Source organism: Eucalyptus grandis, chromosome 6 (assembly GCF_016545825.1).
Source record: "Eucalyptus grandis isolate ANBG69807.140 chromosome 6, ASM1654582v1, whole genome shotgun sequence".
Classification (NCBI taxonomy): domain Eukaryota; kingdom Viridiplantae; phylum Streptophyta; class Magnoliopsida; order Myrtales; family Myrtaceae; genus Eucalyptus; species Eucalyptus grandis.
The window spans coordinates 23,530,860-23,602,948 of record NC_052617.1 but is presented as its reverse complement, the minus strand read 5'-3'; the positions used below and the strand labels follow the sequence as shown (position 1 = coordinate 23,602,948).

Here is a 72,089-nt window from a genome sequence, read left to right as displayed (position 1 = left end):
GAGGATGCGGACCCGTAAGAGTTCAAAAGCCCGCTTTTATTTACAAGCTATATCGTGCTTTAAAAGGAATTCGTACTCCTTTGAACTATGTTGATGAGTTTCTTAAAGACAAAGGATATAAGAACGAATATATCTTTCTCGCGAAAATGGAAAGTTTGGGAATCGCTCGTAAAGGGGTGGTGAGGAAACCCTTGCGAATATCCCAAGTGATCCTCGTGATTGGGGGCCGAATCTGTAGATGGGAATGACGATGACAATCTGTTCGAGTCTATTTCAACCGAAAATGGGTATTGCGGCTGAAATTCAAGGAAAAATGGGAGATTTGTTCGAGATCAAAGGAACAAAAGGATCTCGTACTCGAAATTGCTGAAGCGTGGGGTAATAAACCTAGGAGTGTGGACTTTGATTTTCTGGATCTTTGTGAAAGTGAACTTGAGGGAAAAGTTCAGTTATCTTCAACTTGAAAAGTTCTCGCTCGACTCAACCGAGGCTTATGCTGAATTGATTTGCATATTTCTATTCAAATCTTAGCTTTTTGGATGCAAATAGATTCTCCTTCAGCGTTAAAGAACAAGACTATGTTGTGGATATGAATATGCTGGCAAATGTGTTAGAAGTTGAGAGAGGCAGATATCAACCAATCAAAGTTTCCATTGCTCGGGCCACACTTGAACTGGTGAAGGACAGGAGAACGGATGAGAAGATCACCTACTCAAGGATGAATGCATTCAACATCTTGCTTCACAAGATTGTGATTAATTGCCTTCGGCCGAAATCAACTTCCAAAACGATGTTTCAAGCTCGAGGCAAAGTTGATGTATGCCATCCTCTGTGGAAAGAAGTTTTCTCTCCCTCATACGTTATGTTTCACATGTATAGAGCGATGATGAAGGACAGAGGTCAACTCCCTTACCCAAGCCTTGTTACGAAGTTATTCAGACATCTGAATATTCAGCCTCCGCAAATCTTTTGTGTTCGATCATGCGATCATATGGTGGTAGGACTGAAGATGGTGACCAAAATGCGTCGAAGGAACCGAGCAAGGAATTGGAGAAATTCAAGGAGAAGACTCCCGCCAAATCTCATCAACTCTCTTCTACCGCTAAGAGAAAGGGAAGGAGCCCATGGCTGCTCCATCAAAGAGAAGAAGAGCTCTCCTCGTTGAGGATGAAGATGATGACGAAGACATCACCATCTCTGCAATGGCTTTGAAGAACTTAAGTCGTCTGTTCCACGAAAGAATCGGAACAAAAGACGAAAGAAGCGAGAGGAGAAGGAAGAAGAAGAAAGAGAAGCGAGAGGAGAAGGAAGAAGAAGAAAGAGAAGCGAGCAAGAAGCGAGGGAAGAAAGACCTGAAGAAGAAAGAAGAGAAGAAGGAGAACTGAGGAAATCTCTTCTCCACCCGTAGGCATGGAAACGGGGAGATCGGGAGAAAGGAGTGATGTCTTCATATCCTAATGCAAGTGAAGGAGTCGATCGCTCGCCCGCGGACCCGTAAGATGTTTATGCATCTCAATTTCCGAGAGGAAGGTCATGAAGTGTCATCGCCAAATCTGCAAGATTATGCGATCCACCATCGTCGCTTTTTACTCCATCGATCGAGCCGAAGCAAGTACTCGGGCCGATAATGGAGCAGATTTTCGCGAGAATCATGGATATCCTCTTGGAGATGAAAGGTCGATTTATGCCTTGGGATGCGAAGTTCAAAGCTTGAAGAATGAAGGTCAAGCTTCTTCCTGTTCATTGAATGATAAGATGCAAGCCCTCTCTATTCGAGAATCGGGCCAATGCCAAGAGTGAGGAGGTTGTATAGCTGAAGGAAGACTTTAAAAGGCTGGAAGGCATCGTTCGCCTATGGAAGATTTCCAGCTTGTCCGCGTTCCCAAGCAATCTTAACTTCATCTCATCCTTTTTAATGATGACAAAAAGGGGGAGAGATGCAAGATTTGATCAAAAACTTTTCATTCATTAAACTTTTTGTTTGTTGGATTGAGGTTTATGGTTTGAACCTGTTTGACTTTGTTTTGTGTCCGGATAAGAACTGCCTAGACTTGGATTTGACTTCTATTAATCAATATTGATATCTTATGAATGGCTTAATCATATACTGGACTAACCTATTTTCTGTGGTTGCAGATTCTAGTGTTATTCTGTTAGCCATTTATTTCTATAAGATATGCATATGTGTTTGAGAAATGTTTTGCAGGTCAAAGTTATCCAAATCTGCATGAAGGTTTTGTCACCATCAAAAAGGGGGAGATTGTTGGAGAAATCTTAGTGAAAGTGTTTTGAAGTTGACAAAACGTTTCCATCAGTCTAGTCTGAAGGTCTGCAGACTTTGTTAGTTAAAGTTTGAAGACTTCCGGACAGCCAGACTCAAGACTCAAAGTCTATCCTCATTGACAGTCTTTAATCCGTTGAAGAAAGGTTATCCAGAACTGGATGTTTTGTTCAAGATTTAACCTTATCATCTGGAGAAGATCTCGTGGCTGGAGAAGACGTATCGTAAATCCTTTGATTGATCAAGTTTGATTCAATGAATGAAGATTCGATGATTATCTAAATATTATTGGAAGGTTCTACTTATGGAAACCGAGATCCCGATTGTATGGGCGAACAGATTGATGGGCTATCAACACGTTCCTTTAATAGCTCGAACAATCTTCCTAATTGATTCCGTCCAACGGGTAGATTGGAGGAATTCCTTTGGTAAGTGCCAACGGGTATGATGGCATAAAGGAGTATATAAGGAAGACGTTCTTAGTTGTTCAAAGTGTGCGCGATAGAAGAATTCCAAAGTCTGAAGCTCCTATTTGTTTAGATAATTCCTTTGAACGAATACTTGTATACAAAAGAGAGTCTATATTTGTGAGAGACCTTGAGAAGGTGTGGTAGAACATCTACACTTTGTGGAATCAAGGCAAAGCTGTGTCAGTAACTCCTCTTTTGATCATAGTGAAATTCAGCCGGTGGGCATCGGTGCGGAAGAGTGGACGTAGGCTTGGAATAAGCCGAACCACTATAAATCATGTGTTCAATTTTCTCTTCCTTACTCTCTCTACCTCGATCGTATTTCATTTTGTTAATTAAGAGAGAATTTACTTTCTATCATATGTTAAGAATCGCTTCCGTATATCGATAAATTGTTTAGGCACCTATTCACCCCCCTCTAGGTACTCATACTAGCAATATCACTATTGAGGCTATAAAACTCAATTAGTTGCCAAGGGATTCACCCAAAAAGAAGGTTTTGATTACCATTAGAATTTTTCTCCAGTAGCTAAAGAAGTCACTGTACGTTCCTTCTTGTCCATTGCAGCCATACGGAATTGGTCTCTCCATCAGATGGATGTGCATAATGTCTTTCTCCACGGTGATCTAGATGAAGAAATCTACATGGATATTCCTCAAGGATTACACAGACAGGGGGAAACTCGGGTATGTCGTCTTTGCAAATCCTTATATGGATTGAAACAAGCATCTAGACAATGGTATGCCAAGTTCACTGCTGCACTAACCAATGTAGGTTTTGAGCATTCTAAGTATGATTATGCCTTGTTTACACGTACAACAAAAGACTCATCAATTTATTTGTTGATATACGTCGATGACATACTTGTCATGGGAAATAATGATTCTGATGTTGCCAAGTTCAAGAGGTATTTGCACTCCACTTTTCACATCAAAGATTTGGGACCACCAAAATATTTTCTCGGCATCGAGATTGCTCGATCCAATGAAGGAATTTGCCTCAATCAAAGGAAGTTCATCTTGGAGATTGTTTCTGAAGCGGGTTTATCGGGATGTAAACCAACAGTCATCCTAGTCGAGCAGAATGTCAAGTTGACGACGCATGAATATGACATTAGTTCCCCTTCAACCATTAAGGACTCAGTGCTTAAAGATCCTTCTGAATATCAGCGACTTGTCGGAAAGTTAATATATCTTACAACGACAAGACCTGACATATCGTATGCCGTACAAATACTCAGTCAGTTCATGCATATGCCAAAGCAATCACATATGGATGCGGCGTTGAAGGTTGTGAAGTATTTGAAAGGATGTCCAGGCCTTGGTATACTTCTATCTCGTGATTGCAATATGAAGATGACAGTTTTTTGTGACACAGATTATGTCACTTGTCCAATGACCAAAAGATCTATTACTGGTTTTTGCATAAAGCTAGGAAAGTCATTGATTTCTTGGAAGACAAAGAAGCAGTCAACTATCTCACTATCATCTGCAGAATCGAAGTATCGGGCTATGGCAAAGGTTACCTGTGAAATAGTCTGGATACGATGATTACTCTTGGATCTTGGAATACAGGTCAGTGGACCAACTGAATTGTTTTATGATAATGATGCTGCACTCAAATTGGCAGCAAATCCAGTTTTTCATGAAAGAACAAAACACATAGAAGTGGATTGTCATTTCAGTCGGGATAGAATCAAAGATAAAGTCCTCGTGACAAAAGGAATTTGAACAACGGAGCAACCTGCAGACGTCTTCACTAAAGCATTATGTCGGAAACAGCATAGGTACCTATTGAGCAAGCTAGGTATCCTTGACATCTACAGGCCACCGGCTTGAGGGGGAGTGTTGGAAATATATCTTGAAGATTCCGATTCCGTTGACTATGATTCAGTCAATCGTGGATTAGTTTTGGTAAATAGGAAAATAGGAAAATAGAGATTCATTTATTATTTTTCCTGTTTTATTATTTTGTCTTTTACACTATAAATTTACCAATGTAATGTAAATGTACAAAACAAATATACAGAGGAAAAGCCTTTTCCCAAGTCTCCATTACATTTTCTGTCAGCTCCAGCCTAGGTTGCTGTTAGACGTCGATTCCCAGGAACCTTAGCAGCTTCAATATATCCATGAGTAGCTGAACGAATTACACCTCAGTTGGGAACTTTCAGCTCTTGTGGATCAGCGTTCGTAGTGGACCAGGAGTCGTTTAATATCTCCGATTACAAGCTTCCTGTCGCGGCTGATATGCGGAAATAAGTTTTCTTAAGAGTTGTCCCGGATTGGGTAGTGGAACGGGATTTGACCTGCGAGGAAGCGCAATCGAACCGATCGAGCTATGCCTGCGGCGCCAATAGTTTCTGCTCTGACTTCAGGAACGGGGGTTATCGTTGCTTCTGTGAGGCTGGGTACACGGGGAATCCCTATGCCTCCCCACCGTCGCCAGGATGTCGAGGTGTTCTTCTGTTCTCTTTGCGAGCCAAAAATTACATGTTTAAATTGGGCCATAATTTCCGTGAATCAATCTCCTCAAGCCAGTTTTTCCGAGTTGAGTTAGATGCTTCAATTCAACTAATACGTTACCTTAAGAAGCACAAGAAAAACACATGAACGTACATTTACAGTTCACCTTTAATTCTGTTCGATATAGACATCGATGAGTGCAAGGATCCGCGATGATATCCATGTCGCGGAAATTGCAAGAACACGCAAAGGAACTACACACGTGACTGCCCATTTGGCAGGAATGGTGATGGCAAAGTCGATTGCCAAATTTCTCATCTTGTCATAATCGCTGCAGGTAATTCTACTTCCCTTGTGATGGTCGCTCAATAATCTAAGCAATTCTTGCTTTTAGACTACGAGTCCACTTGCTATCGATCTGACTTATCCAATTCTACTTCGCAACCGAGTGATCATTGGTCACCACTTGATGGCCACCGCATAAAAGAAACAAAGAAGTCTCGCCATTGATCCCAAATACTGTAAGTCTGTACATCTTACGATATTTTGTATAGGAATTACAAATACTTGTGAGGAGTTATGATCGGTTATGATTCGAGAATCCATTCCAGATACAGCAAAACTGGCTCTCATCTGAGGTTTTCTTCTTTCTCAGTATTCCCCGAGAGAAACACCCGGCCCCACTTTGTTTTCCTTTCTTTTCGTCGTATATTCACTGCACATACCTCACTTATTTTTCTTCTACTTCAAAAACACCCCCACAGGCAAAAAGTACATAGATGACCGTGAAACGTGATTTGAAGAACAAATCACAAAGTCGTCGACCCTGAAACGTGACCACTGGGGAGAGAGGGTGGGGGCCCTTATGGGCGCTTCCATGACTGCGGGGCCCTCATGATGATTGTGGCTTCGACGGGCATATTAGAAGTGATCGGTTCTAGGAGAAAACCACCTGTGATGAGCTGGTTCCACAAATTGAGAACCGGAAACGGCCCATTAATTCGTGGACCCACTCGGGAACTAGACCACTGGTCCAATGCGGTTCCAAGTGGTCCATGGAACCGGCCATTGCATGGCAAGTAGTTTCCAAGACTAGAAAATGTAGGTCAAAGTATATAAAATTGCGTTCCAAAAACCGGCCCAGTTGTCTAGAAGAAGAGATGTATGTCAAACTCAAAGATGAATTAATCGTGCAGTCTAGAATCTTGATTTCTAGAAAAGGGCAATGGCAACTGGGGTTTTGAAATTACAGAAGAGGGAGCTGTGAGCACCCGCCAAGGCTAAGAACTTGAGAGAAAGCATCGGCTGAGAGCTGCGACCTACAAGTGTCGAGGCTACGACCCTCCTAGGAGTGCTAGCCAAGAGCGAGCTGCAAGTGCGAGAGAGAGAGCATCGTGAGAGACTGAGAGGAATTAGGGTTGAGAACTTGAGAGAGAGCATCATGAGAGGCTAAGAGAAATTAGGGAGAGAGTGTGAGCCATGAGGACTGCCTACATCACAAGCTGTCGAGGAATGAGATCAAATATCTTAATATAACAATAACTTTGAATTTTGTGATAAGATAGTTGTTGTAGGTTGTATATGTGCTTCGCTTGTATTCACAATTAGTGCTTATATCTAGTATTCTAGTATAGTGATGGTATCCAGCTTACGTTCTGCATGTATCCACTTAGTGCACTGCCAGTGTTTGTGCAGTACTTTGCTTCTATTCATGTGATACGCTACTTCTATCCATGCGATAGATACAACTAACTCCTAAATATACTAAACTATTTCTTATAAGATACTTTGACAACAATAGATATGTAGATCATTTAGCCTTAGTCACTTGGTATATTCAAATACATAACATCCACATATGATCATATCAAACTTCTTTTCAACACAGATATGTTCTGAAACATAAATTTTAGCAATTATCAAGATCGATATAATAATGCAAATTTGCCTATGTTTAATTTTGAAAGATGTCTACATTTGTAGTCCCACCGGTTAGACTTTCCTCCAATAGGATGGATGGAAACATGTAATCATGATAATTACAACGTGCATAATTGATTACCTTTCATATCATTTGAAAATGGAAAGAGCTAAAACAATGTGAGGTGAATGCTTTCTTATTTACTTTTGTTTATTACAGATCGTGTCTTTATGATCAAGCAAAGACATTTGGAAGACGTCGAATACGTATTTCAATTGAGTCCAGTCAATTACATAAGGACTTTTATAAGAATTGTTGCATGATACATATTATATTTTGAAAGATAGATTAATCATATAAATAAATGGTGATGGATGCAGCTTATGCAATAAAAGATTAAATGGGTAGTCTATTTGAAGTTAATTTCTTTTATGAACTATGTGGACTGTGTAAGGATTACATGCTTGAATCATTAATCTAGTAACATAAATCCTTTGGCAGTGATTGCTCTATCCTTCTTCCACGTAACTTTTGGTGCTATAGCCTTTGACACTTTGTAGGAAGAGAAGAAAACATAAATACTTCGGAAGAAATGGAGGAAAGCTCTTGGGACAGCACAGAGTTCAAATCTTGACGGAGCCAAAGCTAGCAAAAGTTACCAATAACTATGATGATAGCAACAAGCTCAACGAGGGCGGTTTTAGTTCTGTCTATAGAGAAAGAATAGCAGGGATATCATGGTTGCAGTCAAGAAGCCTAAAGATGTGCACAAGTCTCTAATAAGGAAGGATTTCCAGTATGAACTTGAAACTATGATGCAAATGAACCACAAAAATATGGTGAAGCTTCATGGCATATGTTTGGAGACTAGAATACCCTTGCTGGTTTATGGATACATTTCTAAGGTACCCTAGTCCAACACATCCATCAGAATGTGTCAGCCATCTTAAGATCATGGAAAAACCAACTCAGAATAGCCGCCATAGCTGCTATTGCACTCAAGTATATGCATTCTTATGCAGAACTCCTAATCATTCACAGCAACATCAAGTCGGTAAACATATTTCTAGATCAAAATTACTTTGTAATACTCTATAAATGTATATAATTTTGGAGGTTCGATACTTATATCACCAGACCATAGTCATGTTGAAGCTAATGAAAAACAAGGCATGTTGGGCTACATCGATCTAGAATATTTGACCACCAGTATACTAACACTTAAAAGTGATGTATATACCTTTGGAGTTGCTCACTAGAAAGAAGCCCACAAGTTTTGTTACAAAGTTTGGAGAGTCAGTCAATATTATCCATTATTTCACCTCTTCCGTAAAGGATAAGACACTCTCCAATGTCATAAGCTTCAAGGCCAGTAGTGAGATGAAATAGAGAGAGTAGGAATGGTTGTTGAGATTGCAGTGAAGTGCTTGGACCCAAGTGGTACGAGGAGGCTGGCAATGAGAGAAGTGGCTGAGCAACTTGCCGGGATTAACCGCAAGCTTGACAACTTAACAGTTGAAGAAAACAATGAGGAGATTGAAAGTATGGTGGATGAAGAAAACCTCTACTCCCATACGACTTAAACTACTTCCAGGATGAGCCAACATGGGAAGACAGGCTCTCTTTTCTATTCAGTAGGTTCCGACATCTAATCCTTTGTTACTATAATGACATGTCTATTAATTGTCCATAAGGACTTCTAGGTTTGATTGTGTATTTTATATATATGTTATGCTTGCCATTTGTTTTGGACTTATATTTGTGAAAGCATTTGTGCAAGTTTATCTTTTCTTTGTCATTTTGACAAATGGTCATTTTGACATTATCATAATATCTTTTTCCCTATATCTTTTCTTTGTCGTCTTTTTTCCTTACATATGACAATAATGGTAAAAAAAAAAAAAAAAAATCTACTCACTGCTTTTTATCTTCTTCTTCTTTTTCTTTTTATAAACCCAATTCACTTTTATGACTAGTAAGAATCTCCATTCACTTCCAGTCTTTACTTTTCCCTAATTATATTGCAATTAATCTTTATATAACTTTCATTTTCGTGAAAAGATAACAGAATTGTTGGCCAAAAGGATTCTAATAGGCCAGAAAAAGTGTAATTTTTTATATTTTTCTTCCTTTTTGAAATATGATCTTAACTTGATATGATGGCAAAAACAAAAATAAAATCTCAATTTGCTTTACTTTCCCTTTATTTTAAGGTTCATTTAATCGTTTAGTGTTGAATCGAAATAAAAGTGGGAAAGACAAACCGATTCAAAACTCGGAAAATACCACATCTTCCAGCCTTGATATGATTACTTATAAATATGATAAAGGGATGAAAACACTATATTAGTCAATTCAACAAGAACAAAATATTCTTATCCAACATATATGAGGCGATCACAAGATCAATAAAAAAAGTACTAGGGAAATTACATGATAATTACTTCATATCACAACAAACTCATTTTATTTTTAGGATAAAAGAACTTAATTGTTTTGTAAGTTTGGTACTAATAAACCGCGATGAAAAACACTAGCTAGCAAGGAGTATATAACCTATATTAAAGGCGATAGATTTTTATTTTTTGGGGGTTCTAAAAAGGCAATAGAAATAACCAGTACTTTTTCGGACTCTCCATCGGTACTTTAGAAATTAAGGGCTCAGACTAAATTAATATTTTAGTCATTGACTGGGGTCCTATATAATATCTCAACTGACATTGCGAAGAAGTAGTCTCAAACCATATTTTAATTGATCTGCAAGTATAACCAAAAGAAAAAAAAAATCCCTTATCAAAAGATTGAAAACAAAAGTATTTCTTGTAGTTTACCTTCGGGTAATGCATCTTTGCTATATTTCTAAGGCTTCCTTACATGCCGAGTCACCACAATGCCTCATATTATATTGAAAATGAAGTCAGAATAATGCTTCTCTATACCGCAATTGTTGCAATTCGGCTGATGGTGACAACCTAGTCTTTTTGCAATTTGGAAAGAACGCATCCGGCGAGCTACCCCCACGGCACTTATCCCTTCAGGGAACCCACGAACACAAGCTGGTCTAACATCTTAACTGAAAAACTAAGATGTCTACATAGGTTGCGGTGGAAGCATAACCCATGACTGTCTTCCGGAATTCCATGAACTTTATTTTGGGACCAAGTGCACGACATCCTATGCATTCCATCCCTTAATTCAGATGGGTCTCGCGTGACCAGATTGTCGGATGCACCGAGCATATCGCGATTTTATATCAGGACGATTCGACACCAAAATGTGGCAGTTGAGTTCTAGCCTTGATGGTAGCTTGGATTAGGGGTTAGATCAAGTAACAAAACCGCATCGGCTACATAGGCTAACTCCCACTGAGATTGGGCCTAGAAACAAGACATGGGCTGGCCCAGCAAAACCCAGTAAGCGGGACGGTGTTGGGCTCTTCTTGATGGCCCCGATAGAACGCGAGCTCGTGCTGTTCCCGAAGCAAAGAAAACGCCACGTGCCGATTCCTCGTGCAACGACGAAAGGAAAAAGAAAAGAAGAAAATATATTGAAATGGGAAGTTGACCGAAGGGAGAGGGGAAGGGCGGTGGGTTGGTTTCAAACCCTACGCATAAGGTGACCTCGGTGGCTGCGGCCCGCGTCTGGGTTGGAGTTCCCGCAGCTGAGCTGCCACAACTGTTGCATTTAAGGGCTTCAGTCCCGCCCATCTCTTCTCCCTCCCTCTCTCTCTCTCTCTCTCTCTTTCTTCAAAAACAACATTAGACATACACACAAATATATATTCCTGCATCTTTGGGCCATAACTGTTCCAATTTTCACAGCACATGTGGCAAACTCCTCACATTTTGCTCCTTCCTAGGATTCAAAAAATATTTAACTTTTCATACTGTTTAATGAATTCGATAGCCACATGTAAAATCGTACGTGGTGCTACGATAGCAATTAATTTTAACTTGGTGCTATAATGGCAACACCTTCGTAAATTTTTTAGATAGATGGACTGATACAAATATATATATATTGAAGGACACAATAAAAATAAAAAATCACAAGCTTGATTGAACGTTGCATAAAAGTTCTAATCCAATAGTTACACTCTTATGCCAAAGATTAATCTGAGGAGAAAACACATGTTGGAGACCCGGTAGCTACATCCACTGGCTGGCACCAAAAAAAAAAAAAAGATAAACAAAAAAAATGTCAATTAATGGCCGATTTCAATATAATTCAAGCATATTTTACGAAGATAATTACCATTGTCATATTTGTTCCCAATTATAACTCTTACAGCATATCGTCTGCTTTTTTTATTTGCCCATACAGAGCATAAAATTCAAAGTCAACTGCTTTTTATAGTTGCTTGGAACTACAATTACCAATGTATTCTAGGATGCCACTCTTATTTAAATAAATATTGCAATTCATTATCAAAAAATTCTGAAAATTAGTGCAAGTTTTTCTTTTTATGATCTTAATACATCTTTACATGACAATAAATATGGTTATGGGAACATGTCGAGTCTACGTGAAGAGTATCCAATATTTTGTAATATTCATAGAAGAAGCTACTTTGTTGTAAGGCACCCAAAGGTCATTATATTTGTAATTCGAGAGGTAACAAGTGACTTCTTTGAGAAGCTAATAGTTCTACAGATATATTCATTAATTCAAAATTTTCAACATTCAAAGGTTCTAATAAGTTAATACCTATAAAGCAGCATAGTTAAATTAACAAACGATGTTATGTGACAAGAACTCGTTGAAATAAAAAAAATAGGGAGACATATTCACGACATTGTGAAAATCATCATTATATTTTTTGGGTGCCACTGTTGTTGTTGTACTTGATCATCTTGCTATGAGGCCGAGAGATCATCAATAAAATCTCATAGATCATTATGAGGAACAAGATTATTGAGCGGCAGACCATAGAGGATACGAGGATTTGGTATACAAAATGGCGCAATATTTTGTTTTAATGCCAGACGGCAAGAATTTGGACAGTTGTCTTCAACTAAATAAGGTAAACAAGTCTCTTTCAAATAAAAAGGAGCACGGAGCATATGGAAAAATCACAACAGATCGTACGTCCTTAATGTACTGAGTGCATATAATAATTTTCCCATTGCTATTGCGTTCGAGCAATTCTAATATGAGAAGCAAAGTAATCTTTGTACGTCTATGCCAAGTTGTCAACATGAAAAAGGAAGAAGATTGTATAGTGCTCATTTTTTTTTGAACTAATACTGCTCATTAAGTAACAATATGTCCCAACCGCCCATCTATTATCATGTATAGTGAACTTGATGACCTCATATTATGGTGATCATGGTCTAAGTTGGACCAGTCCAACACCTAATCCAAAGACTAACTTGTACAATGTTGATACCCAATTTTTGGGACTAAAAACTCACCTGATTGAGCTTTGGATTAAGGATCGGACCAATTCTATGGATTTAATCTAATTCTAAAGTCAATCCGGGACTAATCAATAATTTTTTTTAATTATTTATATTCTCTGAAAAGACAAATTTATTATTTCAAATTATATATCCATCAATAGGGGGAGCCATGAGATGAGAGTGAGTCATGAGGCAAGTGGTAAATGACGAGCATTGCTCATGAGCAAAGAGGATTTTTAATTAGGGTTTTATTTCCTTCTAATTTACTCGACAATGTTGAGGCCAGCAAAGAGAGGAGAGCGACACGGGTGTTGAGCAGCGAGAGCATTGAGCGGCAAGCACCAAATGGGGTGAGCATTGCACAGCAAGCAAGACGAGATTACTCATGAGTAAAAAATTATTTCTTTCAAGTAAAAATTGAAGAGGATAAATAATAAAGGAGAACAAGAGTATTGGAGGAGAATGACGTCTATTGATGCCATTAAATGCCATGCCATTTAAGTTAGTGTTTCCTCTTTAGAATAAATATAAAAATATTATATATAATATATACCAAATGGGGTGAGCGTTGCACAGACAAGCGGGACAAGATTACTCATGAGTAATAAATTATTTCTTTCAAGTAAAAATTGAAGAGGATAAATAATAAAGGAGAACAAGAGTATTGGAGGAGGATGACGCCTATTGATGCCATTAAATGCCGTGCCATTTAAGTTAGTGTTTCCTTTTTTTAGAATAAATATAAAAATATTATATATAATATATTAAATATATATATGTAGTCAGAAATTCTAAATTCTTAGGATCAGAATTAGCTTACATAATATTAGTTTAGAAATCTCAAAATCAAAGATCAGTCTAGTCTCTCTAGAGAATTGGATCAGGACCAATAGAGTTGACAACCTTGGTCGACGCTCACCGTTATCGCATATGGAAAAAGATAGGTGGAGAGGACAAATCTGCTTGAACACGTGTGTTTTGTCATTTTTCCATTTGTTGTGGCGTAGAAAATAATGTGGCATTTCATTGCCTTTCAAATTCACATGCAACGAGCACGAGAAATGCGTCGGGGGAACCGCTGTCGTCCTGCTTCGGAGGAACCGCTACCGTACTCCTACTGCTCGTCCACCAACTCGTCCTGCCAGTCTTTGTACACGTTGTCGTATCCAGCTTCCCCACGTACCAACAGTTAATCCACCCCTAAGTGCGGTCGTGGCCCCACCTGAAAGATGTTTTTTACTCCGCTTTTTGTTTTGCTTCGCTTCTCCAAGCACGTAGCCTTGTCACCCACTTTATGGTTGCCTTTGGAAAAATCGGAGAAAGTAAGAAAAACAGAGGACAAGGGAACTGAAAGCAAGTCAAATCGTAGGTCAATGATACCACCTATTATAGTAAATTCTTTAGCTTCGCGTTGTCACCATCCGGAACGATTTCTATTAAAAAATTATTTTTATCATCATTGAAAGAACAAGACTTTGAAGATGCATTTGATAACGTTTATTCAAAAATTATTTTTTAGAACGAAATAATTTTTTCTATTTCTATTTAAAAGAACAATTTTTTAATAAAAGAATGTGTTTGATAAACTTATTCATAAAATAAAAAAAGAACATGAACATATTAGTAAATTTGTATAATTTTTTTTTATTTCTTTTAAATTTTTTAATATTTTTTTCTTTTTTCTTTTTTCTTTTCCCTTTTCTCTTTTTTTTTTCCTTCCCTTTGGCCGGTTGCCGGTCTCGACCATGGCCGGCGACCGACAGCCTCGCCTAGCTGGCAAGGCGAGGCCGAGCCTCGCCCGAGGGCCGGCGACGCCGGCGAGGTTGCCGGCCAAAGATAAAAGAAAAATAAAAGAAGAAGAAAGAAAGAGAAGAAAAGGAATAGGAGAAAAAAATTCGGAAATGTTCCAGAAATAAAAAATAAGTTTTTTTTTGTTTTTGTTTCTGTTCCAAATTTGTTCAATGAACCAAAAAATGGATTTAGAATAAAAATGCAAACAAATGCATTTTTGTTCTTTTTTATTCTAGAACAAAAAAACAAAAATTGTGCTCATAAACATTGGCGAGAAACACAAACATGCACGCCCTAAGTGGCTGCATAAAATTTTTATTTCTAATTTTTTTCATTTAATTAAAAAATATCAACGGAGACTTAACAATTTATGTTTGTATAAAATTGGATTTTTATAAAGATTTAAAAATCAAGATGTTCTAAAATGGCCTAGAAAATCCAACACAATAATTAATAATAAAAAGAATAGACAGTTGGAAATGGTAGTAAAGAGTCCTGATAGTTTATAACTCACAATGTGAGGAGGTTGACAATAAATTTCTAGGAGTTATAATAAACAAGTGCTCGGACCTTTTTCAACCGCTAAAAAAAGGAACAAGCATCGCTTGTTGGTATGAGCAATGACAAAATAACTCATAATAGACAAATCTTCAAGCAAATGACATAAAAAAATTCATGTAGCATAGACTTGTTCGGTTGCTATGAACACGATACGAATTGTAACACAAAAGACTTGTTTAAAGCCATTTAATTTTCTAAGAACAAAATTACATGTGATTTTAAAGGATATCTCCAATAAAATCTCAAGGGAAGAAGACAGTCTTTTCTCAACCAAGTCGTCAAGCTATTGCAACTCAATATTGTTTCTTAAAGTGAACGGCATTAAAAAAAAATTAATGTGGTAAAGTCCTAAGAGCTTATTCAATTGTGAATCCAATTTCCATCAAAAGATTTACACATTTTTTGGGCCAAACTAATTCTAAACTAGAATTAATACTAAAACTTAGTAGAACTACTCAAAATCTAATTTTTAATTCTTTTCCTAAATTGAAAAATGGCGATCTGATCAGGTTAGTTAGGAGCCTAGCCTAGATGAGGGTCTCAACCGAGTCTTGTATCAATTGTGTAAAGACAAATATTAGATTATGTTGAGTTTCGAGGCAAGAGAGAACCTTAGTTCCATTGAATCGACCTTCAAGCCGACCGGTTGAATCTCCATCTTGCTTTGAAAGGGAGATGGTTTGTCGTCGGGAGTTTATTGTTTTGAGGAATCAAGAGGGAGGCCTTTTCCGTCGAAGTCCAGAATTTTGTGGCTGAAAGAAGGGGATAAAACACGAGATTCTTTCATCACTCGGTGAAGAGAAGGCATCTAAACAATAGAATTCTTTCGATTAAAGACCCCTCTGGAATAGTTATATCCGATCCTTCGCTGCTGCCGCAGGTATTCATCAATTTTTTCTCTAACTTGCTATCCCCTCATGAGACGTTCTCTAAACCGTCTTGTGAAGAGTTAAAGAGCTACATCCGTCGCCCTCTCAACGAAGAGCAGATTGCTGCCATGTAATGTTCGGTTTCGGATGACGAGATCAAGTCCACGGTATTCTCATTAGCTAAGGAAAAAGCCCCGGCCCACGGGTTCTCGTGGAATTCTTCAAATCTAATTGGGAAATTGTTGGTCCCTTGGTCTTATTGGCTGTTCGGGATTTCTTCCAATACGGGAGGATGTTCAAAGAGGTAAACGCGACAATCCTTACTCTTGTGCCCAAGATTTCCAATGCTAGTCTTTGTTTCGGATTTTAGGCCGATCGCGTCTTTGCCATACCATTTATAAAGTTATTACTAAGATCCTAGCTAATCGTATAGCGGGTGTGTTACATGATGTTGTGAGTCGTTCTCAAAACGCATTTGTTAAGGGAAGGAGAATTAGAGATAACATTCTCATTGCCCAAGAGCTTTTTAAGGGTTTTCATCTTCATCCGTATCTCCCCAAGTGTGCGGTGAAGGTAGACTTTCACAAAGCTTATGACACCTTGATTGGGATTTTTTGGAAAGGTTCTCCTTGCTTTCGAGTTCCTAGTTGAGCTTACAAGACTAGTGATGGCTTGTGTTCGGTCTCCATCATACTCTATAGCCATTAACGGTGAACTTCATGGTTTCTTTCGCGGAGGACGTGGTCTCGGGCGGGGAGATCCCATGTCTCCTTATTTGTTTACTTTAGTTATGGAAGTATTCTCCGGAGTGTTGATATCCCGCACGGCCAGCCAGACTTTAAATACTTACGGAGGTGTAAACCGGTCCGATTGACTCACTTATTCTTCGCCGACGACGTCTTTCATTACATCAGCGGATTGGTTCTCGGTGTCCACTCTAAAGAGAGGCCTCGACATCTTTTCCTCATGGAGCGGACTCTACCCGAATAAGAGTAAGAGTGAGATCTTTATTTCTGGAGGTGACCAATCCATTCGGAATAGAATTCTTTGGGCATTTGGTTTTCAGGAAGGTAAACTCCCTGTCCGATACTTGGGAGTCTTTATCATTTCCTCTAGACTGAATAAGGCTGATTGCATTGATTTGACGAATCGCATTACTGCTAGGATTCAATCGTGGGCGCATCGGTTTCTATCGTTCGCGGGTAGATTACAGCTCATCCGTTCAGTGCTTCATGCCATTCAATCCTTTTGGTCGAGTGTTTTCACTCTTCCTTCCTCTCGTGGTAACTAACATTGAACGTATTACGAGACGGTTCTTATGGAAAGGTACGGCCTTGGGTGGGAGGCGCTAGGTTGCGTGGGAAGACGTTTGTCTTCCAAAAGGCGAAGGTGGTTTGGGGATCCGAAACCTGAGGGAATGCAACAAAGCTTCAATGGTAAAATTTATTTGGATCCTTTTCTCCGACAAGGAATCTCTGTGGTGCCGTTGGATCCACTCCATCTTCTTATCCAAGAGGAACTTCTGGAATGCACCTCAACCCAGAGCATGCTCCTGGTCTTGGAAGAAAATTCTCCAGCTTAGAGGCAACTTTCGAAGCTCCTTTAGATGGAAGGTTGGTAATGGTTTCTCTGTGTCCCTTTGGCATGACTATTGGTTGTCGTGTGGCCCTCTTGATTCATTTGTGCCTCCATCATTCAGAACCGCTCTTCATATTCCCGATAATGCGGTGGTTGCTTGATTTATTTTCGCCGTTAGGCCGGTCCTTTAAGGAGTTCTTCTTGAGATGGGGTATATCCCTCCCGAACTTGTCTTTAAGTAATGACAGATTTATATGGTGCGGTCATCCATCGGGCATCTTCTCGGTTGGATCTGCTTGGAATGTTATTAGGAGTAAGAAAACTCCGGTTAACTGGGCTCCTCTGATTTGGGACAATGCCATTGTTCCTCGGTACCAATTCATCCTCTGGCTTATCGTGAAGAATCGACTTCCCACACAGAGTATGCTTCTATCCTATGGGCGCATAAACTTCAGTGTATGTGCATTCTGCAGCGAAGTCCCTGATTCTAGAGACCATCTCTTCTTCGGATGTCACATCTCGACTTCTCTGGCCTTCTTTTGGGCCGCCAGATGCAACCTTCCTTGGAGAAATCAATCTTTGGAGTGAGGTACTCTCTTGGGCTCGAAAGTTCCTAACCGGAAATGATTTCTATCATAGAATTGTCCGGCTCTCCTTCGGGGCCCTTTGTCATCTCATTTGGAAGAAGAGGAATGCAATCATCTTCGAGGTGAATCCCTTGTCGTTCCGGCGCTCAAAACCACCTAATTAAGGTGGTTAAGGACAAGGTTAGTACCTTCAAGAATGTCGATCCTACTCCGAGTAACAAGCGGCTTCAGAGAGGATGGGGCTTTGATCCGGCGGTCTTCTCCTCGGTCTCCTGTTGATCCTTCTTGTTTTCCGTATCTGGTTGTAATTCTGTTCTTTGCCTTTAGGTAGAGTGCAGGAGGTTCGGAGGTTGTCTCCGTTTGTCTTCTTTCTTCCTTAGGAGTTTCGTCGCTTATCGTGTAGCCTTGTGCTCTTTTACATCGGATCCCCCTCAATTTGCCGCCATTGGTCAAAGTGTGGGTTATGGTTCCGATCTTTTGTAAGCTTCCCCTCTTTTAATTTAATTACCTTTACCAAAAAAAAAAAAAAATATTAGATTATGTTGAGCTTGTTTCTCTAAAATGATATTGTACCTCTTTTTGTTATTGAGAATAAAAAAGTAAATATTTTTACTATTTATTTCTATTCTAAATATATCTTGGCTATTAATCTATTTCGAAAAATAAAAAATTAATTGATGTAAAAAAGTAAAAGAGTAGAAAGATAAAATAACATAAGTATTAACAAATATGTCCTTAACTTTTATGGTTTCAAAAGAGCATAGTCTCCCTCTCTAAAAAAAACTTATTAGAGGTGAGGGGAGAAGACAAACGTGGCACAAAAAGTAAAGAGGAAAGAAAAATCAAAAGGGCAAAGTGATTGTTGCTAATTAACCATGGTAGAGTTAAGTTATTATTTTGGCCATGCCTTTTATAAACGTCACGCTGCAGATCGCAATACGGCTTCATTGATATGGACCCTAGCTTCTTTTCTCCTAGCTTAGGCATTAGTGACAGCCATGGGACCCAACTCCATCATGCTCATCCTATCTGTCTTTGAACACATTGTCCAATCCAGCTTTGCCCGTACCAAGAGAATATCTCGACCCTCGACCCGAAAGTATGATAGCAGCACCATGTGATAGATGCTTTTACTCTCTGTTTTTTGTTTTGCTTTGCTATGCTTTACCAAACACGTTATCTTTTGAGTTAATATTCGAAAAATTCTAAATTAATATATACATGATAAATTTATTTCATATACATAATATAAATTTATATTTCATTAATTTTCTTTTAAATTAATTAATAAATTACTAAGTTATATGATGCATATTATTATCGGTGTGTCAATTTATGTTTTTGATGATATTAATTTAATTTAAATAAAAATTAATATAAAATAAATTTACTATAAATATACTGATTTGAAAAAAAATTATTTGGCGTGAATTTATTATAAATATATGTTTTTTGTGATATTACTTTTTATGGTTGTAGTTGGAAAAGGACATGGAAAAAAAAAAAAAGAGCAAAAGATGACACATCAAATCGGAGGACAATAATACCAGCCGTGATGAATTTCGAGCTTTGCGCTTGACAAACCTTAACAAAATATCTAAGGACTGTGTTGATATATATTATATAATAAATATATATTTAATCTAATATTATCTTGAACAAAAATTTACATTTGTTTGGGTTGAAACATTTGAAATTTTCACAACACTTATTAATACTTAATTTATACATAATTTTTCAAAATCCTTTAATATTTTAATAACAATACAAAATTTCGTTTTTGTATATTCAAAAGCATAAATAAACGTCCTAAGAAAACTCAGCAAACTTTGATGATTATGATTACCTTCTTCCGGTTTATTGTATTGTGTGTCATTTGAGAAACCAAACTATATATTTATATATAATTGAGATAGAGTGAAGCTTAATGGTTGAGCTATATCATTTGAAAACTCCATTCCTATCCACTTTCCTTAACATTAATCAGACATATTGCTTTAAAATAAAGCAGCAAAGACTCATCTGAATCTAAGATGATGTTTTTTAAACTATACATCAACATCGACTTACCTTGTTTACTAAATTGGATGTAATCTTTCATATATTTTTAATATCTTTCATATCTTTCATATATATGCAGGTTTTGCAATCGGTATATGTCATTTTAATATTTTTAACTATCTATTATTATTGTACACTTATATTATCTTTACGGGGTTTTTTTGTACAATAAATGGTCGGCCATTAAGGAGTGATAATTAACAGTTTTATTATTTGGCATTTGATCTCTGAGTGTTCCAAAAGTGCCTGGCCTCTCTTTCTGAAAAGCGCAGCGGAGAAAGAAGAAGACAGACGTGGTGCGCAACCTTTAAAGAAAAAAAGGAGGAAAAAGCAATGGTTAATGGTTAACCATGATCGAGTCGAGTTAAGTTACTTTTTAACCATATCAGTCACGTGGCATTTATTATGCTTGGTCTCCTGTCAACCTCATGCTGTGGTTGGCGGTACGACTTCAGACATGTCGATCGGCGTCACTGATTAGCCGTGGCTCCCCACCGTGCTTGTCTTTATTGTGTAATTATTTTAGTTTTCTAATTAATTTGAATAGTTGAATTATGCAAATCGTTCTTTGCTTTACTTAGGTGCTTTGTATGATAACGACATGTGAAAAGTAAGGGTATGTGTTCAGCAAAAGCATACCTATAATTATAAAACATTGTAAACGAAGTACGTGCCAAAATTTGTATATTATGAAAATCGTGTGATTAAAAAGCGTCAAGCAACAGACAAAAGGTCGGTCTTTGAAGAATAGCGCAAATATATACCTCTAGAGGTGTGGTTTGTCTTGACAAAGGAAATATATATTTTTAGAGAGACGAGGTTTGTTTTGGGCCGCATGTTCAACCAGCGGTTGGTTTTGTGGAGACCGGTGAATCACCTTCGCCATCTGCTGGCTGACCGGTTGCTCCTGACTTTTCGCTAAACCTCCCTGTAACTCTCTTGTTTCTGTAATGGAAAGAAGAAATGCATCAGAGAGACACCAGAGATGGATGAACAGCAACATTCTAAAGTTTATTTTTTGCATTTTAAAGGCATAACGAAATATGCCCTAAGAAAACGCAGGTGACTCTGATAATTGTGATTACCTTCTTTTGTTTTATTTTCTTGTGTATTATTTGTGAAACCAAATTAGTTGTATATTTTGTACTTGAATAATATTTTGATTTTTAACAACTGTTTTTGAGTTTTAAGAAACACAAATAAATGAGTGCTAAGAAAATGCAGCTATTATGGCTGCGTTTGTTATTGTTTCTTTTTCCTGTTTTGAACATTTTTTCCACGCTTCTTGGAGGCCGGAACGCGTTTGTGTGCGTTTTATTCCAAAACTATTTTTTTGTTCCCATAAATACATCTGAAACAAAACAAGAAACAAAAAAAAAAATTGTTTCTTGTTTTCAAACAAAATTTTAACACTTTTCTTTTTCTTTTTCTTTTTTTCTTTCTTTTTTTTTGGGGTGCGTGGATGGTGGTTTCGTCGATGGTCGGCGACGCCGTCGAGGGCCGGTGATCTCGCCGGAGAGTCGCCGTGGCGGGGTTCTCGCCGGTCAGGACCAAAAAGAAAAAAATAAAAAAAAAAAAATAAAGGAAAAATGAAAATAAAATAAAAATATAAAAAAATTAAAAGAAACAAAAAAGAATTGTTCCCGAACAAGTTTACTAAACGCGTGTTTTTGGTAAAAAATTGTTCTCGGAACATAAACACTTTTTTTATTTCATTCCTCGTAAATGAGTGCTTTAAGAAAATTCACGTGCTTTACGTGTCATTTGTGAAATCAAAACTATATATGCATATACATATCTATCCATGATAGGAAAGGTATAGTACAGTTAAATGGCTGAATCACATTATCACAAAACTCCATTCTTTCACCTTTCTTAAATTAATTAAACATATTGCTCTACAATAAAGTAGAATAAAACTCAATCATCTCGTTTGATCTAGGAAAAAAAATCATTAAAAACCCCCCAATTATGCACAATTTTTTGGATATCTCAAAAACAGTGTTCCATGATTTTCACAAATTTCATAGTTTCTGAGTATTAATAAAAATTTCCATATTTTCAAAAATCATGAAAATTTCACATAACATAGTAGTCTCTACATTGAGTTTAAAGAAGAAAATGATGTTGCAATGCGTGTTTAGGATGGATTTGGCAAGTTGCCGAAAGGAACTGCGCTCATAAAAACCCAGATTACAAGGGGTGTCGACTTTGTGCACTCAATTCTCACTCTACGGATAATAGGATCTAGTGGTTTTTATGTCTCGGTAAGACCTCATGTGATACTACAATTTCCTAACAAGAATCGATCCTGAAAGTACTCCAAATAGATTATTTTTATGTATGAAAGTTACTCCTTTCTTCTTGCAACCCCTACTGGAAGGGTGTAATCTCCAAACAAAACGTCGAAATCATGCAATGCCAAATTCCAGGGGTTCAAGGTCAAAGGCTATTTCAGTTGAAGCCATGGATGTCGAAACACACCAATCTTCAAGTCACTTCTTTTCCAATGTGATTTGTCATTGCACGATCAAAAGAGTAATGAGATGCATCACCACTAATCTCTTCAATCAACATCACCAATTGCTTGCTCATCTAAGTTATGTTTTAGCATCTTAAAGTGCTCTGATTAGAACCCAAAACATATTTTCGCACCATAAATGCATGTAAAATGCTGCGTACTCTTGCTTCAAGCAGGTGATGACCTAACTTTGTAAGTATTGTAGGAATAAAATGATTGGTATCCATAAGAATAAAGTAACTTAAAAGTTTCGATCAGTGCAGATAATTGAGCTATATTCTATAGGTATTAGATTTTGACCCATATAGGTTTTTTTTTTTTTTTTTGGTAATGGTAATAAATATATAGAGCAAGGACAAATGTACAAAAATCGGTCCCAAAACCTACACTGTCACGAACAATGTAAGAGTGAAGGGGATCCGATGCAAAACAAATACCAGCTAGAAGAGCAACCACAAGGGTACAAGGAAGACAACCAGAAACCAGACAAACACATAACAGCCAAGGCGAACCTCAGACCTAACGCCAAAGCAAAGAAACGGATAAGCCACAAAAACAGCCACAAGGCGAATCAAAGCAAAGACAGCTTAAGGAGAGAAGATCGCCGGATCAAGACCCCAGCCTCTTTGAAGTCTTGTATTTCTCGGAGATGGAGGAACCTTGCTGAAAGTGATGGCTCTATCTCTAACCACCTTGAGAAGGTGGTTTTTGAGAGCCGGAATCACCAAAGATTCACCACGAAAGATGATTGCATTCCTCTTTTTCCATATAAGATGACACAAAACTCCAAAAGAGAAGCGTGCAATCCTATGGTAGAAATCCATACCAGATAAGAATTTCTTGGCCCAGAGGAGCACCTCTTTCCAGCATCTATTCCTCCAAGGGAGATTACACCTGGCGGCCCAAAAGAAGGCCAGAGAAGCCGAGATGCCGCACCCGAAAAATAGATGATCGATGGAGTCTGGAACTTCATTACAATTTAAGACTACGTTCTTCTAGTAAAAGACAGTTGCGTCACTCCAATTTTCTTATGTGGAAATCGAAATGTGACAATTACGCTATGTGATAGGAGGGATAAGATCAAAACTGAAAATAAGATTGATTGTTATGATTTAGTCTTGTAATACCCAGAAAAATATATTTAGATCTTAATTTTCTTCTGTTCATGAAGTCCATCTATGGATACTTACAACTTTTGCATAGTCATACCGGAATAGATTAAAAGAAAGCAAAACTATTAATGAGGACAATTAGTAAGTCAACGATTATTAACTTCTAGAGTTTCAAAAGCGCATGGTCTCTCCATCTAAAAAATGCAGAGGAGGGAGAAAGAAAGATGACCACAGAGGGGGAAAGACGTGGCCCAAAAAAGATATCAAAGACAAAAGAATGCATTGACGGTTAATATTAACCATGATTGAGTTAGGTTGCTTTCCGGCCACGTCAGTCACGTGGTAATCGCTACGCTGCCTCCTCCGTCAAATTTGCGACAAGACGGCTTCACAGACGTGAACCCCAGTAGCTAGCTTTAGTGAATACTCGTGGGACCCAACTCCACCCTAGTTGTCCTATCTCTTTTATTACATGAAGTCCTGATCAGAATCACCAAGTAGCAACGGAATCACCGACAAGTTATCTTGCCTTTTAATGATTCCCTTTGGGAAAAGAGAAAGTAAGGGAAACAAAAACTTTGAAGGACAAGGGAAAAGTGGACACGTCAAATCAGAGGATAATGATACCGTGAATTTCGAGTTTTGTGCTCTCACGAACTTCAGCACAATATATATGATCTTGCCTTGAACAGTTTTTACACTTTTTTTAGGCTTTAAACCTGTCAAATTTTTTTTTTATTGTCCAAAAAAAAAAAAAAAAAAACCTTTTTTCGCAAGCGTTAAATCTTGATATTTAATTTAGGCATAATTCTTTCAAAATCTTTTAATATTTAAATAACATTTTAAATTTTGAGTTTTGCATTTTAAAAGGCCTAAACAATCAAGTCCTGAGAAAATTTAGTTAACTCTAATCATCATAATTACCTTGTTACGTTCTATTTTATTGTGTATTATTTGTGAAGCCAAATTATGCATATATTTCGTATTTGAATAATATTTTGAATTTTACAGAAAAGTAAACAATTGTTTTTGAGTTTTAAGAAACACAAACAAATGAGTGCTAAGAAAATTCAGCAATTATGTGTCATTTGTGAAACCAAAACTATGTATCCATGTTTATATCTATCAATGATAGGAAAGTTAGGTAGAGTGCAGTTAAATGGTTGAGTCTCATTATCAGAAAACTCCATTCTTTCATATTTCTTAAATTGATTAGATATATTACTTTACAATAAAGTAGAATAAACTCAATCAAAGGGGAAAAAGCAGTTAAAAACCCAAAATTTTATCCACTATGATATTTATCTTAAACATTTTTTGTGATATCAAAAATTTTAAATTTATGCTTTGTGATACATTTATCCTCCATAAAGTTATTATAATGAGCATCATTAAAAATCTGACGTCATAGACGACAAAAGACAAACGAGATTGACATAGCACCAACAAGGCTCGTGTACAATAAAAATGACGTTTTGGTTGGAAAATCATCCGACAATATGTTGACTGAGAGTTAATGCATCACATGGATATAAAATTAGGGTTTTTTATGTCACAAAAATAAGTTTAAAATAAATGTGTCATGATTAATATAGTTTGAAGTTTTTTATGTTACAAAAATAATTTGGGATAAAAATGATTGATCGTATCACTTATGAAAATAAAATACCAAAAATATTTTCAATGTATCGTTATTGATAATTGAAATATCTTCCATTAACTAATTTTTTCAATCAATATAAATAATTATTTATTAAAAAATATTTTAAATTATTTATTTTTCGTGAAATAAATTAGATCTTAATCTAATATAATATTGCTAGAACAACATATGGACATGAACTTACCGTACATATATGAATGAGCCTTAATCTTTCTCGTGTACACAAATGGGGAGCAACGATGAAATGGGATATTTTTCTATTATAACTTATCATTTAAAAACTTTCTATTATTTATTATTATCTTGCACTTATATTATCTTTAAGTTTTATGCAATGAACAAAGTGATCGGTCATTAATGAGGATAATTAATAAGTCAACATTTGATTATTCATTTCTAGAGCTCGAAAAGCAGATGGTCTTTCTATAAAAAATACGTAAAGGACGAGAAAGAGACAGTCGTTAGAACCCAAAGCGATGGTTAATGGTTAACCATGATCGAGTTAAGTTATTTTAGACCTTATCGGTCGCTTGGCAATTATTACGCTTCATCTCTTATCACCTTTATGATATAATGACACGTGGAAAGTAAGGGCACGTGTTCAACAAAGGACACTTGCAGATTAAAAAGCCAGGCTTCAAAGAACGCAAAGATATACATCTACCGGTTTATCTTGACAAAGGAGATTCATATATTTTCAGAGACAAGGTTTGTTTTGGGGTGCAATTTCTGCAACCGATTGGCTTTAGTGGGAATTTGGCGAACAACCTTCATGTAACTCTTTTGTTTCTATAATGAAAGAAAAAAGAAATGGATTAGAGACACACTGGAGGCGGATGAATAGCAGCATCACCATAGTCGAAGCGATTGTCGGGGAACAAATCATAGGAAAGGGACGACTAGAATTACGTTCTTTTTGGAAGAGTTACAAATTATGTTGTTGAACAAAGTTATGAAGAGTTACTCCTACCACATCCTCTATGAATGATAATGGCTACTAGTCTTTCACACATAGCTCGAACGTGTCTACAATACAAAAGATGCTCCGAAAGTATGTTAAAGGGTATCTCGCGTAGGTTAGGCAGGTTTTAGAGTATTTCCACTAGAAAACGACATGGATTTTTTAGGACTCAAATTTTCGAGAATGTTAAAAGATGCTTTGAGTACTCTAGCCATGCCCCAAGAATCGATATCACCGTTTGCTATTAGACCTTCGAAATGCATCATTAGTAGTGACGAGGCCTTGCTTGGGTGGCATCACTAACTGTGAAAATTGTCCAAAAAGTTCTAAATTTATTGCACTTTTGTCAATTCAGTCATAAATCTTTTAACTTTGCCAATTGAGCCCTAAACCTTTTCACTTTTTACCGATTCAGTCCATTTAACTAATTTTGGCTGACAAATGTGGACGTGGACGCCGGCGGTGCCATGTAGGACTCCGGCGCTAATATAGACAATTTTTAATAATATTTTAATATTTTTTTAGTTTTTAAAAAAAAAAATTGAATTTTTATGTTTTTTTTTTAGCCTTTTCCGGTGGTCGGCCATCGACCTGACCGGCCAGGCCTCGCCCGCCACAGGCAAGGCCCGGCCGGGCAAGGAGGAGCACCGGCAAGGGAAGCCCTCACCCAGGTGTGGCCGAGCAAGGGTCGCCTAGGCGAGGCTGACCCTCCCCCAGGCTAGGGCGGCCTCACTAGGCATCGGTCGGGCGAGGCCTCCCCTGGCCCTAGCGAGGGCCAGACTTGCCAGATTTGGCAAGGGGAGCCCTCGCCGGGGCTCGCCCTTGCCTAGGCGAGCATCGGCCTCGCCCAGACCAGATCTGGTGAGGTCGACCCTCGCCCCTGGTCGGTGGGCGTCGGCCTATGGCCGGTGGCTGATCGTCGCTTGCCCGGCTAGGGGCGAGGCAGACGCTCGCCCAAGTGAGGGCTCCCCTCGCTAGATCTGGCGAGGCCGGCCCTCGCCGGGGCTAGGGTGGCCTTGCCTGGTGTTGCCGTCGCTTGGCTAACACTCGACGAGGCCGCCCTAGCCTAGGGGAGGGTTGGCCTCGCCCAGGCGACCCTTGCCGGGCCACGCCTGGGCGAGGGCTCCCCTCGCCGGTGTTCCTCCTCGCCCGGTCGAGCCTCGCCTGTGGCGGGCTAGGCCAACCCGGCCGGGCACATGGCCGGTGGTAGCCACCGAAAAAAGGCCAAGGAAAAAGCCAAAAGAAAAAAAAAAAAAAAAAGAGGAATTTTTTAAAATTAAAATATTATTAAAAATTGTTCACATCAGCGCTGGCAATCTTATGTGGCATTGCTGGTGTCCATGTCAGCATTTTTCGGCCAAAATTGGTCGATGGACTGAATCAACAAGAAGTGAAAATGTTTAGGGCTCAATTGGCAAAATTAAAAGGTTTAAAACTGAATTGGCAAAAATGTAATAGATTTATGACTTTTTGGACAATTTTCCCTGACTAACTAGTCAAAAGGGCCCAAGTAGGAATTTCTACTATCTTGCAAGTACTATAAGAAAACATCTATAAGGAAATCTGGCAAAGATATGATTTTGTATATTGAATAGCGCTAAATTAGAAATATAATTTGTGGAGGATTGGAATAAGAATCCGACTTAAAAGACAAAGATGAATGACTTGTCTTATAGTATTTGTTAAAAGAGCTATAAAATTGAACTAAAGGAGATTCCAAAATGATTGATATGATTGCAATAGGTAGCTGAAATAGTAAGGGATTTTGTACAAATTATATATGCCAGAAAAAAACTAGGGTATGCCGGTCGATTTGGCCTATATAGGAACTCTTTTGATATTTACGAAAAAGGAGTGAAGTGCATAAAATGCCAAAATATTGAAATTTTATGTTACATAAATGTGAAAGTGTTGGTAATGCATCGGAGAGAGATCTTTAAAGTAGTTTTATTTATTTCTTTAGAGAATATGAAAAGAATAAAGGAAGAAAGAAACAATGTAGAAGCATTTTATGTATAAGAAGCAAATAATTTGAGAGATTAGCAAGGAGAGAAAACTTCCTTGATCAAACAGTAAGGTTTCAGTAAAATAATATCAATAATGTCAAGTGAAGATATGAAGAAGAGTTTTAAATTGAGAGGTTTAATGTTGGCAATGGAATGTTAATAGATCTATTGTTATCTATGCATATATAACTTTCTATTTTAATGGAAGTAATTTATGTCCTAACATGTATTGTATATATTAATATATCCATACATACATAAGTTACTAGTTAATCCCATCTCACATTTTACTGTAACCAAACGAAAGCAAACTAATATGCCCTAGGTTTTTTTGTTACCAACTTTATCACACCTCAAAATCCATCCCAAGAAATTAGACAGTGACCTCCTTCATTTAAAAAAAAAAAAAAAAAAAAAAAAAACATACACGATGAAGCCTGGGGAGAAAAATGAAGCTATTTGTCCTTTGAGACGCAATTTTCTTTCACAACTTAGTCCTATTCTCCTTTGCTTTCGGGTGTCGGTAACTGTTAGATAACACCAATCTGCGTAATAAATATCAATGTCAATGGGTCCCAAATGCATTATTGAGTTAAGCTTTGTCTTCTATCATGTGTGACAAATGAGAAATGCTACTTTCAACACAGGCCTTTTGGTTTAGCGTTCCTAAGAGGTTTTGAGCCCCTAAAACCCTTTAGAAAAAATATTAGGCATTTAACAGGTATTTTTTGAAGTCCCTTGATTAATGTCAGTATTGAAAATGCTGAAAGTCCAAAATAGGTCCGGACCTACTTTGCCCTTTCAGCATATTAGAAATGCAAGTCTACCTTCTACTATTCATCCGTTGACCTTATTTTATTTCCCCAAGCGTTCATCCTCCCATACCTGCCGAAGGTCGGCCAACCGTCGGTAAGGTTGCTTGAGGTCAGGCAAACGTAGATCTAGCCACCGGCGAGGTTGCCTAAGGTCGCATGACCTATGGCAATGCCTCCTAGGCATCCTTGACAACCAAATCTAGGTTCACGTGACCTCAAACAATGCTATGACCTAGGTGGTGTCGGTTGGGTCACATGACCTTAAGCGATGCCTACCTAGATAGCACAAGGCTAGATTTGGCTACGGGCAGGCCCAAATGGCACCACCTTAGGTCACATGACCTTAGGCAGCTTAGTCGGTGGCTAGATCTAGTTTACCTGACCTCAGGTAGCCTTGCCAGCAACTAGACCAACATTCGCTAGTGGGTGGTCGTTGGTCAACAACGAAGTTTCATTGAACTTGATTTAAATTTTTTTAAATTAATAAAAGCCCTTTGCAGATGTAAGGTTCATCAAACAATATTTACACTGAAGTCACTTTTCACGCATTCCCATTTTTCTTAACATTAATTAGACATATTACTTTACAATTTTTTTCAATATATACATATAGACATAGGTTTAGCAATTGGTATTTATCATTCAAATATTATTTATTATCTACTATTATTGTGCACTTATATTATCTTTAAGGAGTTCTTTTACAATAAATGAGGTGGGTCCTTATATAAAGTTTTATATGATAAATGACCTGGTAGGCCATTAATAAGTGATAATAAACGTATTAATATTTGGCTTTTAATATCTAGAGTTCCAAAAGCGTATGGTGTCTCTATCTTTAAAATACAAAGGAGGAAGAAGGAGACAGAAGTGGCGCAAAACCCAAAAAGAATCTTTAAAAAAGAGAATTACAAAGTGATGTTAATAGGTGACCATGGTGGAGAGTTAAGGGCGCGCATGACAACTATTTTGTTTTCGAAATAGTTTTGGAACATAAATAGATTTTTATATTTATATTTCTATAAGAATTTCTAAGAAAAATAACCGTTTGATAACGACACAAAATTTCTACTTAAAAATAGAAATTTGTTTGATAACGACAAAAAATTTCTTTCTTTCGGACGGTGGTGGCGGCGACGACGACCTTTAATATAAAAAATAAAAATAAAAATGATTTAGTAACAAAAAAAAAAAAGAATAAAATAAAATAAAATAAAATAAATCATAAAAAATAAAATAAAAATATCCTTAAAAATAAATTTATTTATTTATTCTATTTTATTTTATTTTACGAATAAATTTATTTTAAAATGAATAAAAAAAAAATATTTGGCAAAACACTCAAGGCAAATAAAAATAAATTTATTTGTATTTATCATAAATAAATTATTTTTAATAAATTTAATAAATTTATTTTTAATAAACTAAAAATAAAATGATAAATAAAAATAATTTATTTATTTTTAATAAATTTTTAATAAATTATTTTATTTTTAAATGAATAAAATGAATATATTTATTTTTATTTTTAATAAAATGAGGAGAGGCGGAGGAGGAGGAGGGGGCAAAGACGTAGAGGAGATGAGGGAGGACTCACCGAAATTAGGGTTTAGTGGGAGAAATTATTTCGATTTCTCTTCCAAAATCAAGTATAAAATTTCTATTTCGATTTTTTTAGGAAGCTCTTTCAAATCAATTTATGGAATAGAAATCTATTCCAAAATAAAAAACTGAAGGTTTTATCAAACAAGGTTTCTATTCTAAAAACAACGTTGGGAATAAAAAAATTATTTCTAGAACAGAAATTTTGGTTATCATGCACCCCATAAGTTGCTTTCTAGCTACGTCAATCACGTACATGTGGGTCCACTCCGTACTTGTCCTATCTGTCTTTGTAAATAATCTAAATAGATGTTAAAGGGTACTTTGGGTAGTCTAGATAGATATTAAAGTATCCACGAAAGAATACGATACGAGTTTTTTAAAGTATTCATAGAGAGAAGTTTAGCCAACCTTAAGAGCTATTTTACCATTCCTTTTATTAAAATTCTTAAAGTTATAAAACATCCTCATCAGATTGGTTTTATGTGCCCACCACACATTGGTACTTCAGTGAGAAAATTTTAATTTTTTTTTTTTTGGCTGCACACAAAAGATTTCATACTAGATATGGTATTCCATAATCTTTGTCATCTTTTTGTTTTAAGCCAAGAGCGGAGATTCATGAACGTAAGTTTTTTCACCACGATAAGTTAGATGTTGAAGTTGCCCAGAGAGCTATAACAATTTTTTTATCTTCTATGATCAAATCCCGCTAATTTGAATATTTGATATTACTACTAAACAATATGGGCATGCATGTGAAGTGCAATGTTTTCCTAGGAAAGCATGTGATGAAATAGTTTTGAGCATTGACGAAGGGGAGGTTTTGCAATTAGTGTTCGTCATTTAGATTGTTTCAATTTTTCTATTATTATTGTACGCTTGTATTATCTTGAAGAGACTTTCTGTACGATAATTAAGGTATGGTGCCAATATTAAGTTTTATCTTTAAAATGAGGTGATTGGCTATCAATGTGGGACAATTAATAAATTAAAATTTGATTTTTAGTATATAGTATGTAAAATCTCCATTCTAATTATTAGTAATATTATGATATTTACTTGATGCTGTATATTTCTGAGAATTATAAATATATATATTTCCTTCAATAGTGCATATCCTTGATTAATGATATTTGGTATTGTATTTATCTTATTACATTAAATAGTTATCTAATAAAGCATCATGTACTATTTATCAACACATAAAAATATACGGTTATTCCCCAATTTCTTTCTTTCACTTTATTCTCATTATGGTATAAAAGCCATTATAGATTGAGGAAGTGCTATTGAGTCTATAATCTATTACATTGGTGGTTGCAGTAACATCACGCCAGTTGCGTCGGTATCTGTATTTGGTCAAACCTGCTGGTTTTGAGAGTTGTTAGGCCCCCTTTATGCTGTTTCTTTCACAGAATCGACCCTACCAAACTCACTACTTTCCTCACCATTCATTAGGGGTGATTGTTCCAGAGTTAAAACCTAAAATCTACTTTATCATAACTGATTCCCAAATTTTAAACTTTAAAACCTACCCTATTTGCCTGGAACTAGTTTTGGAACATACCTTGTTTCTTTGGTCTAGTTCCAAGTCTACCCGAGAATTTGTTTTATTTTTATCCTTTTTGGTTCATTTTTACAGTAAAATTACATGAGGCTATGAATAATAAAACGTTTCAAAGTAAAAAATAAACAACAAAATCCACCAAAAAATCCATAATATGAATATGTAGTTACGTATATTATAAACAATAAAAAGTTCAAATACGTAATATAAAACATAAATTATAAAACTACATTTCTCATTAATCCATAAAAATGGAGTTTTAGGAAAGACAAATGACGAAAGAGTACTGTGGTCAACTTTTATGAGGAAAAAATTAGGGTTTTAGCATTTTACCTTGTAAAATTGGTTCTAAAATAGGATGGTTTGGTTCAATTCTTGGGTAGGTATTCACTTTGAATCTATTCTCAAATCAATTACAACCGGTTCAAAAATTGAAAGTGTTCTTGGATTAGTTCCAACGAGAACTACGTCTCACATGAACCTTGTGTTGATTTTATAAAGATGAGAATTAGATTACGCTGAGCTTATTTCTCTAAAATGATATTATTTTTTTTTTTGGGAATAAAAAATAGATTTTTCTACCTATTTTTTTATTCTAAATTTATCTTGATAATTTATTTATTTTTAAAAATAGAAAAATTAATTGAGGTATATAAATATATTTCAATTTTTTTTATTCTAGGGAGAAAAAAGTAGAATTAGAACGACAGAGAAGTAGGAGTATCATCATACATGCCATTAATTTCTATAGCGTCGAAAGAGCACGATCTCTCTCTCTCCAAAAACGCAGAGCAGGAAGGGAGAAAGACAAACGTGGCACAAAAAAGTGAAAAAAAATAAAATGAAAGAGCAAAGTGATGGTTAATAATTAACCATGATAGAGTTAACTTACTTTTTTGTCATGCCTTCGGCCAACCTCATGCTCTAGATTATGGTACAACTTCATTTGACATAGACCCTATATTAGGCCTTAGTGACAGCCATGAAGACCCAACCCCCACCATCCCGTCCCATCTGTCCTTTGTACACAGTGTCCTATCCAGCTTCACCATGTACCAACGGAATCTCTCGACCCCAACGTGCGATCGTGACCCAAAGCTGAAAGATACTTCTAGTCTCTGCTATTTAGTTTTGCTTTGCTTCGTGAAGCACGTTGTCTTTACCCTTTTATGATTGCCTTTGGAAAAGAGGAGATGGCACGTTAAAAAGGAAAAGAGAAAAAGTGGACTCATCATATCGGAGGACAATGATAATACCACCCTATAGTGAATTTCAAGCTTTGCGTTATCACAAGCCTCAACAAAATATCTAAGGATTGAGTTGATAGATTATATATATTAATCTAACCTTGTCTTGAACAAATTTTTACAAATTCCTTTTTTGCTTAGAACATGTGAAATTTTCATGACCGTTAATTATTGATACGTAACTTATGCATAGTTTTTTCAAAATATTTAATTATGCATTTTGAGAAACATAAACAAATAGATCCTAAGAAAACTCAGCTAACTCTATTATATATAATGAGAAACGAATGAGGTAGTTGGCCATTGATGAGTAATGATTGACGTATAAATATTTGGCTTCTAAAAGTGTCCCGTCTCTCTGGAAAACACAGAGGAGTGAGGGAGAAGACAGACATGGCATGCAATCGAAAAAAAATGAACAAAATGATGGATAATAGGTAAGGAAGGTCGAGTTAAGTTACTTTTTGGTCATGTTGGTCAGACTTATCAAACGGGTTAATTGAATCTGGTCATAAATAATCTATAAATAATCTGATTCAAATCAACCTATTAATTCGTTTATGTTCTATTTAATAGTTAGACCTAGCCCAACTAATACTAGACCCGTATTATTAAAACACTTTTATATTTTATCCAATATAAAACAACTTGTTTGTAATGAATTTTTAAAAAAATTGTATTGTTAAAACACTGTGGACAATTTTTATAATTTAAAAAAAAAAAATTCTCAAAATTTTATATTTTTAAATTTATAATTTTCTGGTTTTTATATATTTTTTTCTTTTTTTTTCTATGATAACTAGTGAGGGACCCCTTGCCCAAGTGGCCAACAAGGCTGCCGACCCTTGTCGGTTTTTTTTTTTTTTTTTTAAAAAAGAAAAAAAAAAAATATATTTGTGATTCACTTAGATTTATTAGATAATTGATTTATGATCCATTTAAAATTTATTTAAAATTCATTAAGTTGTTAACTAGCTCATATATGATCAACTTAAGTTTGTTTTTTAAATTTAAGATAATAAATTTATGATTCACGTCTCTAAATATAAGTCGCGTTTTGACAATTTGGTATTAAATAAAAAATGAATAGAAACACGTTTGATAAATTTTATTCTTTTTTTGTTTCTTTTAATTTTTAAACATTTTTATTTTATTTTTCAATTTTTCCTTTCTTTTTTCGGCGGTCACCGGCCTCACCGGGCGGCCCATCGCCCGGCCATGGCGAGATCGGCCTCGCCGGATGGGCGAGGCGGCGAGCTCGCCTAGCCAAGGCGAGGCTCGGCCTCGCTGGGGGCCGGCGACGCTCCGGCGAGGTCGCCGACCCTCGACGCTCCGGCGAGGTCACCGGCCAAAGAAAAAAGAAGAAAAAAAGAAGAAGAAAAGAGAAGAGAGAGAAAATGTGTTTCTTCAAAATTGTTTTGACAAGTAACTTTTTTGTGTTTCTTTTTTTTTGCTCGATTGTGTTCCGGGAACAAAAAAAAAAAAAGTACAAAGTGTTTCTGAAACACTTTTTGGAGTGTTACCAGGCCCTAAGCTTCATTTTCTGTCAACCCATGCTGTGGATGGGAGTACGGCTTCATACACATGGACCGTAATACTAGGCCTGAGTGAATAGCCGTGTGGGTCCCCGTACTCATCCTATTTGTCTTTGTATTGTTTCATCTTTTTGGTCTTTTTATTAATTGGAATAGTTAATTTATACATAAAATTATAAAAAAAACCATATAGAAAAGTAGGTTCTAAAATTATATAATATGAAAATTGTGTCACTAAGAAACGAACGAACATCTCATCTGCAGCCAAAAGGTGCTTCGAGGAACAGTGCAAAATATACATCTATCGGTGTGTTTTGACAAAGGAAATTCATATCTTTCGAGAGATGAGGTTTGTTTTGGGCTGCAATGTCAGCAACCGGTTGGTTTTATGGGAATTAGCAATTCGCCTTCACCACCTGCTAGCTAACCGATTACTCATAACTTTTTGCTTAACCTTCCTATAACTCTCTTGCTTCTATGATGAAAAAAAGGAAATGTATCAGAGAGACTCTGGAGGTGGATGAATAGCAACAGCACCATATTCGAAGTGATTGTCGTGAAACATACATTAGAAAGCGAAGGGGAATTACCTCTTTCTGGAAGAGTTACAAATTGCAGTCTTGCACAAGATTATGAACATTTACTTCTCCTACCACATCCTTTATGAATGATAATGACTACAAGTCTTTTGCACATAGCGCGCACAAATACGTGCACAGACGTGCCTACACAACATTTTTTTTTTTTTGGTACATTCATTCATTCACAGGAAGCAAATAATTTTGAGAGACCGGCAAGGAGAGCGAACTTTCCTAATCATACTGTGACGTTTTATTTAAATAATAGCAATAATGTCAAGCAACGATATAAAGGAGAGTTTTCAATTGAGAGATGTAGTTTTGACAAAGGAATGTTAACAAATCTATTATGTTACTCATTTAGAACATTTTATTTTAAAGGGATAGAATCTTTGTCTTAATGTATGTTGCATATGTATCAATATATCTACACATATTTATTAATTACTAATTAATAGCAGCTCATCACATCTCACCATGCCCGAATCAAAGCAAGCTAACAATCCCTCGGTTTATAAAGTAAGTTTTGTTACCAATTTTGTCATGCCACAAATCCATCCCCAGAAATTAGACTATGACCTCCATCATTTAAAAAAAAATATATATTTTTGCATTTGGGAAAAAAAAATGGAAGTCTGTCCTTGGAGACGCAGTTTGCTTTCACAACTTTAGTCCTACTCTCCTTTGCTTTTGGGCCTTGGAAACAGTAACATAAAGCCAACCTGCTAAATAGATATCTGTCACTTTCAACACCAGCGTTTTCATTGCCCTTGCAAGCATGCTAAGACAATTAAACCCTGAAAGCACGAAAAGTCTTTAGATGGACCCAACCTTGATGGGTCCCAGATGATGCATTATCGATTTAGACTTTGCGTGGATGATGAGAACTCTTACCTTCAGCTGCTCAAGTCGGTCAAAAAGGTTGGATCTGCCGAGATTTTGATTTGCCAATTTTCAGTGAGCATCAGCATAGACTTCTTATATATCTAGCTTTGGAACGACTGGGCTAATATCTTCTGATCCACAAAAAGAGAGAGAGACAGAGATCTAGAAAGAGAGAGAAAAAAAATGGCGGAAGCTATCATCCTCGACATTGCTAAAAATATCATTGATAGTCTAGTTCCTCAAGAACTAGAAGAGATCGGAAGATATGGGGCATCAAGGATGACCTCGAGATGCTCAGGGACATCGTCTCCACGGTTCAAGCAGTACTAGACAATGCAGAAGAGCAATATTACCAAAGTCATGAAATCCAAGTTTGGCTTGGTAAGATGAAAGACGCTTTATATGACGCGCTGGACGTGCTTGAAGAATTCAATATAGAAGCTATGCGACGAGAGTTGAGGGGTCACAATGAAATGATGAAGGAGGTAAGGACATTTTTCTCAAATTCAAACCAGCTTGCTTTTAAATTGAAGATGAGTTACAAAGTAAGAGCAGTGAGGGAAAGAATAGAAGCCATTAACGCTGGTAAGAGATTCCACTTGAACGAGCGCCCTATGGATTTGCAAGTAGAGAGAGAGCAGAGGAAGAGAGGGGAGACGCATTCATTTATACGTGAGGAGGATATTAGAGGGAGAGATGGTGATAAGAAGACCATCATGGAATTCTTATTAAATTCAAAAATGAATGAGAACGTTTCCATCCTTCCGATAGTTGGTATTGGTGGGCTTGGAAAAACAACTCTCGCTCAATTTGTATTTAATGATGAGGTGGTCAGTAAACAATTTAACTTGAAAATGTGGGTTTGTGTCTCTAATGACTTTGACATGAAAAAAATAGTGAAAAATATCATAGCTTGTGTAGAAAAGAAAGAACCAATTGAGGGTGCAATGGAAAGATTGCAAAGAGAATTGAGGGGAGCAATCGATGGAAAGAGATATCTTTTAGTTTTAGATGATTTGTGGACTATAGAACCAGAAACATGGTTGAGCTTCAAAACTTTATTGGTCGGAGGTGCTAAAGGAAGCAAGATCCTTATAACTACACGCCTTCCTTTGGTGGCAAAGATCACCGGTGCTACTTCGCCTCATTTTCTCGAAGGCTTATCTGAAAGTACATCTTTTGATTTACTAAAGCAAATGGCTTGTTGTAACGAAGAGGAGTTACAAGATCCTGACATGCTTGCTATTGGTAAAGATATAGTTAGAAAGTGTTGTGGTGTTCCATTAATTGTTCGAACTGTTGGGAGTTTACTATTCTTTAAGAAAACTAAACCCGAATGGTTACATTTCAAAGATTATGAGCTCCCAGAAGTGTCTCAAAGGGAAGACCGCATAAAATCGGTTCTGAAGCTAAGTTATGACCATCTTCCTTCACATTTGAAACAATGTTTTGCAATTTGTTCATTGTTTCCCAAAGATTATGAGTTTAAGAAGCAGACTTTGGTCGATCTTTGGATGGCAGAAGGATTTATCCGGCCATCATATAGAGGTCAACATTTAGAAGACATTGCTCATGGATATTTCATGGATCTACTTTGGAGCAACTTCTTCCAAGAATTTCAAGAGGGTGCGGGAACTTGCAAGATGCATAATTTGATGCATGAGCTAGCTTGCTCAGTTGCTGGGACCGAGTGTTGGGTGGCATGGGATGATACAAAACCATACATGAAAGAACTCGTCATATATCTCGTGATTTAACTTCCAAGTTGATGGGTAAACTTTTAATCTCACAATTGAAAGCAAGTGCATTGAGAACATTTTTGTCCGTTGCTAGATTTGAGAGAATGGAGCCACCAAGTGAAGCACAAATATGCCAACTCATTCAAAGTTTCAAAAGATTGCGCATCTTGGATTTGCATGCCACGTATTTTGAGAATGTGCCAAGGTCCATTTATAAGTTGAAGCATCTTACATATCTCGATCTCTCTGACAATTATGCACTCAAAAGGCTTCCTAACTCCATCACGAGATTGCAGAATTTGCAAACACTTAATCTTCCCTATTGTACATCCCTTGAAGAATTGCCAAGGGGTATAAGGAAGTTAGTCAACCTTCGAAATCTAAACATAGATGGTTGTTATAAACTTAGTTATATGCCAAGTGGACTAGGGCAATTGAATTCCTTGCATAGGCTAACACACTTCATTTTGCCTGAAAGTAATGCTCTTGCTAAGAAATATTGTGGACTTGGGAGCTAAATATGGCTTAATAACATTCGGGGAGAACTTTCTATTAAAAATTTGGGAAGCGTGACAGATGCAGTAAAAGAATCCAAGGCGGCGAACTTGAGAGAGAAGCGTTCTCTGGAATGCTTGGTTCTTTCGTGGGGCATTTTCGATATAACTGATGAAGCAATGATTACAAAGAGAGATGAAGCACTATTAGATGGATTGATGCCCCCCGACAACTGCAGAAGTTGACTATATTTGATTATAATGGGGAGAGTTTCCCAGGTGGATGACTGAGTTGCCCAATTTAGTTGAGTTAACATTGACGCGGTGCGAAAGATGTAAACATTTCCCCCAATTTGGCCTTAGTAAGTTGAAGCGTCTCTACATCTATGGGATGAAGCTTCTAGAACATTTGCCTAGGGTGTGTTTGGAAAGTCTTACCTCACTCGAATCTCTCAAAATCATCTATCTTCCTCGGTTAACTTCCCTTCCACTTGGTTTGCGGCATCTATCGAAGCTCGTGGATCTCTCTATTAGGGATTGCAAGGAGCTCGATTTATCCAAAGATGAAAGCGGCAAAATCATCTTGGATTTCCATGGGCTTCAGAGTCTCCGATCTCTAGAGATCCGTAATCTTCCCAAACTAGAATCTCTCCCACAGTGGATTCTACAGCTCCGCAATCTCCAGCGTCTCGAAATTTCCAATTGCCCTAATTTTAAGGCATTTTCAGAGCAAATCGAGGACCTTGAATCACTTCAACAACTTTTTATCGACGCCTGCCCCTCGTTGACATCATTGCCTGAAGGATTGCAAAGGCTCACATCCCTTACTTACCTAGAAATCTACAATTGCCTAGAATTGGAGAAGAGGTGCAAAAGAGATGCAGGCGAGGACTGGTACAAGATCGCTCATATCCCCGACATATATATCAGGCCCTAATTCTATTTCTGAAGGTACATGCGACCTTGTTTCCCAGATTTTACATGAATAATTTTTCGAATTGTGTTTCGATACTTTGATTTGATTGGGGGGACATTGACATATCGCTTGGTGGGGGGGAGAGAAGGTTTATGACGTGATTTGGTTATGGAGAGAGGACGATGCCATGGAGTTCAGCATGCGGTTTTTGACTTTGAATTGTTGGTGCTTTCAGAGAATTTCTCACTCTGTTCCGGCTTCTGAGCGAAGTTGAATACATCTACTTGGTGCCATCCAAATTTGTTTTTGTATATTTTGATTCATTGCCTGATCTGGTGAATATGAGCCTGGTTTGGCTCCTTGAACTGGACTCTTGCAGCTCGAAAAACTATTATGATGTTTGGTCGGTGGCTGCTATTTCAAATTTTCAATGGCATTTTGGTTTGGGATCATCATGCTCTGTATTTGATGAGTGGGGTTCTCTTTGTGTAAAATTGTTCATGACAATTGTGTTTAAACCTTGCTATTTATGCTTAAAAAATGCAAGTTTTTCTCACTTGAAACTAGTCTTCAAAAGCGGTTTCATGAGATTAAGCTTAGGGAAAAATTGCTAGCACTTGCTAAAGAGACCCTTTCTTTTGAAGTACCCAGTCCATTCTTTTATCTTTTCAAAACTAAACTCTAATGCATACCAGAAGGCCATCTTGTACAAATAGAGCTTGTTGTTTGAACTATCTTCCATGAGATTAAGCTCCCAGGTTTTTTGTTTCAGTAGATACATTTGTTGCTCACGCTACTTTATTTTTCAGGCTAGACAGAAATGGCGTAGATTTTGGCACCGATGACATGTTGACAGTTGAGGATCACAAAGAACTCACCGACTGCTAGTCCTGTGGCAAGAAAAACAAGGATTTCTCTCTTGCTAAAACATAAAAATAATAGAAACTCCTAGAGCGTTTCTAAGTTCAGGATGTATGCTTTGAAGTCCGAGAACAATACTACTACATGCTCTAGAGTCTTCTCAACTTGGATGTCACGCCCTATGCCAATACCATAATTGCAGAATACATTTGGTATGTTTTCATGCACTAAAATCTTTAAGTGCAATGCACAAAAAGATGAGCAAGACTAGAACTATTCTGTACTCACCTAAGAATTGCAGGTCGCCTAAAATTGGAGGAGAGGTGCCAAAAAGATGCAGGCAAGGACTAGTACAAGATGTCTTATATCCTGCACCTAAAGTTGATAAAGGTATCTATCAACGCTACATGATTCAATTGGGAGACATGGACAGATCATTGAAAGGTTTGGACATATCCTTGAATGCAGGTATTTACAGGGTGTGGGAATTTGGCTTTATTCCCATCGTGAGTTAGGTTGTAGATATAGTGTGCAATCTGCTTATTTGATTTCACAAGGAGTGAAATGCCTGCATGGTCTGATGATTCGGGAAAATCTCATCGATGGAGTGATGAAATGTTCCTCTCAAGAACTTTATCTCAACGTGTTCCCAAAGTATTGAGATTTTGGCATAGATTTGCGCAGCAAATCAAGGGTATGAATTGCAACAATGAAATATGTTGCATTTTTCTTTTCACATCCTACATGCTACTAATCTATTAATTTGTAAATCAAGTGATCCCTAGACCTGTTGCACACCCGTTTGGACTTCCAAAGTGAAATTACTGTGGATTAAAATGCTGGTCAAGCTCCAAGGTAAGAAAGTGAAGTGATCTTATTGTTAGCATTTGACAACAACATTGTGTAAACTAAAAGCTGCAAATGGTTTTGTATTTTCTAAAGTCTCTCACTGAAGAGTTAGAAGGAAATGCAATGGTGGGGAGAGGGAGAGAGAAGGGAAATGCACATTCTTGGTTTGCTGTTCAGTCATTCTACAGAGGTTCTCGGGTAATTACTTTGTCGATTTTGAGCACTGTCTTAAGCAATTGAGTAAATATCTGATATTCAAAGAGGTCTTATGACAGTTGGACTGAGAGTCTACTCTATGACTTCTCCATTTTGATCACTGCAAGGTTGTCCTGCACATTTTGTTGGTTGACAATTGATGTTTTCTTCATCTCCTTTTGACAACAATGCCTGCAAAAGAAATGCATTTGTGTGAGGCAGGATTAATGAACGAAGCTGTAGTCTTTGTTGCCATTTCTTTTGATAACTAAATCAATCATTGCCAATTTTAAGTCTATGTTGTGGACTTCATGTAGATTCAATTTCTCGTCTTCACTATTGTCTTAGATTTTTCTTGTTCTGAGACTTCAATTGGTCATACTGGTTTTGGCTGTACTTGGTAGTATTACTCTGCCATGGCAATATCTAATGGATATTTTCGCCAAGGCAATTGGCGAAAGTGATTTGTAATGATGCCAAGTTTTCAAAAGAAGAAAGGACTTCAATGTGATCGCCTTTTGATTGCAAGGGGAAAGATTTAGGTGCACTTTCAAGATTGACAAGTCAATCTATCATCCATTAGATCTAATGATATAGCAGAATAACATGTTTGCTGATTGATCCTTGGTAAGGTAAAATTTCATTAATTTCTTAAATTGTTGCACTTTGCAGTATGACTTTCCTTTACTTGTTCACAAGTTCTCTTTTGGGAATGAGGGCTGAGAATAACCTTGAAATAGTTCTAAAAGGAAAAGTATAGTTATGCCATTGTTTTAGTTTATTTTTCAAGGAGAATGTGGTAGCGTCCTTAGGAAATCGATAAGATTCATCATTTATGCTTCAAAAATGTGAAGTTTTCCTACTTGAAACTAGTCATCAAAAAGTGGTTTTCTACTTTGCGGTGCTTGCACTTGCTAAAGAAACCCTTCTTTGAAGTACCCAGATTATTCTTTTATCATTTCAAAACAAAACTCTTATGAATACCAGAAGGCCAAGTCATACAAGTAGAGCTTGCTGTTTGAACTATCTTCCATAAGATTAAGTTCCCAGGATTTTTGTTTCAATAGATATGTCTATTACTCACACTGCTTTAATTTTCAGACTAGGTGAAAATGGCGCTGATTTTGGCACCAAAGACAATGCCAGATAAGCATCACAAAGAAGTCACTGACTAGCAGTCCCATGACAGCAAACACATGGATTTCTCTCTTGCTAAAACAGAAGAAGAGTGGAAACACCAAGAGCTTTTCTGAGTCAAGGTGTATGCTTTGAAGTCCAAGAACAATACTACTATAGGCTCGAAAGTCTTCTCAACTTGGATGTCATGCCCTACACTAAAACGGTAATTGTAGAATACATTTGGTATGTTTTCATGCACTAAAACCTTTAAGTACGGTGCACAAAAAGATGAACAATACTAGAACTATTATGTACTGAGTTTATAAGTTCGCATTTTTCTTCAATCTCCATCAGAATAATTATGTCATATGTTTTATGCACATTCTACAAGTGACACCATTTGTTTTAAAAAAAATTCTATGTTAGCAAATCTTGTTTTGCGTTTTGATGTTATTCTAACTGTGAGACAGGATTGGAGGTTCTAGCATAGATCTACACGGCAAATCAAGGGTATGAATGGTGACAATACAATATGTAGCATTTTTAATTTTACAAGCTACATGCTACTGATCTATTGATTCCTGAATTATCAGATGATCCCTAGACATGTTGAGCACCTGTATGAACTTACCCTAGTGAACTTTGATGGATCAAGCACTGGTCAAGCTCCAAGGGAGGATAGTGAAGTGATCTTATAGTAAGATGACATTAACCCCAAACTGTCTTACTATATTTACCTTCACATCATTCCATCAAGTTTGTGATTTTTTAACAACCCTCAAGCAATTGTCAAGGATCCTTTTAGAGATGGCAAAAGTATCTTGGTGATCATCCCCGGAAAAAGGTATTATGTTGTCAAATATCGTTCATCCATAAGATCATCTGAGCAGGTTAATTAAACGAGAAAGGACATTTCAATTAGTTTACAGAGAATAATTGTTCATCTGCATGCTCTATGCGATTCATACACACTAGCTGCATGAGCCGATCCCAACAAACAGACGTGCTGAAATTTTCAGCAATCCAAAGTTTTTCAATGAAGTTTAATAGTAGGAGATCTAGAAACATGAGTTTTCTAGTATGAGCTAGAAAGTTTTGAAATGGACAGGTTCATGAATTTGGCTACATGTTCACATTAGGTATGGGATTGAGCAAAGAAAACACCCTACTGCAGACAAATGTTCAATGGCCATTGGGTTGGCCTGTTGAGGATATCGAGGACCCCAGGTGAGAAATTATTTCACAATGATTTCCCTAGGCCAAGTTGATGAGAAAATTTGTAATGATACGAGGATTTATGTCCATATAGGGCCTTATTATTATGGTGTTAGGGCTGATAAGTCATTTGGCCAAGACATATAGATGCTCACTACAAGGCTTGCTTATATGCTAGTATCAACATTAGTAGCTCCAATGGAGAGGTGATGCCGGGCCAGGTAATATCTAACCTCCATCTTGCCAGTTTTTTCGAAAAGGACAAAAAGAAAAACATAGAACGTTTGCCATCAACAGTGGCTTCTATCGTGCAGTAAGAATACCAAGTGGGACCAAACATGGGAATTGAAGCAGGAGATCATATATGGTGTTCAAGATACCATCTTGAGGTGATATTTCAATTACTTGCTTCAAAAAATAATGGTATGCCATTAACAACAAATAGAATAAGTGCATACAGACATGTTCTACAGTATTTAAATACTTAATTGTTTATGTTGCTTATATACCAAAGAATTATTGAGCAAGTTGGTGTTGTCCTCACTTTAGCTCCAAAGCCGATAGAGGTAGCTGACTTCACTATCACCATTTACACAATATATTATCTTAAAGTTGACGTATATTATTATCTTCTTTCTCAGGGTGACTGCAACGGTGTAGGATGCCACATTAATTGCAGGTTCACACCATAGAAATAACAGGGACTTGATTAAGTATTTTTGTTTATTGAAGGACTTTAAGAGTGCATTTGCCCTCCATTCTGCAATACCAAAAGCATGGGAGAAGAGGGAGGCTTTGAAGTGATTAGAGCTGTTAAACGGGTGGGTCGGGGTCGGGTTTGGGTCGGGTCATTAATGGTCCGACCCAAATTGACCCATTAACCCATTTATGACCCATTAATGTTTAATGTAAATTTTTCGACCCAAACCCGACCCGACCCATACCCAACCCATACCCGACCCAACCCAACTCATATTAATAAATATATTTTTATATTTAACAAATTTAGAAAAACTTATTCCCATGTTTTTTTTAAAGATTATATTATTAAAATACTTCCAAGCTTTTATATATATATTATTTTTTTAAAAATTGTATTGCTAAAATAGTTTTATACAATATAAATTTAATGGACAATTTTTATAAATTTTAAAATAATTATTTAAAAAAATCGAAATTTAATTATTTTTTAAAAAAATTAAATTTTTAATTATTTTTATTTTATTTTTAAAATATAATTTTCTTTTCTTTTTCTTTTTCTTTTTTTTTCTTTTTCTTCTCCTTCTTCTTCTTCTTTGGCTTTTGGCCGCCGGCCACGACGACGGCGGCCACCGGCCAAGGCGAGCCTCGAGCTCGAGCTCGCCGACGCCGGCGAGCTCGAGGCTCGCCAGATCGGCGAGGCTCGAGCCTCGCCCGACGCCGAGAGCTCGAGTCTCGCCAGATCGGCGAGGCTCGAGCCTCGCCCGACGCCGGCGAGCTCGAGTCTCGCCAGATCCGGCGAGCCTCGAGCTCGCCGACGCCGGCGAGGCCTCCGCCTCGCCGATCCGGCGAGCTCGAGCTCGCCCGCCGGAACCGGGCGAGGCTCGAGCCTCGCCCGATGCCGGCGAGCTCGAGGCTTTGCCAGATCGGCGAGGCTCGAGCCTCGCCCGGGACGCCGCCGAGCTCGAGGCTCGCCGATCGGCGAGGCTCGAGCCCGGCCGACGCCCGCCGGGCTCGAGTCTCGCCCGATCGGCGAGGCTCGAGCCTCGCCGGCGTCCGGGCGAGGCCTCCACCTCGCCGATCCGGCGAGCTCGAGCTCGCCCGACGCCGGCGAGCTCGAGGCTCGCCTGGTCGGTCGCCGGCCGTCGCCGTGCCGGGGCGACCGGAAGGAGGAAGGAGAAAGAAAAAAAAAAGAAAAAAAAAAAAGGAAGAAAAAGAAAAGAGAAAATAAAAAAAAAAATTATAATTTGGATTTTTATAAAGTTGAAGAGAGAAGGGAGGAATTATAATGTTTTTGTTAAAGATGAGTTTTCAACCCAACCCATTTAAAAACTCACTTAAGACCCACCTATCTTAAACTTATAATTGTGAAACCCATTTAACTATCTTTTGTTATAAACAAGTGACCCATTTATGACCCATTTAAGATTTAAATGGGTCATAAATGGGTTTGTGACCCATTTTAACACCTCTAGAAGTGATAAAGAAGGCAATTCTGAATCTCTCACTTCGCTGTGAAGAGCACATTAACACCTCCTATGGAGAAGGAAATGGGAGAAGGTTAACGGGCAAGCATGAAACAACCAACATTGACACATTTTCTTGGGTAATGCTCAGAAGAAGCGTACCAAATCCTACTCAAATTCTAAGATTGCCCATTCAATTGAATCTTGGGATGCCAGAATTACTTGAAATCAATTATGCAGGTAGTTGCCAATCATGGCTGCTCATTCCGTGTGGGTTGTGACACTAAGAGGCAAGGAAAAGGTACTATAACAATGGCCATACCAATTCCCTTTTGTGCTGTCTGAATATCAATTGAAGACCCTTTACTTTCATGGATGATTCAAAAACTCTACCAAAAAAAAAGTACATAGAAAGTAATTGTTCATTTTGGTCTCAGTTGATTTTATGATTGTTACTATGAAAGGAATTTTAACTTTTGACACTCATAAAGCATACCCCCAGTTTTGCTTACTAAACAAATGTAAATCTTCATATCAGTCCTTATTAATTCAATATTTATAGAAGCTGTTAGAGTTAAGACTTGAACATCTCAGTTCTTTTAGTGCCTCACAAAACTTTTTGGATTGCTCCATTATTTCTGAGTATTGATAGAACATAGAAACTTCACCTTCCTTGCTCAGTCAATTAATGGCTTAAAATGATATACAGGTTACTTGGAAGATAGGCGTCCTGCCTCAAACATGAACCCATATGTTGTGACCTTGTTACATGCAGAAACAACAATTTTATGAGAGCCCACCCTTGAAGTTGAAGCTCTTGCTGCTCCTAAGTTTGCATTGAAGGTCTAAAATTCAAGTTGCTGGTTAAGAAAGGCCCAATGCATTAAATCAAATCAGGGAGGACCCACAAGATGAGAGACTGTGAACCTCTTTTTCTCCACATTTAGGTCATTGAGAGAAGATCCTCATGTAAGTAAAGCTTCCGACGGAGAGAAAATTAGGCGTCCAGGCTTAGACCTGGTCTTCTGCACATTGTTTTCATACTACATTCGTGAGTAGTCTCAATGTTTTGGTATTTGAGTTCAACATTACCCTTTAGCGTCATGGACATCTTGCTTTGTTTGAATTGTCAGTTTGAATTGGTATTTTTGCTAATCTTCGTGTCTTGAAACTTAGGGAAGTGCTTTATAAACATATGTATAAAATGAAGACATTTCAATGCAAGTCGTCCAAATTTTCAGTGTCGTTATACGTTGAACTCATTCAATTTGGCATGTCCGACTTTCTTTTGAATGAAAGGCAGTTTGACTTCTACTTCAGTAGACATGTGATGCACCAGTTTTTTTCTTCTCTTCCAATGTCTTACCAAGAGAACTTTGGGAAGTATGAACGGACCATTGCCCTTGGGGTCGCGCAAGTTTGTCTTGTGCAACTTGGCATTTCTTGTCTCTTTGTAAGTCAAAGGAATGTTCTCATTCACATGAAAAGTGCAGTGCAAACATAAAAAGGGCAATTTGGCAATACCTGACCTTTTGCTTCTACAAAACTGAAAGTTACTGGCGTCCTTTTTCTTTTCATCTCCTCAAACCTATACAACTATGTTATTCAACAATAGAACAAACAATTAACAATGATACTGATGCTAACGTATCTATCTTGCCGCGTCTAGCAAACTGAAAATTTGAGTAGGATTGGCGTTTCTCTTGAAATATGGAAGAGACGACACGCTGATTGGATTTCTCAGATGATTCCCAGATTTAGTTATGGGAAAAAACTACAAATTTTCCTGCAGATAATAGATTTATGAAATTGCTGGTAAAATTTTAATAACGTTGAAAAAAAAAGAGTATGACTGGTAACTCAAAGGTCAGGTGACCTATTAAGAAATCGTCAATACTATTAGGAATTTACCACCTTTCAAATGAATTCGTAAATCATTAACTCTTCTTAAATTTTATCGTATCTAAATCAAGCACCATAATAAATTTACTAATATTGCAATAAGTAAGTAATATATCAACTTTTTTGAACCGTTACAAGTGTATTTACTAAAGTATCAACCCCCACAAAAAAGTTACCAATATTCAACAAATGAGTAAGCCACCAACTTCGTTTAAATTCTGACATTGTTAGTAGTAAAATACTTGCACTATAAGGAATTTACTAACACCTAATAATTTAATAAATTACCACATTCTTAAAAATACACACAATATACCAACCCTATAAGGAATTTGCAAACATACCATTGTTAACCGATTTCTTAAAAATTACAGGATTGAGCGGTAAACTACCAACATCATAGTGAATTTAACGAAATTTTAATATATTAGTAAAATTATCAACTTCAATTAAATTTTACAAGTGATTTGTAAAATAGCGATGCTACAACAAATTTACCAAACATCTCAATAAGTTAGTAAGTTAGCAAGTTCTTACACATTTTACAAGTGTGTGGTTAGTAAAACTGCCAATATCTAAGAGACTTTACTAACATCCCATTAAATTAGTCCAAATTCTTTAAAAGTTTACATGAATGGTTGGTAAAATACCGTTCCTATAAGGAATTTACTAATGTCTCATTGAATAAGGACTCTTACATGCTAGCTTGAAAAAGCCCATTACACATTAATAAAGAGACACAATGTTAAAGATCCATTATCATCTTAATTTAAAACTGTCCCTCTAAATTAGAACATATAAAGCTTTATTAAAAATAGGAGATAAGCGCAATATTTCGCTATGGAGAACTGTCGGTACTGACCGTATGTGTTGTTCAATTTTTTATTTCATGTCGTCATGGTTTAATGATTTACATATTTTGCGTTCCTAGTAATTCTTCTTGAAATTTCACATTTTCTTTTTATTAAAAATAATTTCACTCCTTCCTCACAGTGAAAAAATAATCTTGTATTTAATATTCTTTATTTTCTTGTACCCACCGACAAATTGTTCTGGTTTCAAAACAAGCTAATAGGGTTGCCAACCTGTTAGGATGTGAATAATCATAATCTATTGTTTTTTTTTTTTTGGTAAGAAGAATAATCTATTGTTATGGCACATTTATTCTAATATTACAAAAATACGTAATTAAATTTACGACTTGTTATGATTGTTAAAATTTGAAATGATGCTTCCACATGTCCCCAAAACCAAAGACCATGGACAGGTGCATCACAAAAAGTCGTCAACTCAAAGCAAACATTTCGTGATGAAGGCCTTCTCTGTTGTGATTTACTGATTTTCAATATACGACACATGTAATAGGTAATAAGTTGGAAGTAAATGTATGTGGCCAATGGGCATTGCCGTTGCTACCTTGTCGTTTTCAATGTATCTCACTTGTAATAGGTCATAAACTTAGACATGATTCATCATAATCAAAGTGATTTCCGTCATAACTTAATGATATTGGACTTATTGCACTTGAAATGTGTCATAAACCTAACCTCTAAGACTGAGTTACAAAATTACCTAAACGGTTTAGAACTTTTTACTATGTATATAGCCATTGTTACAATGCCTTTGGCTTGTTTCGTCCATTTTTCTCATTTCAAAGGTAATCATCTCAAACCAAATAGTCATCGATTGACCCCCGCCCCCAGTCCATTTTTCTCATTTCAAAAATCATCTCAAACCAAATAGTCATCGACACAAAGAAAAAAAAACACACGTAGAAATGAGTAGATTGATTGTAACATGATTGAACTGAAGCATGATCCAACAAGATCTATCATGACTTTCATCCATTGTGTTATAATAGAAAAGAATCAAAAGCGTTTTCAAATTAATCTTATTGGGTCAATTTCAAATACAAATTAAATTCAAAAGATCAAATAAATTGATTGGTGAAAATATAATGGACATTCTAATTAATATGCAAAATCCCACCGTTTTTGTTGTAACTTATTCAAGGCACTGTGAAGTGGTGCTATAAAATGTCTTAAGATTCTACGTAATTTCTCGTAACCAAGTCTATTCTCATCGTAGGTTTTTCATTCATAGGTTTTTCATGCCATTGTGAAGGGTGGTTGTAAGCCGTCACATAATGTTTTGTAACATGTCATGTTGGGATTTACTAATTTTGTTACTCTTACCCTTTTTAATGAAGTATGGATAAATTGACTAACATAAATATTTGCTGATTGAAGAAATGAGCATGTTACAACTAAAGAATCCTTAGTTACAACATATTGTCATAGAGGTTATGACATGTTATCGATACTACTGTGAATTTATTTTTTCTATCTAGATAGATATTGGACATAATGATAAGTTACGTAGGATGGACTCATGTAACAACATAAGCGCGTGTTATTATGTCCAAACAAATTTGATGAACAGTCCATATATAAACCAAGGAAAATAATGCTATTGTTCATATGACATTCCATGGCCTATCTAGTTTTGTTTTATGCTGAATTGCTTTGTTAGTAAATATATTGATCTATTTAATACAAGCATTTTGCTTTGGTTGTATAATTTTGGTTAATTGATTTTAGGTGGTGCTTATAAAATGTGCAAAGTTGGTGCCCAATCACATAGATAGATAATTATCACTCAACGAGCTGCAATTTATTCCCTCCTTTTCTTTGACCTTTCAAGTTCCTTTTCCCATGACGCATAAGAGGAGCAACTTCAACGTTCAAATTATTGGGCTAAATTCTATTGGTATTAGATTGTGGCTTTTTGGTATAGTTGGCATGTGGCGAGATTGGTTTGACGCTTCGTCCTTCTCTTGAAAACCGATCATGTCACTCCCTTTTTCTTGTGCAGAAATTAGAGCCGCTATGCAATAAAGGGGAAGGACCAAATGATGAAAGAGATTGATGGTCATGACTGAGTCTTGGAATACCCAAAACTTTTCCCAAGATCATATTTGTCTTCGGTTGCTGAAGCCCATCTATTGATCTTTACAATTTTTGTATCATCATATTGGAATCGACTAAAAGAAAGCTTTAATGTGTATGATGTGAAACAAACAGAGTATCGGTGAATTGGTGATGCGATTTTTCATGTCGGAGATTTAGCAGCAAGTCCATTTACATCTGTAGGTATCATATCTTCTATTGAAGTTATGAGCCCATGGAAAAAGAAACTACTTGCTTATTTTCCTAACTTTTTCGGGCAATTTCTCTTGGAAAACCTCCTTCGATCATCCATCTAGGAAACAAAATGGGCATGAGTCTCAACTAAAAAGTTCTCAATGTAATGAATCGTGACTGGTCGCAAAAAATCTAATATCATATCGCAAAATAACAACAAAATTGCACATATTGTTTTTTTTTTTTTTTTTTTTTTTTTTTGGGGGGTACATGTTTTTATTTAGATACAAGTTATTTATATCATCAATTATGCAGTAGAAGATAAAACAATGAAGTAGATCATCTTAGAATACAAATATGAAAATAATGCAGCAGTCTCGATTGGCATCACAGTATGAATTCAAAAGGAATGTACAATCATACCTGATGCATGAGAGCATCTAAATCCTTGTCCAGTGCTAAAGTTCAGCCTGCAATTTTTCATTAATAAAGTTCTCGTCATATAATCTCCACAAGCTTGACCAACTCTTTCAAAAAGCTCATTCACTCTGCAATATTGTCATGTTCAATTAGAAACCTCACCATGTATCAATGCTTTACCATGTTCATTCACTATCCACCGTATTTTCTCATCAGACTTAACCATCTCAATCATTATTGAGTTGCCGATATTTAAACCAAATCCGATGAAGCAGAAAAATCTCACTTCGACAGCACAACCCAGCAATACAGCAGCCAAACCAAGACAAACTTGTAATTTCATTGGCCGACATTAGTAATGATGCTTCAGATGAATCACATGCTTCATAGGATTTTACAGTTACAACAATTGCAACAAATGTTACCTGTCAATTCATGATGGTGTTCTGTAATTTGGTGTTAGGAATTCCAGAGTACCCAACTAATCCAACGGGCTCATGATAGTCTCCTGATTGAGCACAACTAAACAATTTCCACAGTAAGAGGTGACTAGGGATGACCCCGTAGAGTGGCATTCAGCAGGACTCGGGTCATTTCCTTCTGACAAGTAGTTATCGTAATCATCGTGACAACCCTAAAATGATGTTTTGTCTATTCAATTACTCTAAGAAGGCCATGGCTGATAAATCCTACAAATTCCTTTTAAAGTATTAAAAAAATCAGAACTGAACTCAGAAGCATTCTATGTTGCTACTCACGTTTTAAAAAGGTAAAGAAAAACACCAAAGTCTTTAGACTATCCTACCCAGAACAGATTTGGACAAGCAGGTAAGACCTTTCTCCGAGACAGCCGATGCTAGCTACAGAGCCAACTCCAGGAAAAAGCTTCACCAAAACATGCTTCAATGCCCTTTCGAGTTCTTATTCTTTCTGCTGGAAACTTGTTCTCATTTTGAAACTTTACAACCACATAAAACTCTAGCTACAGTTGTTCTATTATCTCTTTTAAGTTTCTGACATGATTTGGGATTTTGGACCATAACCATACCCTATACACTCTCAAAAGCAAGGTGGCTCAACGACTCAGTTTTCTTCTCAGAATGGCATTAGTCACCTGCTTTACTAGGATGCTCTTAAAGAGATGTGTGGACAGTGACCTAACAATCAAAACATACTCTGACATGGCTTGAAAGAAAAATTCATGAGAATAATGAGAACTATGTTCTCTTTGTATGATTTCAGCTAGTTTCAGGTGAAATGTATCAAGCCTAGTTAAGAGTATACAACTGAAAAAGAAAATGTAACCTGAATTTAATTTGGGAGATCATGATTTATTCTTGGACTATGATTTTCACAAAGCACCAGGCATGTTCAGATCTCAAATAATATTTAAGCTTAAGGTTTCAAGTCAAGGCATCAGGAGATCATGATTTATTCTTGATCTATGATTTTTACAAAGCACTAGGCATGTTCAGATCTCAAATAATATTTAAGCTCAAGGTTTCAAGTCAAGGCATCAGGAGATCATGATTTATTCTTGATCTATGATTTTTACAAAGCATTAGGCACATTCAGATCTCAAATAATATTTAAGCTCAAGGTTTCAAGTCGAGGCATCAGAGACAATGTTAACATATCATACCATACCAAAGTGTTCCTGCAATTTTTCTTGGTCACCATATATGATATGAACATGTACTCTATGAAGCAATCAGTCAGGCAAATCTCAATTCACGCAATTCTGAATCTTGTCTTGCTACAAGCGTCATCTGAATCTTGTCTTGCTACAAGCGTCATACATCAGCTTCAGCCTCAGTAGTCTAAGCTACATATCAATGGTTCCACTCTAAGCTAGCTATATATGCCACATGGTCCCTCGGCCAAATATTCTCTCACGAATTTCCCTGGTGAGAGTAACCTAACTTGCTATAACAAGAAGAAGCTCATTTCTGTTTCCATAAGGACAAATCTAACTGTGCACAGTTGTGATTGCCCTAGTTTTCTCGTATATTTAAATGCTAACAGACAGATATCCATTAAAGAGCAACTTGTGCATATTAAAGAGCAAATTGCGATGCTTCATGAGCCAGTATCACACAGGACTGAGAGTTTCTACTATACTTCCGTGAGATATTTCATTTTGCATTGTCTTCATCAGTATTGCTCTTCATACACAGATATGTACTACGAGAGATATTCAGCACACTCCATTTTAGTGGAGCATTTCAACATCGTTAAACAACAGAAGTTTGCCGGCTATGATATGTCCTATTGCAAATGTATGGCCAAGAAATAAGATGAAATACAAAAATGATACAAAAGATCAGCCACATCATGGAATGTCATGTGACATTTCAAATATTGCTGGAAAAATCATTACCACATAGAAAATCACATCCACCGATTAATTTTCTGCAACTGCAACTGAGGTGCTTGAGTGTAATTGATTATTGAATCAGATATTTCTATGATATGAACTTCACTATTTCTTTTTATGATCATGTCAGATTATTCAGAGTGAGGATTGAAATGCAAATCACCACAACTCATGTATATCACTAACTTCACTATGAGTAGCTCATTAAAAGGCCAGACCAGCAGGGGTCTCTTGCTAACTTCTGCACCAGAACTAATAGTCATCCATGTCTCCAATTCCTTTTGCCAAAAGTTATACAACACAGAGAGAGATTGGATAACTTGGCAGAAATTACACCAGAGTACAGGTCCAGGTTCTTCAAATATCAGGTCAGCTTCTCAAAGACACTCAGTCAAAGGACTTGTGATGGCTTTACCCGCTAGACGTTTGTTGAAATTTGCCTTTTGAAACTGAAGGTACAATTTTTAAGCATAGTTCTTCATTCGCTCTCCTCAATTTATCCCCTCCCTTTCCCCCAGCCTCTGAGTGAGATAAACAGAAGAAACCAACAAAAAGAACTAATAGAATGCATAATTTCATATCTACATAATTCCACTTCTGATTCAGAAAGCATTTCTACCTTATAAAACAAGTTGATGCCATCTAGTTACAAAAGTCAGGCCTGCTGGAAAAGAAATTATAGACGCAATCCAAACTACAAAATTATCCTATACTTACCTCTGCCAGCAAAGTTTCCTCCCACCCTCATGCTTTCATAAGGCCTTTGATATTTTTCAAATGATGGGGCCCAAACTCTTCATGCATAATTTCATAAGCAATTTGATGTTTTTCAAAAGATGGGGCACCAAACTCTACATATTTGGCAGCAATTTCACAAAGACTCCAGACCATCTTAGCCTTAATTTTGTGGGAGCTACTCCTGATTAAAAATCACATACAGTGCCAATACTCAGCACTCCTCATCCAGCTATGTAAGATGTAGCGAGATGGAAGCTTCCTAATATCCAGAATCTGGAACAATCTCAAAGCATGTCTACACAATACACCCTCCGATTCAAACATTTGACAGCCACAACTCACATTGAGATTGGATGAACAAAAGTAATGATATGGTTCTCATTCTCATTGCCGCACTTACGGATCAAATATCTGTTGATGGCCCCTTGTTCATGAATCTTGGCACCCAGATAACTGTAGCTTTGTTAAAGTTCCCTCTGGAAGACTTTGAAAACGGAAAGGGTATTAAGCCTCCTACATTGCTCTTCCATCCGTCCATTTGTCTGCAAAAATGCCTGCAAGTTGAATGAATTATAATCTTCTTTCCTTTCATTGCCACAACATTGCTCCAAACCTTGCTCATATCTCACTACAATTCTTCAAGTTTGAGAATCTAAATATGGATCAAAAAACACCTCTAGACTTCCATCAATGGGAATTCCAGCAAAAAATGTTCTACGTAAGTACAGTGGAACCCAATTTTCACGCTTTTCATACATTTCCTTCAGCCAAGCATTTTCCCTTAAGCCATATTTGCTGAGAAGAGCACTGCATGCAGCATCAAATTCACAATGATATGACTTTGATAAACACACTTCTCATATTCACATTTACAATCACGACTCAGTGGACTCAAATACTCACGTTCTTTTGTCTTAATTTGCCACATTGAGAATCGATGATGACTCGAAGGAAAAACCTGTTCAGGCGCTTGCAGAATGGAATCATCATGATCAGCTATTATCAACTTGGGATGGCAGCCAGACATTGCCCTGAGCCATGTCTCAAACAACCATATGAAGGGCTCCTTTGATTCATCAGCAACTAGAGCACACCCAACCAGGTGCTTGTGGTGATTGACACCAACAGAAGTAGCAAATGGCAACACATAATTGTTTTGCTTTTAGGAGGTATAAAAAATGATGGCATCACCAAACTGACTGCAGGAAAACCTAGATCTGCCATGGGCCCAGAAAAGACTCCTCCAACAACCCATCTGTACATCAACAGCATAAAAGAATCTGATGTCCTCAGCAGATTAAGTTACTTATTATAACAAGAAAATGGGGTGATTATCGACAACATTCCTACGACACTAGTTAAATTAATTCATAATAAAAATAACATTTTCTTTTCAAAATCTTTGAAAATAAAAAATGGGGTGATTATCTTCATCACATTGTACAAATAATGGTATAAACCGTACATGGTGAAATTTCCCAGTTATTTATGCAAGAGCTCCAAGTAAAACCTCAACATCATTAGATAACATATAACCAGTAAGCAACAACCACAATCCACCATGAATGCAAACACAAATTTGCATTGCATTTTTACATCCGCTAAAGACATATTCATTTCCACTCGCAGAGAAGACATGATTTGGAATTCACTATTAGAAAAAGATATGTACAGCGAATGGGATCTGCACTACCATGTATTAGTCTACATGATCAGCCTATGCTTCATGAGCATGCCAGCAACCATCGACAGAGTATTTACAATTCAGCATATAATCATTTTTAGCTAATTTCACAGAGTCGAGTTTATCCGCCTTAGAGCACCGGAAGCCTATCAAGACCGAGACATTTGGGAATGGACTCAAAAGTGGATATCAGTTTAGATCTACTTAACCTATGCAACTGGTACGGTGAATCATTCAAGCAGACAAAGACGATGTCAGTCAGATTCAAAGCCGTATTCAGACTAATACGGCTCAGGCATTTTCACCAGACACTTAATGTGCATTCGATGAAATGGCACAGTCCAGCAACGAGAGGGCGAGAATCACGACCCAATCAGCACGAGATCATCATGACCGAATCGCAGTTGTTAGTAATATAATCTCGGACGTGAACAATTTTCATTGCTGGCAAACAACAAAGCTCCCGGTCTCTATTTCACACGTGCGACGCTCAAAACAGAACAGAGAGCTTTTATCTCAGCGAGGAGCGATCATCGGTCACGATCGGTTGTTCAACTAACCAGACGGAGTCTCGGACGGCGTCGGCAGCGATGACCGAAGCTGGTGGATCCAACTGGCTTTTTGCTCCGATTCTTGTGCGTTTTGAGGTCGCGTGGCTCTCACTCTCCCCATTTGCGCGACGACGTCGTCCAATTCTCTGGCGAGAGCTGACGATCACTGCCTGCGTCCGGACAGCATCCGGTCGCCTCTTGCTCGCTCCTCGCACACCTCCCACCATCTCCGCTTTCCCTCGGTGGATTTTCCAGTTTACTTGGTCGGCTCTGGTTTTTGATTGATCTCCGAGGAGAATTGAAGGCTTCCGTGAAAGAAGACGATGGACACCAGGTCTGGCTCATACCGTTTTAGGGACCAACGCTTCGAAGGCCAACTTGCATTTTGATTCGGTAAGTTACCTCACATGGGGACATAGGTATTAATCAAACCGGGCGATTTTTTCAATTCAAAGACCATTTGGCATAACTTCAAGTTCAATCTCGCCATTCTAAGCACACACATAGAACTAAAATCGAACATTTATATGAGCCGAGTCCGCTCTAGTAATAGACCCCTAACTACGTCATTATGCATGCAATCTAGAGAATACTCCTGATCTTTTTCATTTCTTCCTATAGTTGCCATAACTCACATCCATAGCGAGAAGTAAGGGATTGACCAGCCATCCTTTTTAAAAAATGAAGGACCAATCCTTCACCCAAAATTAGTGATTTTTAAAAAATAAAATTATTGACCCGGCGAAACATTTCATTTAATGATAACCATAATAAATTCCAATGATTCACGAATTAACCAATTATTAGAAATTCATAAAACCAATTTGATAACCTTTCTTCAAATAGTCTATAATAAATTCCAATGCTATTCTCGAATTATTTTCCATGTGCGTTCGATTAAACTCTCTAGTGTTCAAAACCTGAAATGTTAGTAAAAATTTGTGAGTAAAATCGCAACACTTCAATGGAATCAAGCAAAGACTAATGTACCATTACAAACAAGTTTGCATCAATGTATCAAGACGATCACATTCATTGCATTTTCCCATATAACATGCGGAATGCTTACTCCAATGAATAAAAATTTTTGCACCGTATCATAACCCACGTATTATAACCAGCATAAATCAAACTTAATTTGAAGAAGTCCTACGGTCACACTTTGCTCACGACAAGGCCCAAAATTATCATCGACTATGATCAAGGCCCAAAAATCACATCAGTTACGATTGAATCTTGTGAATCAAGTTGGCCACGATTAAATCTCAGAATAGTATTTATTTTGCACGCCCACACACACTCACACACATATAGAGCATTTCGGGTTAGAATATTTCCTTCGGGGCTAAAAAATATCCAATACTTGATCTAACTTTTTAAAAGAGCATGCCATATAAGAATATCTATTCATATACTTCAGAAAAAAACACGCACACACACAAACAAACCATGTCGCAATGTAGCTTCTTCTTGGCAAATCATGTCATGCACTTTTTCAACATATGGAAGTGGTGGAAATTACATACCTTGATAAATCGCTAACTCAAGCCATACAACTTAATCTCATATTTCCTTTGCCCTTGAACAACAATGCACTTGGGCCGAAAAGCTCGTTCAGACAAAAATTATGTAAATGCCTTTTGAGGCTTGATTTCAAGTGCATAGGCCCTGACATGCACCTCACTAGGGGTGTGCAATTGGACGGGTGCACTCGAAAACCGGACCGGCCCATCCGAAAAAAAACAAAATTTGGAATAGTTTGAACCGGTCTGGGAACCGGTTACAAGTGATTACCCACTTGAGAACTGGTTTGGGAATCGGTTTTGTAAGTAGAGGTCCAAAACCCTATTTTCCCCCTAATTTTTATTCTTACTCCCATAGTTGCATGACATTTTTTCTCTCGGCTCTCTTAGACATGCACAACGTGCTCCTCCTTTGTCGTTCCTCTTCCTCTCTCGCTTCCCTCCCTCATCGGCTCCCTCTCGCACCATCCGATTGACGGACGATGTCCATTGCCTCCAAACTTCTGTGTACCACGTGGATTGGCTCGCCTAATTTCTTTTTGGAAGAGGAATTATGCCGATTTCACTTTTTGGAGGAAGAGTTATGCTTGCAACAGAGATTTGTCAACTGTTTTAGATAAATGAATAGCGTCATGTAGTAGTTGTGGGAATGAGACTAATTTTAGACCCATGTTTATTGCTAATGTTTATGCAATATTATGATTTTTGCTTTGCCTTATAATTTTATTTATGATAATTAGCCTATGGATCTTTAATTTTTCGTTTAGTCAAAAAGTTAAGTACTTATTAATTACAAGTGTTTAATGTTTCAATATAAATTAAGAAGATTACGTTATTCTCTTGTGTATTAATATAAATTCAAAGTCGTATATGATGTTAGGCGGTTGTAAAATAGGTTTAAGTGGAAATAGGGTTGCCCTAGAACCGGACCAGAAAAACAGGGTGGTTCGTGTACAGGGTCCAATATAAACAAGGTCTGATATAGGGTCTAGAAAAGGGGAACCAGTTTTAATAGAGTTGGGTATAGGGTCCAAGTTTGGACCTTACCCACCCCGGACCCCCCATGACCCATGACCCAACATATATTTTACTCTTTCAATCATCTGAAATAATTATATTTTTGTGCAAATCACTTAATTTTATATTTCAGAAAACCGAAAAAACTAGATCTTTCTAGTGTCACGTGTGCTAACTCTTTTTCTTCAATGATTGCATCGAACTTTTCAAAGGAATTAGAATTTTCCACAATTAATATCTATATTTGGACTAATGAGATCAACTTGAAATTTTTTGTAAATCATGTTCCATAATTTTGCAATTCTCATAATTTCTAAGTAATAATAGAAATTTCTGCATTTTCAAAAATCATTAAAATTTCACATGACATAGTAGTCTTTGCTTTGAGTTTAATGGAGAAAACAGTGTCGCAATAAGACTTTTGGATGGACTAGGCGAGCTGTCAAAAGGAACTGCATTCGTAAAAACCCAGATTACAAGAGGTGTAGGCTTTGTACACTCAATTCTCACTCTACGGATAATTGAATCTAGTGGTTTTTGTGTTGTTGGAAAGACCTAATGTAACACTACAATTTTGTAAAAAGGATCAACCTTGAAAATAATCCAAATAGTTTGTGTTTATACATGAAAGTTATACTTCTTTACAAGCCAGCAACTGCGACTTTGGAAGGGTGTAATTTCCGAACAAAACACCGATAACACGCAATGCCTAATTTCAGGGATTCGAGGTCAAAGGAAATATTAGTTCAAGCCATGGATATCGCCAAGTTTTCTAGAATAAAGGGCACTCCCCGGTGAGCCTTGGGCCTCCAGCGTCGCTATCCTCTCTGCCCTCTTGCCACTCTCTTTAATTTTGGGCAATAATGGCAAATGCCAATCCTAGGAATATCATAAGAGACAACAAGCCAAGCTATGCAAAGACAAGTTCCCTAATTACCTCCCAAAATCGTTTCTTGCCTTCTTAAAATAATCCGAATGTTTCATCTTTTCCCTCTTTTTTTTTTCAATATTATGAAATTCCCTTTATGGTTTGGAATATAAAAATCGACCCATTTCATCATCGATATTTGTTAGTGTTGGGAATAACGGATTCCCTAAAAACCGATTCAACACTCAATCGAACCCTAAAACAACGAACACAGAAGTATGCCCATGAGCACATGTATCACCAATCGAAAGGCACATTATTGAATCGAATGTATATTGTTTTCCACAGATTAAAACACCAATGTTGAAGTTCGATGAAAAATTCTGATCCCGTTTTACCGAGGAGCGTACTGTTGCTTTTAAAGGGAGAAAACTCTGATTTTAGAGAACGTACTCTTCTTACGTTAGGGGGAGAGAAAGTCTTCAGAACGTTCGTACACCAAAAGGTACGTTCTCCTTTTTCTTTTCTCTCTTAAAATATCTCATCCAAAAGAGGTAACTCTTCAACATAAAACGTTTCCTCCAAAATACATAACCCCTCCACGTACCCTTTCATATCTCAACCCTTCCTCCATGGGCCATTTATCTTGCGGGCCGAGCTTTTAGGCCCAACATGGGCGGACGGGCCTACTTAGGTCCATCAATGCATAGAAAAAACCCATCATCTCCTACTCGCACATGGTGGGCCGAACATGATCCTCTTTACCTCTCTGCAACATTTATACCGGTGAATAATCCGTGCAACCAGCATACTTTGACAGCTCGTTGTCATATATCTATTAAAAATATATAGCAGCTCATAATGGGTATCACACTCTGAGTAGATTTAGTATGCAGTACCTTAAATCGATCGATCACATTTATATTTCTCTTGATATCTTTTTAAACAATGATATATTGTATTCACAATTATGATTGTCCTCACAATTATGATTGTCCTATAAAACAATCATAATTGGCCGACCAGTGAATACAAAACTAGAATGTGATTTTCCAAATTCGATCTTCCTTTATACTTGAAACTTTCAATTTTAGTTCAACTTGCTTTTCTAGAAATGTCCTATTAGATCAAATCAATTCATGATCATAGGTAACATCCTAAGATAGCAAACACTGAATAGAAATATTGAGAATAAGTAAGAGTCATCAGGGCACTAAAATGAGGAATTCGTTTCCTCAAGAGTTTCACACGGCATAAAAGTTGAGATCGAACTTTTACCACTTTTATTGGTCGTCTCATGTATACGCAGTATGAAATATGATTACAACATTAACTCATTTCCCATGGAGCATATGTCTACACCATCTATACCGTATAGATGATAGTTCAGACATACCTAATGTCTAACTTGAGTTCACATATCTACTCATTCACAGAATTCATCAGAACTCACATCTGGCATCATAGACAGATAAAGTAAAATATGTGGGTTATTTTACTTTCGGACATAGTAAATATTATGTTTTCATCTTAACACTTAGTTAAGGTGACATATATGTTTTAAGCTTTAGCTCTTGATTATTATTTAGATAATAAGCTTAAAAACGGTCTCATCTCTATTTATCACATAGTAAATAGAGGCGATTACCCGTGTGAGTGTGTTAATATTTTATCTGTCCGACATACTTTCTTAACTTTATATAATGCATTGAGCACTAAGATGCATAAACGTCAAACAAAGATTCATAGGCATTAATAATGAAAAAACACAAATTCATTAAATGTGAACATTTTAGGAAAAAATATAATATTTAGTACATCAACCTCTACGCAGTCCTAGATATTTTACATGACCACAAAACACATCTCTAGGTATTGGCTTTGTCATATGATTTACTACTATTCTATGTATAGATATGTACTGTAAGTTCACATCTTTTCATGCAACCATATCTTTGACAAAATTATACTTGGTATATATATATTTTTGATATTGTCATGATATTTTGGATCTATGGTGTACGCTATAACTGCTTGGCTATGATAGTTAACCAATAATGGACTTGCAGCATACCCAATAACACCTAAATGATCCAAAAATCTCTTAAACCAAATACCTTCTTGTACTGCTGTTGATAATGCCACGAACTTAGTTTCCATCGTGGATAAGGCTATACACATATGTTTCTTACTGCTCCAAGATATGGTGCAATTATTCAGTAAGAAAGCAAATCCAGAGGTAGATTTCCTCTCATCTAAATCTCCTCCCTAATCAGCATCTGAATAGCCTTCAAGTCGCAGATTATTTCCTTGGTAACTCAGCGTATAATCAGCAGTTCCCTTCAGATACCTCAGTATTCTTTTAACAGCTTTCCAATGTGATTTGACTTGGATTTGATTGATATCTACTCACAATTTCAATTGCAAAACATATGTTAGGTATTGTATACATCATAACGTACATCAAGCTCCCAACAATACTAGCATAAAAAACATGTTTCTTTTGTTATTTCTCTTGTAGAGTCCTTGGACACAGTCTATGGCTCAATCATTCACCTTTTGCAATAGGAGTATCTGTGGGTTTACAATATTGCATACGAAATCTTTCAAGAACCTTATTTATGTATGTTTCTTGCGAAAGAGATAATGACCTCTTCGAACAATCTCTTGAAATCTTAACTTCAATAATATATGCAGCCTCACCCATATCTTTCATCTCAAAGTTGGAAGATAATCAACTTTTGACAGTATTAACAAACTCCATATTGCTTCCGGCAATTAGTATATCATTAACATATAATGATATGATCACAAATTAATCTTTAGATCTTTTGATATATATACAATGATCCTCATCAATCATTGTAAAATCATATGCTATTATGGCATTATAAAAACGTATATACCATTATCTTGACGACTGTTTAAGGTCATATATCGATCTTAAAAGTCGACATACTTTTTCTTCTTGGCCTTCCATAATGAAACTAGCAGGTTGTTCCATATACATTTCTTCATCTAATTCTCCATTGAGAAAAGTAGTTTTTACATCAATTTGATATAACTCAAGATCCATACTTATCACTATTACCAGATAATGCGAATTAAGGTAAATCTCACTATAGGAGAAAATGTTTCTTTATAATCAATTCCTTCTTGTTGATTATACCCCTTTATCACAAGACGAGCTTTTTGTCTTTCCGTTAAGCCATCAGCTTTACGTTTTATTTTGAGAACCTACTTGTTCCCAATGGCTTTGTGTCTTTTTGGAAGATCAACCAGTTCCCAAACATGATTTGACTTCATTGACTCAATTTCCTCTTTCATTGCATGCATCGTTTTTTCCTTACTAAGGCAATTTAGAGCCTTATGTACATTTTTTGGCTCATCTTCATCTTGTGGAGCAATTATAAAAGTTTCCCATTCAATGTCAAAATGTCAACGGGGAATACTTTTGCGACTTGTTTGCCGTACGGGAGATTGTACACTTTGCACATCATTCCCCATCATGCTCCCACTCGGATTAGATAATGATGATATCATCTCATCATGTGGTTGTAATTGAGAGTGAGTTGAATTAAATTCATCACTTTTCATGTTACTCCCACTTAGATGAATTCCACTAAGTTCATAATTAGGATTCAAGGTTTCAAATAGGAAGTAATTCTCACCAATTTCGCCATTCTTAAGAAATTCATTCTCTAAGAATGTGACATCCCGTGATTCGAATTCAGTTATAATTCCACTTTCTTGCTTACCTATAAACACATATTCTTTCGAGTGTTCAGAGTATCTTATGAAAATACTCTTCTTTTCTCTGGGACTCAATTTCCCAAACTTGTGAGAGGGCTCATGAGTATAAGCAGCATAACCCCATGTTTTAAGAAAACTTAAGTCCGATTTTCTACTTGTCTATAACTTATATGGAGTGGAAGCAACTGATTTAGAAGGCACCCGGTTAAGTATATAAGTAGTAGTCAAAAACACATCACTCCAAAAAGTGATAGGTAAATTAGCATGTCCCATCATGGATTTAACAATTTCCAGTAAGGTTCTGTTCATTCTCTCCGCAACACCATTTTGTTAAAGAGTATATGGAATAGACAACTATCTTTATATTCATTTTTCATCACATAATTTTCAAACTCATTAGATAAATATTATTGACCTCGATCGGATCTCAATACTTTTATTTTCGTATCTAATTGATTTTCTACAAAGTTCATAAACCTTTTGAAACAACTCAATACTTCAGATTTATGAGAAATCAAATATACATATCTAAATCGAGTATAATCATCTATAAATATGATGAGATAAACAGCTCCATGCGTTCCTCTCACATTCATTGGACCACAGATGTCAGAATGGACTAAACGTAAATGAAATTAAGCTCTTTTACATTTTTCAAATGGTTTCTTGTTGTTTTCCCTAGTAGGCAATACTCATATATGGACAAATCAACTTTTTCAATATTGCCCAACAAGCCCTATTTGGCTAGCCTATTCATACGTTGTTGGCCAATATGACCAAGTCTAACATGCCACACATTCACATCATTATCATATGAATTAGAAGACGTGAAAAGGAAATAACAAACATTGGCATTACTATAGTCAACATTTAATAAAATAAAACCATCTAGAAAATAACCACAACTATAGTAGTTTGTATCCAAATACAAATCCACACTACTATTAAAACCAAGTTTAACTAACACTAAAATAGACACTAAATTCTGACGAATTTCCGGAGCATACAACACATCATGTAGGAACAAAGTGCGTCCACCACGCATGTTCAATTGATAGATGCTAGTCCCTTTTACTTCGGCTCTGAAATTGTTTCCTACATAGATCCACTTAGTTCCAGTTGGTATTCGTCGGAATTCCATGAAGGATTCTCTATCCTTCGCTACATGGTCTATCGCTTATGAATTTACAGTCCACAAAGGATTAGACTCAGTTAAGAATACAAAACTTGACACAAAAGCAAAGTTCTTAAATGTACAAGGGGTGTATACCTTCTTTGACTCACGACAATTGCTGGCATAGTGACCATTCTTGTTATAATTGTAACACTTCGCCCTTTACAGCTTTTTCATTCGATGACGCTTGGTCAACTTTTGGTTTCTTCCCTGAAGAACTTGCTCTTTTGCTTTCCACCTTTTAAACCAATCATGACGTTTGCACTTGGAGCTCAAAGCTCCATGTGAGTTGGAACTAGCATGATAAATTTAAGTTTCCAGTTTAGCTGCCAAGAGGCGGTCATCTTCTAGCTCAAGATGACGCATTGTATCCTCAAAGGTTTTGATATTTTCATTGTGTGTTAGGTGTATTTTCATATGCTTCCAACTCTGAGGCAAAGAACGAATCATTACTTGCAGTTGCTGCTCGTCAGTTAGGACATGGCCAGCATCTTTCGGCTCATTAATCATGTTTGACATCTTTCTTAGGTGTTGCTTCATGGTCTGACCATGAGGCTTCTTGTAAGAGTCAAACCTAATAGTGAGCTGCCCCAGTCTGATCATTGAAGTATGACCAAATCTTGCTGCTAATGCTTCCCACATTTCCTTAGCATTCTCAAAATGCCTGAACTCTCGCATGACATCATTCTCCATGTTACTCAACAACGTAATGCAAGCAAGAGAGTTCTTTCTCTTCCATGCAGCAAATGCATTCTTATTTTTCTTATGTTGTGTAGTGTTTCCATCTTCAGGTTAGTTCATAGTTAGGTTAAGAGTTTCTAGTGCCTCTTGTTCTTCCAGCATATATTGGATTTTCATTCGCCATATTTTATAGTTGTCGCTGTTGAGCTTCTCACCTTTGTTCAGCTTAGCGACTATGCTCTTTGCGGCCGAAGCCATCAATCTGAACATATCAGACATATATGCACGAATTATTAATGCCTATCATTTTAGCATCCATTTTGCATAAACCCATCATATTAATGAATAATTTTAAGTAAGGTTTTAGAATTAAAAGGTTATTATGTTTCCAATCATTATTCGAAAATCCTAACTTGGAATTATTGTTAATATAATCTTCTATGCAAAAATAAATTCTTTGAAGTTACAAAAACTTTTATGAACTATCCACAACAGTTAATAATAATAACATAAGCAAATAATTTTTGACATCTAATAATGATAAAATAATAATGCTTTCACATAATGCAACTAACATATCAGTTGCTACATCAATAACAACTAAGTAGAAAACATTCATATAAGATGTCCATAAATCATACTAAATAAATACTAGTCAAAACATTTAACGCCAAGACAACATATGAACTGGGAAAGATTCCTTTTTGTTCAATTTCTTGATCTTTTCTTCTTTAAATTCCTTAGACATTCTAGGTAGCCACGGTAAAACAGACGGGTATCCCTTAGGATTTCTCCTTCGCACATTCATCACCCGCCGTGTTGAAGTCATTCCATGGGCCGCAGTCTTTGTGGCTTCAATTCGGTAATGTTCATTTATAAAAGTCATTACTAGCTTCTTATACTTAGTAGCTCTGTTAACCTCCCATAGGCGATTCAACACTCCTTGTCATATCGGTGGAAGAGTGTTCATGAAGAATCGCACCATCTCAAATTGTGGCATGGGACGACCATTTCAAATGACCTCTTGTATTTTCCTGTTGACCTCGAGAACGTAATCAATTAAGTTGCCACTCTCCCATCGATAATCAGTTAACTCAGCTATCAACTTAGAAAGTCTTTATTTTTGTTCATCTATAGTTGCACGAATAGATGTGTGCGCCTTACGGGAATGCATTGTTTCTGTAACAAATGCAGAACAAAAAAGGGATTAAATATAATCCACATAAGCTTAATTGAAAAATAAACACATTTTTTTGGGTTAACGGTTAAAGCCAACGGTCAACGGACGAGGTCCATGGGTCAACGGGTCGGAGTCAACCGGGTTGGGTCGGGTCAAACCAACTGACTCGGCACATGCCATGCGCGTGTGTGGCTGACGTCACGATGACGTCAGCTGGTGCGTGCCACGCATGTGCCAGAGACCGTGTGCACGCGCCTGGCGCTGAAACGGCGCGTGCGTCGCATGCGACTAGTGGGGACCGAATCGGTGCGTGCATTGCACGCATCGACGACCCCGATTCATTCCGGCCGCACGTGGCGACGTGTCTGGTAGCTCCCAGCGGTGATCCGCCACTCGTTTTTCTCGTATCAACGAGAGCTTCAACCCTACGCTATCAGAAATGAACTTCAACTTACATAAAATCAAAAAGACTAGGGGGAACAGTACGGTGTCAGGATTTTTCGTCCTTGATCGATCGGCGGCGGCTTTTCTCAAAATTCGACCAAAAAAAAATCCAATAACATAAAAGGAAGGGGATCGAGAAACATGAATTACGGCTCTGATACCAATGTTGGGAATAACGGATTCCTTAAAACCGATTCAACACTCAATCGAACCCTAAAACAACGAATGCGAAAGCATACCCATGAAGCACATGTATCACCGATCGAAAGGCACATTACGGAATTGAACGTACCTTTTTTTTCACAGATTAAAACACCAATGTTGAAGTTCGAGAAAGAATTTTGATTTCGTTCTACCGAGGAGCGTACTGTTGTTTTTAGGGGGAGAAAACTTTGATTTTGGAGAACGTACTCTTCTTACGTTAGGGGGACAGAAAGTCTTTAGAACGTTTGTACACCAAAAGGTACGTTCTCCTTTTTTCTTTTCTCTCTTAAAATGTCTCCTCCAAAATACGTAACTCTTCAACGTAAAACATTTCTTCCAAAAGACATAACCCCCTCAACGTACCATTTCATATCTCAACCCTTCCTTCATGGGCCCTTTATCTTGCCGGCCGGGCTTTTAGGCTTAACATGGGCGGATGGGCCTACTTAGGCCCATCAACGCATAGAAAAAACCCATCAGCTAGACCTGAACCTTTGAGTGAATAAGGATACTTTGTTTTGTGTCTTTCTCAAGTCCCAAGTCACTTCTCTTCCGGTGTGATTTTGTCGTGACACTTCATTATAAGGAGTGATGAGATGCGTCACCACTTGTCTCTTCAATCCACAACACTAACCGACTACTAGTCGTAAGCATTGTTTACATTGAATTATAGTAGCTTGAAGTGATCGGATTAGAATTTGGAACATATTTTCGCACCATATGTGAATGGAAAATGGTGTGCACTCCTGCTTCAAGCAGGTGATGTAGTGAGTCGTTAAGTTGCATCTTTGATTTTCACATAGCAAAACTCAAGTTGGAATGGCCCAACTTCGCAAAGAGCTGTAAGCACAAAATGAGAATAAAGTCACTTAAAAGCTTTGACATGTGGATATTGGGCTATATTCTTTTGGTGTTAGCCTTTGGCCCATATGTGCATGTTTTTGGTGTAGCGAGATTGGTTTGAGGCTTCGTTCGTCTCTTGAAAGATGCCCATGTCACTCCCTTATTCTTGTGTGGAGCCAACACGAAGAATGAGATTAATGGTCAAGATTTAGTCTTGGAGTATCCAAACTTATTACCAATATTATGTGTTATCCAGTTGTTGAAGCCTATCTATTCATCTTTACGGTTTTTTATCACCATACTGGAATTGACTAAAAGAAAGCTCATTTATCAATGAGGACCATTAACAAGCCAAAGATTTGACTATTAACTTCTAGATTTGATTTTTAATTTCTGAAGTTTCCAAAGCACATGGTCTCTCCCTAATGCCTAGAGGGAGGAGAAAAAGAGACGTGGTGAGTGAGAAAACCTAAAACAAAAGAACAAAGTGACGGTTAATAATTAACCATGGTCGAGTTAAGTTACTTTTTGGTTGTCAGTCACGCGGCAATTATTATGCTTCCTCTTCTGTCAACCTTATTTCGTAAATGGTGGTACAACTTCATAGACTTGGACCCCACTAGTTAAACCTTAGTGAATAGCCATGGGACCCAATCCACTATACTTGTCCTATCTATCTTCTAGTATAGGTTGTCCAATCCAGAGTCACCACGTAACAAGGGAATAACCAACACGTTATCTTATCTAGTTCGTTAAAAAAAAAAAAAGAAGAGAAATAATGAAACAAGGAAAAGGATAAAAGAAGACACATCAAATCGTAGGACAACAATATATATATATATATATATATATATATATATATATATATATATATATATATATATATATATATATATAGTCTAGTATGGAACAAGTTTTTATACTTTTTCTTTTGGCTTGAAATTTGTCGAATTTTCACAACCATTAAATTTTGATTTATAGTTTGTGCATAATTTTTTTCAAAATCTTTTAACATTTATAGAACATTTTAAAAATTTATTTTTAGCATTTTAAAAAGCATAAACAAACTAGTCCTAAGAAAACATAATCAACTCTCATCATCATAATTACCTTCCTTCATTTTATTGTATGTTATTTGCGAAACCAAATTATGTATATACTTTGTACTAAAATAATATTTTGAATTTTAACAAAAAAGTAAACAATTGTTCATGCCCGAGTTGTGGTACCTTCGGCCACAAATGCCCAGCCCAAGCAAGCCCTGTTGGTCCCGTCAAGGCCTAGAGGTGTCAAAATGGGTCGTTAATGGTCAAGCCTTATTTCCCAAAGCACCCATAATATGTTTTAAAAATAAAGAGGCTGAGATATATGGGTCTTAAATGGGTCTAAGAGCAGACCCATTTAAGACCCATTTATCAACCCATTAAAAATGAACCCATTTACAGAGAGATTCTCTCTTCTTTATTTAACTTTACAAAAGTATATATATATATATATATATATATATATATATATATATATATATATTTTATTTATTTATAAAAATCGAAATTATAATAATTTTTTTAATTTTCTTTTCTTTTTCTTTTTCTTTCTTCTTCCTTCGGTCGCCGGTGTTGAGCAAGCTCGAGCTTGCCGGATTTGGCGAGGCGGAGGCCTCATTGATGTTCGGCGAGGCTCGAGCCTCACTAGATCCGGCAAGGGGCGAGCCTTGAGCTCACCGGATCCGGCGAGGCGGAGGCCTTGCCGATGGCCGACGAGGCTCGAGCCTCGCGATCGGGCGAGACTCGAGCTCGCTGGATCTGGCGAGCTCGAGGCTCGCTTGGGCTGGCTGTTGGCCATCGTCAACAAAAAAGAAAAAAAAAAAAAAAAAAAAAATAAAATTATATTTAAAAATAAAAATAATAAAAAATATTTTTTAAAAATAAAAAATAATTAAAATTCGATTTTTAAAATAATTATTTTAAAAATTATAAAAATTTTCCATTAAATTTGTGTTGTATAAAACTATTTTAGCAATACCATTTTTTAAAACATATATATAAGCTTTTTTAAGTTTTGTTAAATGGGTCGAGTATGGGTCGAGTATGGATTAGATCAGGTATGGGTTGAAAAATTTATATTAGACATAAATGGGTCATAAATGAGTTAATGGGTCAATTTGGGTCGGACCATTAATGACTTGACCCAAACCTGACCTGACCCACCCATTTAACACCTCTATCAAGGCCCCACAACTTCCTCCTGTTTGTGATGTTCCTACCACTCAAAGTCCTGATCTTGCCCCTCTTCCAGAACCGGTCCTGATTCATGGTGCTTCTATGGGAGATTGGAATCAAGTTCGGTCTAAAAAAGAAAAAGCTTGTCTCGAGGCCAAAGGAAGTAGCGCCCTCTCCATATATTAAGATTAGTGTAGTTGTTCCTAGTGCATAGCAGTCTCCTGTTTCTACTATGACACAGAAGGAGGATGCTTTGGTTTCGTCCTCCTCTCCCAACATCGCTTGTAGAGAGGATCGTCCTAATCCGGATACTACATCTAGCTTAGGTGAAGACTTGGATGACGCAAGTAATGTAAGTAGTTCTAATGAGGAGGATCACTTGTTGGACAGCCCCCCTGCTCCACAAGAAGAAACTCTAAAGGATTATATCTGTGAAGCTGTTAAGCCTACCCACAAACAGGCTAAGCCAAGGTAGGATCCAAGCCTAGATCTAGTACCGTCTGCTCCTAAGTCCTTTGCCCAAAGGCCAGTGGCCAATCATAGGTGAGCGGGCAAGTGAAGGTAATCTCCTCTTCCGTCTATGTATATAGCTATATATGAATATAGGAGTATGGAATATTAGAGGTCTTATGCATCTCGTTAAACAAGCAGAAGTTAGAAGCTTGGTTATCTCTAATAGTATTTGTTGTATTGGGCTTCTTGAAACCAAAGTCCTTGCTTCCCTTTTCCTATCCATATCATCGGGACTTTTCTCGGGATGGAATTGGTATTCTAATTATGAATATTCCCCAAGAGGGAGGATCTGGATTGGGTGGAATCCAAACCTGGTGATTTTTTATGTGTGTTCTCCAATGCCCAAGCTATACATGGCAAGCTTAGATCCCTATTCACAGGGTCTAAGTTCTGCTTCTCCATTATATACGCGGAGCACACTTTTGTTTCTCGACAATCTTTATGGGAGGAGCTTACCCGTCTAAGCACTACTTTGCTGGATACTCCTTGGTTGGTGGCTAGGGATTTTAACACTATACGAGACTCCTCCAACCACATAGGGAGTTCAGATACGTGGCTTTCTTCTTTTGATGAATTCAGGTTATGCTTAGCCCAAGCAAAGCTTGAGGACCTAAGGTATGTGGGTTACCGTTTTACTTGGTTTTCTTCTTCGGGTGCCAATCGGAAGTTGAGGAAAATTGACAGGGTGCTTGTTAATACAAAATGGTGCTAGAACTTCTCCTTTTTGGAAGCCTCTTTCCTCTCTCCGGGCATTTCCAATCACACTCTTATGGTTGTTAGAGTTTTGGCTCCTTCTACTTATAGGAAATCTTTCAAGTTC

General features: G+C 37.1%; 3 protein-coding genes and 1 long non-coding RNA gene across 15 annotated transcripts; 3 read left to right on the top strand and 1 right to left on the bottom strand.

Moving 5' to 3' along the window:
* The first annotated feature begins 3,345 nt into the window (after positions 1-3,345).
* On the top strand, positions 3,346-4,302 carry LOC120294382 (uncharacterized mitochondrial protein AtMg00810-like). The gene has a single exon (XM_039314441.1). It carries the CDS (start codon positions 3,346-3,348, stop codon positions 4,300-4,302), a length of 957 nt encoding a protein of 318 aa, XP_039170375.1.
* A 32,325-nt stretch (positions 4,303-36,627) lies between these two features.
* LOC104431051 (putative disease resistance protein RGA4) lies at positions 36,628-44,675 on the top strand. Of its 5 annotated transcripts, none has more exons than XM_039315607.1 (13): positions 36,628-39,666; positions 40,441-40,704; positions 40,794-40,882; positions 40,961-41,186; positions 41,268-41,347; positions 41,435-41,539; positions 42,638-42,878; positions 43,126-43,165; positions 43,249-43,499; positions 43,795-43,882; positions 43,965-44,091; positions 44,185-44,259; positions 44,512-44,675. In XM_039315607.1, exon 1 carries the CDS (start codon positions 36,773-36,775, stop codon positions 38,237-38,239), a length of 1,467 nt encoding a protein of 488 aa, XP_039171541.1. In that variant the 5' UTR covers positions 36,628-36,772; the 3' UTR covers positions 38,240-39,666; positions 40,441-40,704; positions 40,794-40,882; positions 40,961-41,186; positions 41,268-41,347; positions 41,435-41,539; positions 42,638-42,878; positions 43,126-43,165; positions 43,249-43,499; positions 43,795-43,882; positions 43,965-44,091; positions 44,185-44,259; positions 44,512-44,675. The 5 variants fall into 5 exon arrangements, with proteins under 5 accessions (XP_039171541.1, XP_039171540.1, XP_039171538.1 ...); XM_039315606.1 differs by having other exon boundaries at positions 43,764-43,882; XM_039315604.1 differs by having other exon boundaries at positions 41,278-41,347; positions 43,249-43,882.
* A 1,432-nt stretch (positions 44,676-46,107) lies between these two features.
* Positions 46,108-47,275, top strand: LOC120294851. Its single transcript, XR_005552198.1, has 2 exons — positions 46,108-46,336; positions 46,745-47,275. It is a non-coding gene; the product is annotated as an uncharacterized LOC120294851 (long non-coding RNA).
* Positions 47,276-51,025: 3,750 nt separating this feature from the next.
* LOC120294584 lies at positions 51,026-57,325 on the bottom strand. 8 transcript variants are annotated; one of them, XR_005551789.1, is made up of 4 exons: positions 55,519-57,325; positions 55,016-55,422; positions 51,504-51,550; positions 51,026-51,198 (listed from the first exon to the last, which is right to left on the bottom strand). XR_005551789.1 is itself a non-coding variant. In XM_039314774.1 (2 exons), exons 1-2 carry the CDS (start codon positions 57,075-57,077, stop codon positions 55,019-55,021), a joined length of 369 nt encoding a protein of 122 aa, XP_039170708.1. In that variant the 5' UTR covers positions 57,078-57,318; the 3' UTR covers positions 54,912-55,018. The 8 variants fall into 8 exon arrangements, 1 of the variants encoding a protein (XP_039170708.1); XR_005551791.1 differs by having other exon boundaries at positions 55,016-55,169; XR_005551792.1 differs by having other exon boundaries at positions 55,016-55,157.
* Positions 57,326-72,089: the final 14,764 nt, after the last annotated feature.

What these genes read in the sequence shown, in the direction of transcription:
- LOC120294382 (XM_039314441.1), top strand. Translation starts at nt 3,346, where the DNA reads ATGGATGTGCATAATGTCTTTCTCCACGGTGATCTAGATGAAGAAATC.
- LOC104431051 (XM_039315604.1), top strand. Translation starts at nt 36,773, where the DNA reads ATGCTCAGGGACATCGTCTCCACGGTTCAAGCAGTACTAGACAATGCA.
- LOC120294584 (XM_039314774.1), bottom strand. Translation starts at nt 57,077, where the DNA reads ATGGTGGGAGGTGTGCGAGGAGCGAGCAAGAGGCGACCGGATGCTGTC. An exon ending in GCCGTCCGAGACTCCGTCTG is followed by an intron (nt 55,170 to 56,859) that starts GTTAGTTGAACA and finishes TTCAACTTGCAG; the next exon opens with GCATTTTTGCAGACAAATGG.